General features: G+C 40.9%; 1 protein-coding gene across 1 annotated transcript; it reads right to left on the bottom strand.

Moving 5' to 3' along the window:
• Window positions 1-41,744: 41,744 nt before the first annotated feature.
• Window positions 41,745-60,564, bottom strand: ZNF354A (zinc finger protein 354A). Its single transcript, XM_019713717.3, has 5 exons — window positions 60,244-60,564; window positions 59,158-59,243; window positions 56,563-56,689; window positions 55,750-55,845; window positions 41,745-43,887 (listed from the first exon to the last, which is right to left on the bottom strand). The coding sequence occupies exons 2-5, from the start codon at window positions 59,188-59,190 to the stop codon at window positions 42,323-42,325; spliced, it is 1,821 nt and encodes a 606-aa protein (XP_019569276.1). The 5' UTR covers window positions 59,191-59,243; window positions 60,244-60,564; the 3' UTR covers window positions 41,745-42,322.
• Window positions 60,565-68,194: the final 7,630 nt, after the last annotated feature.

The following is a 68,194-nucleotide window of genomic DNA, read 5'->3' on the forward strand; positions in this document are numbered from 1 at the left end:
TACTTTTCCTTTCCAATTTGAATGTCTTTTATTTCTTTTTCTTGTCTGGTTGCTGTAGCCAGGACTTCCAATATTATGTTGAATAAAAGTGGTGAAAGTGGACATCTTTGCCTTGTTCCTGATCTTAAAGAAAACACGTTAGCTTTTCCCTGTTGAGTATGACATTAGCTGTGGGCTTGTCATATATGGCCTTTATTTTTATTTATTTTTTAATCTTGTTGTTGTTGTTTTTTTTAATTGGGGAAGAGTGTGTTTCTCTAGGGTCCATCAGCTCCAAGTCACAGTCCTTCAATTTAGTTGTGGAGGGCACAGCCCACTGGCCTATGTGGGAATCGAACCCGCAACTCTGTTGTTAAGAGATCGTGTTCTAACCAACTGAGCCTTCCGGCCGCCCTATATATGGCCTTTATTATGTTAAGGTATGTTCCCCTATTCCCACATTGCTGATGTTTTTTTTTTTTTTTCTTTCATTTTTTTCATTAGTTTCAGGTGCACAAAACAATGTAATTGTTTGACATTTATCATTTATATCCCTCACACAGTGACAACCCCCCTCTCCCCATCCTCTATCCCTCTGATATCGCACACAGCCATTACATTTCCACTGTCTCTATTCCTAATGCTGTACTCCACTTCTTGTACATATATATATATATATATATATATATATATATATATATATATATAATTGTAGTTGACATTCATTATTGTTCAGCTTCAGCTTCACTTTTTTTTTAATCATAAATCGATGTTGGAATTTGTCAAACACTTTTTCTGTATCTACTGATATGATCATATGACTTTTATCCTTCATTTTGTTCATATGGTGTATTAGGTTAATTGATTTGCAGATATTGAACAAAGCTTGCATCCCAGGAATAAATCCCACTTGATCTTTGTATATAATCTTTTCAATGTATTTCTGAATTTGGTTTGCTAATATTTTGTTGAGAATTTTTGCATCTATCCTTGGTATTCATCAAGGATATTGGCCTATAATTTTCAGGAGTTTTTTTGTTTGTCTGTTTTGTTTTTTTGTAATGTCTTTGTCTGTTTTTGGAATCAGGGTAATGCTAGCCTTGTAAAATGAGCTGGGGGGCCTTCCTTCCTCTTGAATTTTGGGGAATAGTTTCAGAAGATCAGGTGTTAATTCTTCTTTGAATGATTTGTAAAACTCACCTGTGAGGCCATCTGGTTCAGGACTTTTGTTTTTTAGGGAGTTTTTTGATTACTGCTTCAATTTCATTGATACTAATTGGTCTGTTCAGATTCTCTGTTTCTTCCTGGTTTAGTCTTGGAAGGTTGTATGCTTCTAAACATTTATCCATTTCTTGTAGATTGTCAAATTTGTTGGCATGTAATTGTTCATAGTGTTCTTTATTGATGCTTTTATTTCTGTGGTGTCGGTTGTAATTGCTTCTCTTTCATGTCTGATTTTATTTATTTGTGTTATCTCCATTTCTGTTTCATAAGTCTTGCTAGAGGCTTGTCAATTTTATTTATCCTTTATTTTTAAAAAAGATTTTTATTAAAATATAGCTAACACACAATATTATGTTAGTTTAAGGTGTACACTATAGTTATTCAACATTTATATACCTAGAGAAGTGATCACCATGATAAGTCCACCAATTGTCTGACACTGTACCACATTATTACAATATTATTGACTATATTCCCTATGCTGTACATTACATCCCCATGACTTATTTGTTTTATACCTGGAAATTTGGACCTCTTATTTCCCTTCACCTTTTCCCCCTTTCTTAACTTTTCAATCACATTTGACATTAATTTCAGGTGGACAGCATAGTGTTTAGATATTTGTATAATTTTTTTTTAAAGATTTTATTGGGGAAGGGGAACAGGACTTTATTGGGGAACAGTGTGCACTTTCAGGACTTTTCTCCAAGTCAAGTTGTTGTCCTTTCAATCTTAATTGTGGAGGGTTCTGTTCAGCTTCAAGTTGTTGTTCTTTCAGTCTCAGTTGTGGAGGGCGCAGCTCAGCTCCAGGTCCAGTTGCCGTTGCTAGTTGCAGGGGGCACAGCCCACCATCCCTTGCAGGAGTCGAACCGGCAACCTTGTGGTTGAGAGGATGTGCTCCAACAAACTGAGCCATCCAGGAGCTCAGCGGCAGCTCAGCTCAAGGTGCCATGTTCAATTTTAGTTGTAGGGGGCGCTGCTCACCATCCCTTGTGGGAGTCGAGGAATTGAACTGGCAACCTTGTGGTTGAGAGCCTGCGCTCCAACCAACAACTGAGCCATCCAGGAGGCAGCTCAGCTCAAGGTGCTGTGTTCAATGTTCTTAGTTGCAGGGGGCGCTGCCCACCATCCCTTGCGGGACTCGAGGAATTGAACTGGCAACCTTGTGGTTGGGAGCCCACTGGCCCATGTGGGAATCGAACCAGCAGCCTTCGGAGTTAGGAGGATGGAGCTCTAACCACCTGAGCCACCCGGCCAGCCCCCGATATTTGTATAATTTAAGAAATGATCCCCCTGGCTAGCCTAGTACTCACCTGGCCCTATACATAGTTATGACCATATTATTGACTGCATTCCCTATGCTTTACTTTATATCTTCATGACTATTTTGTAACTACCAGTTTTACTTCTTAATTTCTTCACTTTTTTCACCCTGCCCTGAACCCCCTCCAATCTATCACCCCAACAAATCTAGTACAAATATGATACCATATGTAGTTATAACGATATTACTGACTATATTCCTTATACCCTACATGCTCATCATTACTGTGTAACAACCAATTTGTACTCTTAATCCCTTTCTCTTTTTCACTCACCCCCAAACCCCCTCCTATCTGGCAACCATCAATAGTTCTCTGTATCTATGAGTTTGTTTCTGTTTGTTTGTTTGTTTATTTTATTCTTTAGATTCCACATATAAGTGAAGCCACATTGTTTCTGTCTTTCTCTGTCTTACACTCCACTCAGCACAGTACCCTCTAGGACCATCCATGCCGCCACAGATGGCAAGAACCCATTCCTTTCTCTGGTTTAGCAATATTCCATTATACACATGTACCGCATCCTCTTTATCCATTTTTCCATCGACAGACACTCAGGCTGCCTCCACATCTTGGTCATTGTAAACAATACTGCAATGAACATATGGATGCACATGTCTCCTTGAAGTAGCGTTTTGGGTTTTTTCAGATAAATACCCTAAAGTGGGATTCCTAGGTCCTTCTTTGTCTCTTATTATAGCCTTTGTTTTAAAGTCTATTTTGTCTGATATAAGTACTTCTACCCCAGCTTTGTTTTGTTGTTGTATTTTTTTTTTTTTTGGTTTGTTTCCATTTTCACAAATGCAGAAGGTGCCAAAAAAAAAAAATGTATACAGATTTTAAGAAAGGAAAAAACTGTATTAATTGTAATTCTCAATATATGAGGTTGGACAATTACGTTCGCAAACTCATCCTAGAAAAAGTGCTACATACCTCATTGCTGAATATCACTACAGTCACCTTCGAAGTACTGCCCTTGGGAAGCTATGCACTGATGCCAGCACCTAGTCCACACTTCAAAGCAATTCTGAAACTCTTTTTCTGGTATGGCCATCAGAGCTGTCATCATATTACCCTTCATGTCCTGAATGTCATCAAAATGACATTCCTTTCAATATTTCCTTTATCTTTGGGTAAAGAAAGAAGTCACTGGGGACCAGGTCAGGTGAGTAGAGAGGATGTTCCAATACAGTTATTTGTTTACTGGCTAAAAACTCCCTCACAGATAGTGGTGTGTGAGCTGGTGCATTGTCGTGATGCAAGAGCCATGAATTGTTGGTGAAAAGTTCAGGTCATCTAACTTATTCACACAGCCTTTTCAGCACTTCTGAACAGTAAACTTGGTTAACTCTCCAGTTGGTACAAATTCATAATGAATAATCCCTCTGATATCAAATAAGTTTAGCAACATTGTTGCAACAAGTTCAGAAACTTAATTGTCAGATCTCGTATACAGATAACAAAAGATGAATACAAGTCACACTTGACTTCTGCAATTACAAGAGGTACTCAAAGTGGTTACCATCAGCATCCAGAGACTCCAATTACAGTGAACTACTGCTTGAGCATAGAGAACATCTCTTAAAATGTGTATACATTTTTCTTTTGGCACCCCTGGTATCTTTTTCCCTCTCTTTACTTTCTGTCTGCGTGAGTCTTTCAATCTGAAGTGATTCTCTTGTAGGCAGCATATGTAAGGGTTTTGTTTTCTTATCCATTCGACCCTCCTGTGTCTTTTGAGTGGAGCATTTAATCCATTTACATTGAAAGTAATTATTGAGATACCTGATCACTGCACTGTACACCTGAAGCTGAAGCTGAACAATAATGAATGTCAACTACAATTTTATATATATGTATAGTTACAAGAAGTGGAGTACAGCATTAGAAATAGAGACAGTGGGAATGTAATGGCTGTGTGTGATGTCAGAGGGGCAGTGGATGAGGGGAGGGGGGTTGTCACTGTGTGAGGGATATAAATGACAAATGTCTAACTATCACATTGTTTTGTGCATCTGAACCTAATTAAAATGTTTAAAAATATAAAATAAAATAGGAAAAATAAAAGAAAGTAATTATTGACAGGTATGTAGCTATTGTCATTTTATTATTCATAATTTTGATCTTTTCTTTTTCTATCGTAAAGAAGTCCCTATAACATTCCTTTTAATACTGGTTTGGTTGTGATGAACTTTAGTTTTTTCTTGTCTGGGAGGCTCCTAATTTGTCCTACAATTCTAAATGACAGCTTTACTGGGTAGAGTATTCTTGGTTGTAGTTCCTTGCTTTTCATCACATTAAATATTTTGTGCCAATACCTTCTGGCCTACAAAATTTCTGTTGAGAAATCAGCTGACAATCTAAGGAGCGTTCCCTTATAAGTTACTAGTTGCCTTTTTCTTGATGCTTTTAGGATTTTATCTTTGTTTTAACCTTTGCCACTCTAATTATAATGTGTCTTGGTGTGGGCCTGTTTGGGTTCATCTTGTTTGGGACTCTCTGGACGTGTATGTCTATTTCCCATGCCAGGTTAGGAAAGTTTTCAGTCATTATTTCTTCAAATATGTTCTCAATCCCTTGCTTTCTCTCTTCTCCTTCTGGTAATCCTATGATGTCAATGTTGTTACACTTTAGATTGTCCCAGAGGTCTCTTAAACTTTCTCTCTCTCTCTTTTTTTTTTTTTCTTTTTTTGCTGTTCCGATGGGGTGTTTTCTGCTACCTTGTCCTCCAAATCACTGATTCAATCCTCTGCTTCATCTAATCTGCTGGTGATTCCTTCTAGTGCATTCTTCATTTTAGTTATTGTATTCTTCAGTTCTGACTGGTTCTTTTTTATGGTTTCTATGTCCTTTTTATGCTTGCTAGCTCTCTGTTGAACTTCTCACTAAGTTCCTTGAGCATCCTTATAACCATTGTTTTGAACTCTGTCTCTGGTAGATTGTTTGCCTCCATTTCATTTATTTTTTTTTGTCTGGAGTTTTCTCCTGTTCTTTAATTTGGGATGTATTTCTTTGTTTCCTCATTTTGGCTGCCTCTCTGTTTGTTTCTATGTATTTGATAGATCTGCTATGTCTCCCATTCTTGACCGGGTGGCCTTATGTGGAGCCCTGGCACAGTCTCCCTGGTCACCTGCTTCACGTGCTCTAGGAATGTCCCTTGTGTGGGTTGTGTGTCCTCCTGTTATAGTTGAACCTTGATTGCTACTGGCACATGAGTGCGTAGGGTTGACCCTCAGGTTGATTGGCTGTGGGGTTTGGCCATATCCACAGTTTATAGGCTCCTGTGGCGGAGGGGGCGAGGGGGCTTAGCTCACTGTGTGGGATTTGCCCCAGCCAGCTCTGGTGCTTGGTAAGACCATTTTTTGTGTATGCTGTTTATGGGGCTAATTGGGTGATGCTCTGCTGTAGTCTGATGCCAACCTCCAAGTATATTGGTTCTGGGGCCTCTTGGGAGGGGCTCTTGTACATGCCTGGGTCACCCACTGCCTATGACTGGCCGAAGAGCACCCAGTAGGAACTACAAAACAATCCACGGTTGGTTGCTGCCTGTGCTGTACCTGGGGTGTGTGGGAGAGGCCACACTGCGAACCAAGGACTACTGCCACCAGTACTAGGTCTGGAGTAGCTCTGAAAAATCCAGGATACTCTGAAGCCTGCTGCCACCTGCCAGCTCTCGTAAGGTTCAGCCACTGATAAAGCCTCCAGCTATAGGCTAGTTGGGTGAGGTAGGGTCTCAGTGAATCAGCAAAGTGGAGCAGCAAAGCTCACAGGCCAATCAGATTCAGATTTAGCCTGGGGGGGTGCAGACTCAATGCAGGAAACATAGCACCCACCTGCCAGCTGCTTGGGAACAGGGCCCCACACAGGGAAAATGGGAACTGTCCCTCCAGTTCCCAAAGTTACACAACTCAGTCTCTCCCCATATGTCTCCGATGCCCCCAGAATCACTGCCCCTCTGCTGGAGCCCAGGGTGAGTCTGTGCGGGCCCTTTAAGAGGATGTCTGGTTTTCCCACAGCCTTCCGTCCCACCTGGACTCTACGAATCCCCACTGTTTTTCACAGTCAGATATTGTGGGGGCCCCTCTTCCTGACATCAATACTCCAGGCTGGGGAGGCTGATGTGGGGTTGGGGTCCCTTGCTCCCCCATGGGAAACCTCTGTGGCCAAGATATCCCTCCCAATTTCCACCCGCCACACAGAAGTTTGGAAACGGCCTATTTCACATATCCACCCCTCCTACCAGTTTTTATGTGGCTTGTTTATGTCCTTAGTTATAAAATGTCTGTTCAGATAGACTTCAGATGGTGCTCCAAGTTGGCTGTTCTGTAATTTAGTTGTAATTTTAATGTGTTCATGGAAGGAAGCCGGCACAGTGTTTATCTACTCTGCCATCTTGGATCTCCCCTTATTTATCCTTTCAAAAAATCATCTTAGTTTCATTAATTTTCTCTATTGGATTTCTATTTTAAAATTTCATTTATTTTTATTCTGATCTTTATTTATCCTTCCTTCTACTTACTTTGAGTTTTGTTTGTTTCTATTTTTCTAGTTTCTTTAGGTGTATATTTAGATTGTTTATTTGGGATTTTTACCACTTCTTGAGGTAGGCCTGTAGCTATAAACTTTCCTCTTATAACTGCTTTTGCTGTATCCCATAAATTTTGTGAGGTTGTGTTTTTATTTTTATTTGTCTCAAGGTAGTTTTTTATTTCCTCTTTGATTTCCTATTTGATCCATTGTTTGTTTAGAGGCATGTTGTTTAATCTCCATGTATTTGTGGGATTTTCCCCCCCCTATAGTTGATTTATAGTTTCATGCCATTGTGATAAAAAAAAAATATATATATATATATATATGTATGCTTGATATAATTTCAATCTTCTTGGATCTACTGAGGCTTGTTTTGTGGCCTAGTAAATAATCTATCCTGGAAAGTGTTCCATGTGCACTTGAGAAAAATGGGTAACCTGAAGTTTTAGGATGAAATGCTCTATAAATATCTCTATCATGTCCAACTGGTCTAATGCTACATTTAAGACCATTATTTCCTTATTAATTTTCTGTCTGGATGATCTATCCATTGAAGTAAGTAGAGTATTAGAGCCCCCAACTATTATAGTATTACTGTTAATTTCTGCTTTTGTGCATTAACATTTGCTTTATATACTGATACTTGGGTGCTCCTATGTTGGGTGTGTAGATATTTACAATTGTTATATCCTCTTCTTGGATTGACCCTTTTAACGTTATGTAATGTTCTTTTTTGTCTCTTTTTAAATTCTTTGTTTTGAAGTCCATATTGTCTGATATGAGTACTGCTACCCAGGCTTTCTTTTCATTTCTATTTGCATGGAATATCTTTCTCCAACCCTTCACTTTCAGTCTGTGTGTTTCTTTCAATCTAAAGTGAGTCTCTTATAAGCAGCATATTGATGGTTCATGTTTTTTTAATCCATTCTGCCATCCTATGTTGTTTGATTGGAGTATTTAGTCCATTTACATTTATGGTAATTATTGACAGGTATGTGCTTCTTGCCATTTTGTTCATTGTTTTTTGGTAGTTTTTGTTGTTATTTGTGCTGTTTCTTACTTGTTCTTTTGATCTCTTTCCTTTTGATTTGTTGGTTTTTTTCTAGTTTTTTTAATTGAATTCCTTTCTCTTTATTTTTGTGTGTGTATTTTTCATATAGTTTTGGTTTATGATTGCCATGAGGTTCATATATATCCATCTATATCTATAGCAATCTTAAGTTGGTAGGTATTTAAGTTCAACCACATTCTGAAAGCACTCATTTTTATATAGTCAATGGTGTTGAAATAGCTATGTACAATGTCAGATGGGTAGTAGACTTGGTGGGGTTATCTTTGTGAGGGGTATAAATGTCTAACCATTATGCTGTTTTGTACACCTGTTTATTATTTGTAAACTAATTTAAAAAACACACAAAAAAGCAGAAAACAGTGTTCATTTTTACTGCCCTCTCCACTCTTTATGTTTTTGATGTCATGTTTTATATCTTTTTGTTTTGTGTATCTCCTGATTATATATTGTAGTTACAGTTAATTTTGCTGTTATTACTATTGTCTCTTAACCTTCCTATTAACTTTTTAAGTCATTGATGAACTATGGTTATTGTATATTTGCATTTACCAGTGAGTGGGTGTTTTTTTCTTTTCCTGTGCTATATTTTCTTATTTCTGGTTATGGCCTTTTCTTTTCTGCATAAGGAAGACCCATTAACATTTCCTGTAAGGCTGGTTTAGTGTTGGTGAATGCCTTTAGTTTTTGTCTGGGAAACTCTTTGTCTCTCCTCACTTCTAAATGATAACCTTGCTGGATAAAATATTCTAGGTTGTAGATTCCTTTCTTTTAGCACTTTAAATATCTCCTATCACTCTCTTTTGGCCAGTAAAATTGTTTCTGAGAAATCAGCTGATAATCTTATGGGATTTCCCTTGTATGGACTTGTGTTTTCATTCTTGTGGCCTTTAATATTGACTCATTACCCTTAACTTTTGCCTTTTTAATTAGAATATGTCTTGGTGTGGATCTTTTTGGGTTCATTTTGTTTGTAACTCTCTGTGCTTCATAGACCTGGATGTCTGTTTCCTTCCCTAGATTAGGAAAGTTTGAGATATTATTTCTTCAACTATCCTTTCTACCACTTTCTCACTCTCTTCTCTTTCTGAAATCTCCATAGTGCGAATGTTAGGACACTTAATGTTATCCCAGAGATTGTTTATACTATCCTTATGTTTTGCTTTTTTTTTTTCTTTCTGTTCTGATTGGGTGATTTACTCTATTCTGTCCTCCAGGTTGGTAATCAGTTCTTTGGTATTAACTAATCCACTGTTGATTCGTTCTAATGTATTTTTCAACTTTATATTCTTCATCTCTGATTGTTCTTTTGTTTTTCTATCTTTTTGTTGAAGTGTCCTCTGAGTTCCTCTATTGTATTCTCAAGTTTGTGGAACATCCTTATGACCATTGTTTTGAATTCTTTACCAAGCAAATTAATTATCTCTGTCTCATTAGGGGTGTTCTCTGGAGTTTTTCTTTGTTGCTTCATTTGGGGTATATTCTTCTGTCTCCCCATTTTGCTTGACTTTCTGTGTTTGTTCCTATGTGTTGGATAGAGAGTAGTTATCTCTCCCAGTCTTGAAAGAGTGATTTCAGAGTAGATGCTGTATTGAATAGTTTTGGCAGGCTATTTGTAGTTGTGGTAGGGGCGTGCAGTGCCTGGTGTGTCACCTGGCCAGGAGGGGTGGGTTCCAGGTAGAGTAGCCTGGTGTGTGCTTTGTTCCTTGCTTTTCTAATTTGGATGGGGTTGCCTGGAGCACTTTTATCCTGTCCTGTTGCTTTAACTGTCTGTGATCCAAGTTGAATCACAGAGGTGTTGCTTTTCGAGTTTGTGTGTCAAGGCCCCACCAACTCCATCCTGCCTTCTGTTGTGGCCGGCCTGCATGCAGGTATTTCATCACTTTGCAGATTCTGCTCCTTTTCCCAGCAGTACTGCTCTTTGTGTGCTCAGCCACATCACTCTCACTCCATAAGTAGCTCTGCTTGTGTTCCCTGTTGCTTTAATTGTCTGCAGTCACAGCAGGGTCTGGGCAGGGCTGCTCTTCGTGCCTGCTCAGCTCAACCCTTTCTCCTGGTGGGGCAGGCTTAAGTGTACACACAGCTGTACTTTGTTAGTTCTGAGCTCTCTCCAGGTGTGGGTAGGAGCTCCTGCATGAGTGTGTGGGGCAGCAGCATCCCACTCACTCCACTAGGACAGTCTGGTGTGTGGATACCGCAAAGTTTTTCTAACTCTGTACTTTCTTCTGGCTGGGCAGCCCCACGTGCGCATGCAGCAGTGCCTCTGGATCTGGCAGTCCTGAGTGTGGTACTGCAGCATTATGTTTGCTCCCCACTCTTTCTAGGAGGGAGAGCCCCATGTGAGCACACAGTAGCACTATCTCCGCTCTTTCTCTGGACAGGGGAGTCCTGCAGGCAGGGACTGCAGTGTTTTGTTGGCTCCACAGCTTTTCAGGCTGGGGTGCCCCTTGTGTGCGCAGCCCAGTGGGAACATAAAGCAACACCCTGCAGCATGTGCTGGATCAATCTCCGGGTGACAGGGCCCCTTGTATGTATGTTACAGTGCTCTCCTGTTTCTACTGAGTCTAGCTCCAGGAGGGGTGGCTGGAGCGTGCTACAGAGCTCTGCAGTTCAGGCAGGTCAGCCAGAGAACCTGGGTAGAGTTCCCACCTGCTATGCAGGTTCAGGGGAGACATAAACAATGGTCCTTTCCTGGGGTCCTGGGCTGTTCCCTCAGCTCTAAGAGAGCTCTTGTGTTTCCCTGACCTTCTCTATGCTGTCATTCTCTCTCTTGCTTGTTGTGCAGAAGCTTTACAATTGGCTCACACTTGTCTCAGGAGGATTTGCTCTAAATATAGGTGTACATTTGATGTATTCTTGTGAGGAGTAGAGCTCACACTCATATATGCCACCGTGTTGGACCCACTTCCCAAGACAATTGTTTCTTTATTGATATTCTGTTTGGATGATCTATCAATCCATCTATATAAATGGGGTGTTAATGCCACCTACTATTGTTGCATGAATTGATGAGACAAGTAAAGAGTTAACAGAAGCGGGCAGGAATGAGCTTAAACATTAACTGCTTGGCTCTGAGTCCCCTGGCTAGCAGTGCACCTGCAGGCTGACAAGCACCTTACATTCATCATACGTAGGAACAGAACAGTTCCCAGTCTCAACAGCAACCACCTGCAAACTGACAAACACCCATCATAGATGGGAACAGAACAGTTCCCAATCACAACAGCAACCCCCTGCAAGCTGACATTCATCAATCCATCATAGGTGGGAACAGGACAGTTCCCAGGAGAAGACAATTCTAACGGCAGCCCCCTGCAAGCTGACAAGCTGCTTAGAAAAATATAAAACCTGAGCACTCCTTCTCTTGGGGCATCTGTCCCTATTGAGCCCTGCCCTGGTAACAATTCCCTTCATCAGAATTCTCTATCTCTCTGCCTGACTTTCTATAAAGCTTTTTCACTCTCCCACTTTGTAGAGTCTCATGAATTCTTTTCACGTTCTACAAATGATGGTTAATTCTACGCCAATATATGAACATCAATTTTTCTCTTCATGTTTGTTAATGTTTATTTAAGTTACCCTATGTTGTGTGCATAGATATTTACGAGTGTTGCGGTCTCTTCTTGGAGTTATCCCTTTATCATTATGTAGTTCCTTTTTTGTCTGTTCTTACAGTCTCTGCCTTAAAGTATATTTTGTCTTATAAAAGTATTACTACTCCAAATTTCCTTTTTTTTCCATTTTCATGGAATATCTTTTTCCATCCATTCACATTTAGTGACTGTGTGTCTTTGAATCTAAATGAATCTCCTGTATGCAGCATATATAATATAAGGGGCTTGTGGTTTTTATCCATTTTAACCTTTGTCTCTCAATTGGAGAATGTCATCCATTTACATTTAAAGTGATTATTGACAGGTATGTACTTTTTGCAATTTTGTTAATTGTTTCCGGGTTGTTTTTGTAGTTCTCTTTCTCTGTTTTTTGTTTTGTTTTGTTTTATTTTGTTTTTGTTGTTCTTTTCTTGCTCTCTTCCCTTGTGATTTGATTACTTTTTTTAAGGTTACATTTGGGTTCCTTTCTACTTATTTATTTATTTTTGTATGCGTATGATACAGGTTTTTGGTTTGTTTTTATCATGCGGTTCATAAAAATGACGTGTGTGTATGTGTGTGTGTGTGTGTGTGTGTGTGTAAAATCACTCTATTTTAAGTGTATGGTCACTTAATTCATTCTAAAAGAACTACATTGTTACCATCCTCCATATTTTGTTTTTGACATCATATTTTATCTTTTTGTTTTTCATATCTGTTACGTAATTATTGTAGAAATAGATGACTTCTCTTTTAATCTTCCTATTAGCCTTATAAGTGGCTAATCTACTACCTTTACTCTGTATTTGGCTTTATCAGTGAGATGTTTTATTTCTTATGTATTTTTTATTTATAGTTATGGATTTTTCTTTTCCACTTAAAGAAGTCCTCTCAACATTTTGTGTATGGTCACTTTAGTGGTGATGAACTCCTTTAGCTTTTGCTTGTGTGGGAAACTCTTTATCTCTCCTTCAATTCTTAATGGACTTAATCCCTGTTGGTTTTCAAAGCCAGATGTTTTGGGTGCTCATCTCTCCTGTGCAAGATGTAGAGTTTGGGGTGCCTGATGTGGAGCTTGGAACCCTCCTTCCTCGGGGAAAAGTTTTGTACCTTGAGGCCTTTCTCATTTATAAAATGCCATAGCTGGGTTGTGGTTTTTCCTTAGCTAGGCAGTGTCTTTGCTCTTTCTACCCTTCTCAGTGCTGTTCCCTGTTCTGGAATCCCAAGTCATCAAATTTCAAAGTCCCCTTCAGAGGGAATTATTTCATACATAGTTATAGATTTGTGAGGTCTGTGGGTGGATGTGACCTCAGGATCTTTCTATGCTGCCATCTTGAAATTCTGCTCAGAACCATCTTTGATAATTGTAGATTTTTATTCCACATTATAGTTCTGCCAATTTTAGTTTTATATATTTGAGGTGTTATTATGCAAAGGAAAAATTTGTTATCATTTGAAGTGTCTTTATCTTTAGTGATACATTTTTAAATGTTCTGTGTTATTTTTTGTATGTCTTTCTTAAAAGTATGTAACTAGGTTTTATTATTTATCTAGACTGTTCATCTTTGTCTTCTAACTGGAAAAATCAGTCTCTTAAATATAATGCAATTGCTGATATATTTTATTTTAAATGTCATCTTACTTTTTCTCTATTTTTCTGGTCTTCTATGTTCTTTTCCTGCTCTTTATGCCTTTTTCAGATTATATTGTTCTATTATACGCATCTATACTTTGAAAGTTATGCACCCTTTCTCTATTTCTATTTCAGTAATTATAAAATTATAGTATTCATTTTTGACTTATCATCAACTATGATTAGTTCATAATTCAACATAATGCAAGGGCTTTAGAACACCTAACTCCATTTAATCTCCTCTCTTAAATTATATACCGTGTGTGTGTGTGTGTGTGTGTGTGTGTGTGTGTGTGTGTGTGAGTGTGAGTGTATGCATGTGTACTCCACATGATTAGTAAATATTCATTTACAACTACCTACCTCTTTACTATTTAATTGTTCTTTATTACTCCCTACATCTCTGATCTTCCATCTGAATCTCCTCAAATTCTGTTTTGTAGAATTTATTGTCCTGTCTTTACATTTCATTTTAGTGTAGTTATGCTGGTGACAAAATCTCTTATTGGCTCATTTTGTCTAAAGATATTATTTCTACTTCACTCTTGAAGGATATTTTTGCTGAGTATAAAATTTATGTAGGCAGTTATTATCTTAGGGCCCAGTGTATATATCTATCCACTGTATTCTGACTTCTATTAGATTCTATAATGCTGACATTAGTTGTTCATTTAACTTTTGTTCTTTTAAAGACAATCTGTGTCTTTTTGCATCTGTTTTAAACATTTTTTCTTTATATTTGCTTTTCAAAGTGCCTAACTATCTTTCTCATAATGCTTGAAGCATGGAGCTTCCAGTGCTTCATATATATATATATATATATATATATATATATATATATATATATATATATATATATATATATATATATATGTGTCTTAAAGGCTTTTATCTGTGATAGGAAATTCTCAGTTACTATTAAAGTATTGCCTGTGACCCATTTCTTTCACTCCACTTTTACTAGGACTTTATACCCTTCTTCTTTTCTTTCCATCTATTTGTTTCTTTGTTTTTTATTCTGGGTAGTTTCTTTTCTCTTCTTTCTTTTGTGTCTAATCTGTTGTTAAACTGTATTCATTTGGTTCTTAATTTGGTGGTGGTATTTATTTCCTACGATTTTTCTTCTTTTTTTTTTTAAAATCAAATAAGTCACTTTTTTTTTTTTATCAATTCTTACTTCTTGACCATATTTCAACCTGTGTTTCACATGCTTGATTATAGAAAACAAGTTATTACATAGTCTATGTCTGGCATTTCCAATATTTGGAATTCTTTCTGTTTTCTGTTGTTTTTGCAGTTTTATGATTTTGGTGTTGTATTTTATAAAGTTCCTTGATGTAATGGATTGTGTTTGGTATTATATTTAAGAAATGACAGCCACGTGCCACACAATGTTTCAGTGAACAAAGAACCACATATATGATGGTGGTCCCATAAGATTATAGTGAAGCTGAAAAATTTCTATCCCCTATTGACATTGTAGTCATCATAACATCACAGCATAATGCATGACTCATGTGTTTGGGATGATGCTGGGGTAAAGAAACCTGCTGTGCTGCCAGTCGTATTAAAAGTATAGTACATACAATTATTGTCAGTAAATAATACTTGATAATAATAATAAACAGCTATGTTACCAGTTTATATATTTAATATAGTTTGCTTTTTATCATTATTTTAGAGTGTATTCTTTCTACTCATAAATAGAAATTTGCTGTAAAACTATACCATGTTATGCCAGTAGTAGCCTCATACATCTAGTGTTTACTGTATCTCTTATTGAATCATTTTCTTTTGTGCTTGATTTAATAGTGTGTTATTTTGTACAGTAATATGCTGTGCAAGCTTATAGCCTAGGAACAATAGGCTATAGCCTAGGTGTGTAGTAGACTATACCTATATCTAGGCTAAACCTATATCTATGTTTGTGTAAGTACACTCTACGCTGGTCACACAATGGTAAAATTACCTAACAATACATTTCTCAAAATGTATACCTGTAATTAAATGGTGCATGACTATATTTGTAGAAATAATTTTAGACTAAGATAATGTCATCTTCCATAAGAGTGGATTTTAATTTACATTTTCCAAGAGCCTATTTCATTAGCCATATTTGTTCAATTCCATCAGATTCCAGGATTTGAGATTTTCTTTGTCACTAAGTTGATTCCATGTTTGGCTGCCTATATTGTGTGGTCTGATTTATCACCTGTTCACACTTATTCTTAAGGTGCAGATAAACAGGTTTCTAGTCCACACTGACAGGACTAGTTTACCAGGTTCTCAATAGGTCCATGAGGCTGTGAAAAGAAATCTCAGCCTCTCAGTGATCTGTTCAGTAACAAAAAATGTTAATTGTCTGATGCTGTATATCTTTTGTACTTCCCTCACCCCCAGGAAATGACCTTTGTCTTATTAGATCTTTGTTATTTCAAAAAAAATTTGCTTTTAATATTTTATCCAAAATATTTAATTTTGTAAGTGGGTTCAAATGAACTAGTTTGTCATTATTCAAAATAGAAGAATAACAGGTCCTCAATCACATTTCTAGACATTGGAAACAAACAAGTAGACATATATTTTTTAAACATATTAATTAAATAGCAACCCAAACGAAAATTTTAGCAGTAAATTTTAACAGTTACATAAGATCCTTATGTGGAAATAATAAAGCTTATAAAAAGGTATTTTAAAAACTTTAAAATATGAGAAATATCCATTTGTAGGAAGACTCAATATCTAAAGATTTCAGTGTTAATGAAGTTATTTCAATTAAATTATTCTTTAGAATCAATGATAGTCCTAACATTTATGAAGAAGAGCAGAAGAACAAGAACATGACAGCAAAGAAGTAGAGTAGAGTGTGGAGGGTTTCTCTACCAGACACTCACCAGGACTTATTATGAAGCTAGGTTGAGACTGCACGATTTTACTTGAAGTGTCAATGGAACAACCAATGGAACAGAATAGAGAATTCAGAAACATAGTCATACATTTACCACACTTTGATCTCTACAGACATGACGTGTGATTAATAGGTAAAGGAGGGACTCTTCTATAAATGGAGTTGAAAATTTAGTTATCTGGATAGAAAAAAGAAAGGTGTATCCCTACCTGATATCATACTCACTAGAGGTGGATTGAAGATATAAATGTCTAATAGAGAGAGTATAATATTTAAAACTTCTATTCATAAAATATTTCTTTCCACTTAAAGTGGAATGTCAAGCCAAAATTTAAAACTATTTGCAACACATATAACTGAAAAAGTATTAGTAATTAAAATATGAAGACAATTCTTTTAAGTAAAAAAGAAAATGATGAAAAAAATATAAACTATCACATGAAATATACAACGCAATTCACAAAAGTGGCAACTTCAATGTCCAATCTTAAATGAAAAGATGCAAAATTTCCTCTTCTCTAAGCCCTTCCCTCCCTTCCACTCTCTTTTCCTTCCTCTTCTCTCTTTTTCTCTTCCCTCTCCACCAACAATACATTAAACTCTCACAGTCAAATTATATAGTCTGCACATAGGTCAGCCCTTTCCCCTTTCTCCTCTCCTTCGGATGTTCTGGTGTTCTCACCACTTCTGTCTGTTGTGGTCAGACTATGGCATATTTGGGGATTAAAGAGATGAAGAAACCCCCCTCGGAGGCCCAAGCTACCTGCTCCATCTGTTTTACTAGAGTCGTTTGTTGTTCTTATTGTTTCATGTAATGACCAGAGTCATGTTGTCTCTGTACGACCAAACTTACCTCAAACCCGCTATCCTGAACCTCTCTACTCCATACATACTTTTTCCTCAGATCCTGGTTGGTAGATAGAAAATGGCAGCCACATGTGGGGCTGTTTTTCACAACAATACTTCTAAAGTGAAAACTTTGAGAAATCCCTTAATCATTTATCAAAAAACACATTTGTGCTCAAGAACTAAATATCTAGTAATCAGAGAGTTGATTGAGAATTTGGATCACAAATAGGTATCAGGAAAATACTAAGATCTTGGATGTCTATTGGAGAGAGAGAGAGAGAGAGAGAGAGAGAGAGAGAGAGAGAGAGAGAGAGAGAGAGAGAGGAGACAAGGAGAGGGGGGTTGGGGTTAGGGAAGTCAGTATCTAAAGGAGATGACTCATAGATTCCAACCCCATCACCATTATATCAAAATATCAAACTGAATTTCTAGGATAAACTGAATTTTGTATTTCAAGCCCAAATCCCGTGTGGCAGGACAATATTAAAACATAAGCAGCAGGGGTAGTAATAGTACTTATTGAGCTCTTATTATGTATCAGGTGATAATTATTCTAAATGACGTGTGGATGAACTCATTTAACCTTCAAAACAACCACATGAGGTGGGTTATTTTTATCACCCTCATTTTACACATGAGAAAATAATATTCACAGAGTTTAGTCTCATATAGATGGTATGGAGTGGAGCTGGGACTCATACTGAAGCAGTGAAATTCCAAAATCTGAACCTCATCACAATTCTGTTTTGTTGTTCTCTACCCCTCCTACCCTACAATATTAATTCAAAGACTCCCTGTTAGTAAGTTCATAATGTGTGGTGAATGTACAAAAGTTATCCTTATCTAAGCTGGAAAAACATCTCTATTAAAACTGAAAAAAATTCAGGTTCCTGTTCGGGCGCCAAAAAAAAAATAAATAAATAACTGAAAAAATTTAAAACCACTGCTTTAATCATGGCATAATTTACATTCTCATTCATCAGTCCTGTGTTCAAGGAAATAATCAATTACCTGACCTAGGTCCCAGAAGTCTGCCCAGGGACACAGGGAAGTCAGGCTGTATTTTCAAGAGTATTAATGAGATCCAAATGTGTGCAAGGATATTGGGGAGACCACTGTTACCCATACTCACAGTCTGTGAACATCTGAGCTGTGGTCCCTAAGACTGGCCATTCTAGAGTTAATGGACAGTTGGAAGGCTTGTGCTGGCAGATGATTCTGCTCCTTCTCAGCAGGTGGCTCCACAAAGACTTCCAGCCGACCCTGGCTCTGGAATTTGCTGTGGAGGAGAGCAATAGGGACCCAGATCTTCTTCCCAACATTTCTCTGAGATCTACAACGCCAACCACAGTGACAGCAGGACCTTGGAGAGCTCCCTGAGGTGGCTGCCTGCATCAAATCCCGGAATCAGCTACACAACCAACATGTTGTCAGCACTAAGTTATCCAAACCACTCCTAGTCGATAGCTCTTCCTGGGCTTCCTCAAATGCTCAAGACCTCAGGCCAGCAATCCTGTGTTATCCAGTCAATGTGATCCCCTACTCTGGAGCAAAGATGTAACTGAGATTTGTCTTTGCAATCAGCTCCACAGCTCTTTGAAAAACACCAATTTCATCCACAGTGTGGATGATCATGGTTTTATAGATGAGGAAAAAATCCCTGAGGCAAAATATGACATTATGAGCTATGTGTATAGCTCCATCAATGATACTGAAGACCTGGTGAACGTGGGACTATCCCTAGAGCACTGATCAAATAAAAAGCATTTGCAAATGATGAAGTTTAGGGTGAATATGTTTTAGGGTTCATATGTTTCATGACAGAAATATTCATCTGTTTGATTTCAAGGCACTACCCCAGATTCTTCTAGGGCTGTCATGTAATATACGGTATACAATATGCTCTAAGATCTGAAAGATTCTGAATTCTGACACCATAGCTAACCCCAAGAATTTTGTTTGAATGTGGTAGGGTCCTCACAGATCCTTTGGGGAGCAGGAGTGTGGCATGGAGAGGCTCCCAGAAGGTCATGTGATCTGACACAGGAGGACACCTAGGAGAGGCGGCCTTGGAAGCCACAGGGAGACATGTTTGTAGCTGCCATTGGTCCCTTGGTCCCAATGCCCATTTCCCTTGGCACCTGGTGACATTACCTGTCTCTGGGACCTCTTGTAGTTGAATTTTCTTGGTCAGTTTCAGAGCTGCTTCAAGGTCATAGACTTGGGAGCAGGTGAGCTTCAGTTCCCTGCAGAGCTCATTAATCTCCTTGATGAGGAAGACATTATCCCACAGAAATAAAGGAAAAGAGAGTGAGTATGGATGGATGAGTGATTAGCGGGCACAGGACCTGCCCTGACTGGGAGCCGAGGGTTTGGGGAATAAATGAGGTTGATCCTGGACCAAAATTAACTCTCTTGTTCTTCTATTGGGATGAATCTTTATCCTGGCTCATGGATCAGCCTCTCAAGGTACCAGCTAACTTACCTTCAGATGGACTCTGGCAACATAAGATACAGAGAGTGCTCACTATTTCCATCCACCGAGGCTCTTCCCAACATCAACAGCAACAACACTTTTCTAAGCATTTTATATGAATTTAATGCATTGAAATAGCATAATAACCCTATAATTAGCTCTATTACAGGTTCTTCTTACTACTATCATGGAAATTTTTAGACAAACACAAAAATAGAGAGAAAGGTCTAATGAATCCATTCCCCACCCTCAACAAGTATCTAGTCTGTCATTCTTGTTTCATCAGTATTCCGACCCCCAGTTATTTCCTCCTACATCCATCATAGATTATTTTGAAACAAACCAAACAAACCAAACCTGTGATATAGTTTTTCTCCTGGAAGATTTTGTTTATAACAGTTAAAGACAGATACTACCAATTATCTGCTTTGATCATGAAGAACTTAAGTCAGACCTCTGATTTTGAACATAGATCCACCAAGGCAAGTTAGCTCAAAATATACCTCCTCAAGTTGTTCAATGAAGTGACCAGTTCAGCTGGTATTTAAGAACTCTCTATCTAAACAGGAGAGTTTGCCACCCCCAAACCATCATTTTAGTTTTAGCAGCATTTGTTATTTTTTCATTCACATAATTAACTAACAGGTCTAATAGACACAACTGCTTGTTTTCAATTATTAAAACCATATCATAAGAACTTCTAATTAAAGATGGCTAATTGAAAACCTACTACAATGGCATAAATAAACCATAAGGTCAAAGAAAACCCAAAAGGAAACGAGACAAAAATTTGAAAGCTGGAAAATGGATACCTGAGTGGTAACTGACTTTGTAGGCACAAAAAACCTGACTCCTAAGCCAGAAGTTGGAATACTAGAGGAAACATAATATACATCACAGAACCTTCAAAAGGCTCAGGAATTAGCAAAAGCCAACATCTCTGGAAGTGGTGGCAAAGGTGGGGCTGAAAACAAAAGGGAACGTCTTTAAGCAGCTATTAGATCTACCTAGTATCCAATACAATGGTTAAAAAAAGACCCTCACCAGAACCATCATCATGAAATTTCAGAACATCAGAGTACAAAGGCCTGTCATTTCTCAAGACCACCTAGAAAATACCCTGTTAATTCCCGAGTCACATACTGCTTTGGAGCTTCAGTACTTTTCACTGTGCAATGAACTTAGTAGAAACTTTTAATGCATCCCTTTGTAGCCCATCATCATTCTAGAAATAGCACACTATTAGGGTGACCAGTCTTCCCATTATACATGGGACTGGGGGGTTCCCAGAACACAAGGCTTTCAGTGCTAAAACTGGAACCATCTCAGGCAAACTGGGAGAGTGGGTCACACTAATCGTGGTGTAGATGCAGCTCACACTTTGAGGCTGGGCATAAGGTGGTGCCAACATACATTCTTTGATTTACTTATTCTGTCCTTGGAATTTTTACTAAAGATTTCTGAATCTTTTTTTTTCATTTGTAAAATAGAAATGATAATAATAGTCAATGTGTAGTGCTATTCTGAAGATAAAATGTGATCATTTATGCCAAAATATATCACTTGATAGTTGGTATTGTTATCTCCACCTAGTACCATCTCATGGGTGTGATAAAATTGAAGACCTAGGTAGACAGATAGCGGACAGAATTACCAAGTTCAATACTCCCATATAAGATCCCAATACTCATACCATACATTTCTGAAATGCTTTATTCTTTACTGAGACCTCTTATTGTTTTAACGACAGGGGAGTCAAGCCAGGGTGATCATGGTCAGTCAATAGGGAGAGAGGGGGTGGTCAGAATTGGAAAGGGTTAGAGGTAAGTGGGTTACTCAGACCCCACAGCACCTAAGCTGGCTGAGACCAAAGACAAGAAGCTCAGCTGCACCAGAATTGGCCCAGATCCAACATAATCTCCCTTGTATTTGAGGAGCAGAACATAGAACTGTGAGCAGAGCAGAGGAAACCTCATGGCATCTGGAAACCTCCCACAGCCTGTCCACTGCTCCATCTGAGGGCCTCTTCTCAGACCAGTCCCCGTATTCCCCTCTTTTCCTGTGTGGTGACAGAGAGTCGGGCATTTCCCCTCCAGTTTGCCTCCACCTATGACCCAGTCCTGACCTCAGGACTATCCCCCATCACTAACCTCTCTTTCTTTCTGCCTTTTCAGTGGAAGTGCTCAGCCCTTTTGGTTTTCAGGCTTTTCCTCCTGATCACTTTAAGGTGGCAGCTGAGTGATGGCCAGGGTTACCAATACGGGGAAGTTCCAGTGCTTCCAGAGCACCCTCACTGGTGACTCCAACCACCAAGAGTGAGACTGAGAAGTGCCCCCTTTGACTGTCATGTTGGAGAATGATGACTCACTGTTAAACCCTACTCGCTACTTCTCGTGACTCTATTATAAGGAAATACATAACAGTCTCTCTTTCCTATATCTTGACAAAATATAGGGTGAAAAATGTTAACAGTGATGAGCACTTTTATTGAAGGTTTGTCTCCAGGGACACTAGGTGAAACATGTGACAGACTCAACTGATAAAAACCTTATAAGACACTCTGAAGAGGAAACCTAGTTTAAGCGAATGAATGAGGACCTGGGCCCAAGGGAGTGAATGACATGGTGAAGATCACACTGGACCTCTAGACTCAGTGACACTAGGACATTGCAAATGGAGATGTGATCGTATATATTTTAAGAAGCTCTGAGTTTAGAGGCTGAAGACAATGAGCAGATTCCATCCTCCAAAGAAGGCTGGCAGATGTTAGCCAAGGCAGAGACCATAGCTTCCCAGCCATGGTTAGGAAGTTCCAGTAGTTGCTGGACTGAGGAGAAGTTAGAATTCACCCCATTTGAATATGGCCCATCACCAGAGATGAAACTGATGGCTGTCGCTGCAAAGACCAGTGGTGCTGCCCAGCCATATTAGTCTGGTTCTGGGGAGAGACGAGAGAACACAAAAACGAGTCTTCTTACAGCTGACTAAGTGCTGCGCCTGCCTCCCACCATAGTCAGTTTTCACATTGCAGTCAGAGTGATCTTAGGAATCAGCCTTAAAATGGAAGGGAATGTTGATACATGCGACAACATGGATGAGCCTTGAGGACATTGTGCTAAGTGAGCCAGTTACAAAAAGACAAACACTGCATGATTCCACTTATATGAAGTACATAGACTAGTCAAATTCATAGAAATGGAAAGCAGAATGATGGTTTCCAAGGGATGGCTGGAAAGGGGAATGGAGAGCTATTGTTTATTGGGTACAGAGTTTGAATTGAGGAAGATGAAAAAGTTCCAAAAAGTGATTGCATAACAGTGTGGATATAATTAACACCACAGAGCTGTATACTTAGAAATGGTGAAAACTTTTAAAAATAATTATAAAAAATAATAAAAATTCTATCATAACCCCACAGTCCTCCTGAGGGTTCTGATATCTAGAAAATCTAAAACTCATTACAATGTGTCTTAGTTTCCTAGAGCAGCCATAACAAAGTACCACAGACTGATTGGCTTGGAAAACAGAAATTGATTGTCTGTGTTTTGGAAGATAGAAGTTTGAGATCAAAGTGATGGCAGAGATGGTTCTTTTGAAGCCTGTGAAAGAGAATCTATTCCACACCCAGCTTCTGGTACTTTACTTGCAATCTTACGCATCTCTTGCCTTGTAGAAGCATCACCCTGATCTCTCCCTTCACGTTCACATGACATTGTGCCTGGATGCTTGTCTGGTTCCAAATATCCCCTTTTTACATGGACACTAGCCATGTTGGATTAGGGTCTATCCTACCAACCTCATTTTCAGTTCATTATCTCTGTGAGGACCCTATCTCCAAGTAAGGTCACATTCTGAGGTACAGTGGGGGTTAGGACTTTAACATAGGAACTTTTGGGGGACATAATTCAACCCACAACACCATGGCCCTGCATAACTGACCCCTGCCCAGCCCTATGACCTCATTTCCTCTTGTCTTTTCCATCTGCTCCATGACAGCCACACTTGCCTCCTTACTCATCCCCAAATACACCAAACACACTCTGGTCTTCAGTCCTTTTGTAGTAACTCCTACTGTGTGCAGATACAACGTCATCTCACTGGTCACCAGGGCAAAGTTAGGAAAGATGTTGAGCATCATCCTAACATGAAAATGCCTCTTCTGTCCTGTTCCCAATTTTCCCGTTCCTGGAGAGCTTTATGAAATGTAGGAAGGAATTCAATGATTATAAATCCATTAGTTTATCACTTGTTAAACATGTCCCTCCTTTACATTCATTCATTCTCTTATGCAACAAATATTTACTGTGTACCTACTATATGCCAGGCAACCCTTCAGGTGCTTGGGAATTATTGATGAACAAAACAAATACCTTATTCTATACAAATAAATCATTGTGCAGAATACATATGATGTTAAAATGTGATGAGGACTTAGATAGGGAAGAAGATGAGCAACAGAAAGAGCTTTGAGACTACAAGGGGAAGTTTCAGTTATCATATTAAAACGTGTAGTTAAAGAAGGCCTCATTGAGAAGATGAGATCTGAGCAAAGATCTGAAAATGAGCTTGTCAAAGAGATCTCCAGAGGAAGAGTATTCCAGGTCAAAGGAATTTTTAGAGCAAGGGTTTGGTGAATGACCTTCCTGGTGTGTTGGAGGTACTACAAGGGGTCAGTGTGTGTGAAGTAAAGTGAACAAAGGGGAAAGTTGTAGAAGAGAATTCAAAGGGAACCGGGAGCACATTAGGGTTTCAGTTTTTGCCTGCTTTAAATGGAAAATATTCCAGAGCTCTGAGCATAGAGTAGACTAGGGACAAAGGTAGACCAGGAAGATGCATTAGGAGATTGTCATGGACCACCAGGGTAGAAATGATGTGACTTAAACCAGAGTGGCAGCAGTGGAGGTAATGAGAAGTGGTCAAATTATAGATATATTTTGAAGGTTGTGTCATGTGCATTCTTTTATAAATTGGATGTAGTTTGTGAGAAAGGAGCTGGCAAAAATGTTTATAGGCCGAGCAACTGAAAAAACAGATTTGTCATCAAGTTAGACAGGAAAGGCAGTGGGAAAAGCAGAAGACGAGCAGGTCTGCACTGGATGGGGCTGGTTTGGAGATGTCTACTAGATATCCAAGTGGAGATGTTGCAGGAATTTCGGAGCTGAGTGACTGGGACGTCACAGCATCACAGCGGTAGTAGCCATAGCAATAACAATAGCAATGACAGCAGCACCAGCTCCTTTCGGGAGTTTTACGACCACAGAGCTCTCATCCATACAACCCTCCTGACCAAGTTGATCTTGGAGATGACCCTCCCCATGTAGGAAACGGGGACTCTGAGGCACAGAGAGGGGAAGGGCCTGGCTCTAGATCCTCTAACAGTTTAGGGCAGACCTGTGGCTAATAACTAGTTCTTCTGATCCCACGTCCTTCTCCTGCTTCTTCCTGACACATACGGTATTCTCTGGTCAAACAGAACAACCACCTCCTTGTACATGTGCTGTATCATGCTGCTCTGCCAGAAGGTCCTCCCAACCCAGCACCCTCCCAACTAAGCCCATTTCAAACATTGACTCCTCACATGGCCATCTTCCACTTGTCTCATCTGAGTGCTCCAGTCCGTCCCTTGGTCAGCCTCTGCCTCAGATCACTGATGCTCTCAGAGACAGAGCACAAGTCTGAATCACTACCATGCCCACAGTGTTCTTCTTGTTTTGTATCTCCCAGCAGGAGTCACTAAATATAACTGAATGACTAAGGGAAGGGGTGAAATGCATTCCACACTCAATAACCAATGTTTGAGCCACACTAGAAAATGTAGGAACACTTTTATGCATTCATTCCTTAATTTGCAGGTATTCTCAGCAATTGGAGACACCAACCTTTTAAAAATCTGACAGAAGTTGTGAATTTCTTGCCAGAAAACTGCACATACACATACAATTTGCTGATTGTTTCAAGGGGGTTATAGATTTCAAGTCACCAATGTTCCTTGGACTTTGTGATACAGGATGGGGGATCATTCTGGGCTAACTTATAGTCTATATATTGACATAAATTATAGTCTACACACCGACATAAAGTATTGTGTATATATCTACATAAAGTGTAGCCTATATATCTACATAACTTATAGTCTACATATCTGCATATCTACATGAAGTACAGTTATATTTATAATTTGTATCATGAATAGAGTAAGGATTCAGTCTGTCATAGATTAAAAAAATTCACAATCACTAGACTGCCTCATCCCACAATTTCCTCCCACTTGGCATATGTGGTGGTGTCTAGTTTATGTGACTTCTGGGCAGTGAAGGTGAATCTCTGTTCTCAGAGGCAATGTTTTCTATCTCACTTGGGGTTCTGTGATTGGTGAACTTTCAGCGGTCCATGTACTTGGTAGTTGCCTGAATTTTAGCATGAGGCTTACAGTGTGGTTGTTGTTGACTGGCTGGCTCTCAGAATTATGGATATATCATGGATAAGCTGGGTTTCAGATGTTAAATTCTGGTAAATAACTGTACTTGATTGATTAGGATGGGTTTTAAACCGGTTCACATAGTAACCTGTTGCTGCGGCCAAAGAAAAACAGTTTTTTCCTGAGAGGATAGAATTTTGTTATTCTCAGAGGTAAGCAACCCCTCAGAAAAGCAGAGGTGGATTTCTCACAGTCTCTTGGTGCTTAGGACACAAAGGCCTATGAAGGAGAAGGGCTCCCAGCATAAAACGTGAGCGTTAATACACTGGATGCAATCATGGATTGGCACTGTTGATCACAGATACCTTTTCCATGGAAACATTTGTCTGGCTGGCATCAGCTGGAGGCTGAGGATCTAAGCCTGGGCCCAGGAAGAAGGCCATTCTAAGGGGACAACTTTTGATGATTGTGTGGAGTAGAAGTGACACAGTTGCAAATGTGATCCACGTGCAGGGTGTTTGCCAAATTTGGCAACTGCATGAGATGGAAAGATAAAGCGCTCAGTCAAAATTCTCTTCAAAGCCAAAGGAAAGTTCCTGCAGTCCCTCAGGCCCAAGGAAATAAAAGTGCACCAGGCTCTCTACTAAAGCTCAGGAGAGTGAAATCCAAACAACAGGGATGAAGCTGAAATAGATGGAATTTCACCGAAACTGCAATTGAATCTGACTCAGCTCAGCCTGTTACTTAACCAACACAATCAGAATTCATATTTACAAGCAGTAAATGTGGCCTAGCCTCTAGCCAGTGCAATGTAAAATTCACAATAAACACCCATTTACCTCTGTTCCCTTAACCCAGCACATCATGTCTGCCCTTCAACAAAAAATTATAAGGCAGACTAAAAGACAAAAATTACAGATTAAAAAAAATTTTTTTTCAGTTTTAAATTACAGTTGACGTTCAACATTATATTAGTTTCAGGTGTACAACATAGTGGTTAGACATTTATATAAATTACAAAGCAATTCTCTTGATAAGTATTGTACCCACTTGACACCATGTATAGTTACAAGAAATAAAGAGAAAGGAATCTAAATACAACACTCAGAAAGTTATCAATGTACAAGTGAAGAGAGCAAGAGAATGAGAAAGGAACAGAGAAGAATAACAAAAGCAATCAGAAAACTATTAATAAAATGGTAATAACTGCATACCTACTGTATGTCCCCGAAAATAAGACCTAGCCGGACCATCAGCTCTAATGTGTCTTTTGGAGCAAAAATTAATATAAGACTGGGTCTTATATTATATTATATAAAACTGGGTCTTATATTAAAATAAGACCAGGTCATACATAATATAAGACCTGGTATTATATTATATTATATTATATTATATTATATTATATTATATTATATTATATTATATTATGTTAATTATATTAAAGACTGGGTCTTATATTAAAATAAGATTGGGCCTTATATTAATTTTTGCTCTAAAAGATGCATTAGAGCTGATGGTCCGGCTAGGTCTTATTTTTGGGAAAACACGGTAGGTATGTAGTTATTACCATTATAATATATAGATAAATTGATAATAACTATTATAATTATTGTTATTACATAAACCTCAGGACTCCACCTCATCTCACCCCATACCATAAGACTAATGAATCTCAGCTTTAGCTTCCCACTTGCCCACTCAGCCTCTGTCACCTTGCCACAGGTTCCACCCCTCCACATCTGTCCCCACATGTTGTTAGCCTTTTGAGTTGATGTCAAAGTGATCTTCCAGACATGCTAATGAGATAACTGGTCAACCAGGCATCCTGGCACCCAAGGTGAAGTCTATTCCCCCCCCACACACACACACACACTCACAACCACAGAAATCTGGTTGATGAGGCCTCACAGAAACAGAGACTAAGTCCACTGTAAAACATTCTACCCCACAGAGAACCCTGGCCTCAGGTAGGCCCAGGAGCAATTCATTCTCAAGTCCTAATAGCCTACTGATTGACTACAGATACTTAGAAAAGGGGTCAAGATTGGCACACTGCTGGTCCACCTGGCCCTCAGAGGGAAGACCTCGAGTGTAGTGTCTGGTCCCGCCCTCCCCCACACAGGTGAGGGCCACGGTATGGATGGTGTGGGCCCCATGCTGTCAACCCCTGGTACCCTTGGAAGAGGAGCCTGGGGCTGCCCCCAGATATGCTTCTCAGCTTCCCCCACCACTTCCCAACCCCCTTCCAACTGGAATGAGCCCCCATGGGATAGGGAGGAGGCAGGATGCTAGAGGGGTACCTTCCTCCTTCCTCCAGTACGGCTCACTTCTTTGCCAAAACCCCAGGGAGCTGAACAGTCACTTCCTGACCAGTGCGGATAGTCATGCCATTGAGGACAACACCTGCAAAGAAGGGTGGCAGGAAGGAAAGATATAATGGATGATGAGAGCTGCTGCTCTGGTGGACATACCATCGTGTTGAGGGCTAACTTTCAATACATGGCAAAGTAGACCACAGCTGCTCTACTGCATATAAACCCCAATCAAGAAGCAGGTCATCTACAGAATGGTTTAGCACCAGGTTCCCCATCAGTGTGTGTCGTGTGATGGGATGAGGTACTGACCCTTTTTCTGGCCACACCTATTTCCCAAGATGAAGGGCTCTCCCATGGAACCCCAGTAACAGACCTAACCATCAGGCAGACCTACATATGCATAGTGAGAGTTCCAGAAGGAGGAGAGAGATAGAGATAAAGAGACAATGACAATATTTGAAGAAATAATGGGCAAAATTTCCCCCAAACTGATAAAAGATATGAATAGTAATATCCATGAAGTTTAATGAATTTAAAGAAATCCACACTGAAACCCATTGTAATCAGATTGTCGAAAGTCAAAGGCAAAGATAGAATTGTGAAAACAGCAAGAAAATAATGACTTGTCATATACAAGGGATTCTCAACATTATCAGCAGATTTGTCATCAGAAATTTTGGATATAAGGCAGTGGGCTGATATATTTAAAATGGTAAAAGAAGAAAACTGTCAACAAAGAAGCCTATATCTGCCAAAACTATCCTTTAAAAGTGAGGGAGAAATTTAAAAATTCCCAGATAAACAAAAGTTAAAGAAGTTTGTTACCATTAGACCTGCTCTGCAAGAAAAGCTAAATGAAGTCCAGGAAACTGAAATGAAAGGACACTAGACAGTAATTTGAAACTGTATGAAGAAATAAAGATCTCAGTAAAGGTAAACACATGGGCAATTATAAAAGCTAGTATTATTGTAACTTCAGTGTATAACGCTGCACTTTATGAGACTAATGAATTTAAAAAGCAATTATTAATTACGTTTATGGACAGATGATGTATAAAGATGTGATTTTGTTACATCAGTAACTGAAAGGGGTGGAGACAACTGTCAAGGAAAAGAGTTCTTATATATTATTAAAGTTGAGATAATATCAATTCAAATTACAGTGTTACAACTTTGGAATGTTGAATGCAATCCCATGGTAACCACAAAGGAAATAGCTATTTATATACACAAAAGGAAATGAGAAGGGAATTAAAACATTTCACTACAAAAAATCAGCTAAATACAAAAGACAGTAATGCAAGAAGTGAAATTATGACATAAGGTGATATGAGCATAAGCCAGGTGCTCCTGAGACATGTCCTAAAACCTGGGATGTCTTGACTGCCCCAACTGGTTTCTGGGGGAAGGTGGGTAAGAGATGCCCTTGACTTCAGGGTCAGCATGCAAACAGAGCACCATGACATTCCACTGAGACTCCTGGAAGTCTCCATGTCATTGCACAGTGTGGAATTTTCTCTGGGGTCCTGTGGTAGATGGGGAATGGGGATCAGATAGGTTATTCCATTCCAGGAAGCCCCCAGGCCATAAATGGGAACTCCAGGGGCAGCTCTCAGAGACTTTGGTGAGCAAGGGCCTGCTTCTTCTGTCTTCTGGAGGAGAGCCACAGAAGGGCTTGGCACATTTGGGGGCCTGCCCATGGGCAACTTCCAGAAGGCACAATGGTCCCCTTCAGCACTAATAATGAGTCCCCAGGGGAAGGGGCACTGAGCCCAGGTTGGACTGTTACAATCATGGATGGCATATCAGAGACTTTGCCTGCCTGCAAGGGGCCTAACCATGTGTCCTCGGATGGCACACACCCAAGAGGCTTGGCAGAGCCCACTCACTTCCTGGGATTTTCTAAACAAGCCTGAAGGTCTCAACCTCCTCGAGGACTTTTCACCTTCAGGACTAATGAATGGAGCCCTAAATTGGCCACACAGCCAAGTGAGTTCTCACAAACTCATGATCTGCCCCCTGAAAAGCAACATTGTACAAGGGATGCAAATCTCATAATTTTCACCTTATTTCTTATATTATGAAAATAAAAAAGATGATGATGGTGTGTGTGTGTGTGTGTGTGTGTGTGTGTGTGGTGCATGGCAGTAAACGTTGTTCAAGAGGAAGACTTGTGAAGGTGGGATCGGCACCAAGGGGAAGTGCATTCTTTCTGATTAATCCCTCCTCGGACATGTGCAGAAGGTGAGGTAAGGGCACAGAGACGCCTAGATGCCATGCTATCTAGGTTATTATGGTCAAAGGAACTGTGAAGGAAAAAGTGTCCACTGCAACACTGCTAGGAGGGACAGGAGGCTCAGTAATGTTCAGTCACGGATGATGCTGGCCCAGCTGGAATACTGCAGAGGTAGGATTCAAAGCCTGTCATCTCTCCATCTACAAATTACCCCATGATGGTCAATGAGCCTGTGAGCACTAAGAAAGAATGAGAGAGCAGTGAAAGAATGACAGCGGGTCTCAAGTCACCCAGAAAGCTGAGCTCCCTCTCTGCTATGGGCTTCTAGCTCTGCCTCTCTCATTCTGGGTCCTCTCTGTTAAAGAACAAAATTCAACAGAGTGCATCTGAAGATCTGATTGGCTTCCTTAAGCAGTTCATGAGTCCCGCAGCATCCCACCTGGCAATTAGAAGGGCCCTCAGAGGGGTTGTACATGTGGAAGGTTTTTATGAGAAGAAAGGTAGGGCAAGGGAGCAATTAACAAACGAAAAGAGAGGACTATTTTCAGACCAGGACTTCTTTTTTGGGGGGAAGGAACAGCAAGTTTTTATCATGCAGATTGTTCCTTTTTCTGTGGGAGGGGTGGGTAGAGAGGGCCCGTGTGACAGATTTTCTCATTGGTGTGGACCAGAAAATTCCAGATTGGTTGATTAACATTACATTTCTGGGAGAAGTTGAAACAGCAATCAGTTCAGGTGCTAAATCTAGGTTTGGAATTAGTCTTTAACACACATGATGCCATTTAGGCCTGTAGTTTTCTCTTTAACACCCTCCAACCCCAGCTACAAGGTAGAAAGTGATGTGACTCATCTGGTTTGATTCCAAAGTTTATTTCCATGACATTCATTTTGGGGAAGGGAAGGGGTCATGAACATATGAAACTGTGGTAACACTTGTCTTTCCAATGGAATCAGGCCCTGTTACTGAAAGGCATTGGAGCTTCTCTTGGCCAAACATGGGAAACAGGCGAGGAGATGACCCTGAAGGGCTCAGACTTCTGGGTCCCCGAGGAGCTCCTGGAGGCAGTGATGAGGCAGAAAAAGAGCTTAACAAAAGTGTTCTCAAGGGGGATGAGCAGAAGGTGATTTGATTAATACTTTGCACTGCCTGCATCTTCTCCCCAAGGACCACCCAGGCTCAAACCTGGAGATAAATTTTTCTGTCCAAACACCCTTAGAAAGAGCAAACAAGACCCCAGCCAGAATTATCTAGTTTTTAGAACTTCCACAGACTGCTGGAGCCTGCTCATAATTTGAACTCCAGCTTCATTATAATACAATTAGAATAGAATGAACATTATGGCTTGCCCCCCTTCCCCCATGGGTTTTTCTGTATGCATTATGGGTAAGAGAGTGTGCAGAAACAAACTAGTTATATAACCAGCATATGTCAATCAAATGACCTCAGTATATGAAGATCCGAAAATTAAGTTTGTGAACTCATCCTAGAAAAAGTGCTCCATACCTCATTGCTGAATATCACTGTGGTCACCTTCAAAGTACTCCCCTTGGGAAGCTACGCACTGATGCCAGTACCTAGTCTACCCTTCAAAGCAATTTTGGAACTTGTTTTCTGGAATGGCCATCAGAGCTGTCATCGTATTACCTTTGATGTCCTGAATATCATCAAAATGTCTTCCTTTCAATATCTCCTTTATCTTCAGGTAAAAAAAAGAAGTCATTGGAGGCCAGATCAGGTGAGTAGGGAGGGGGTTCCAATACAGTTATTTGTTTACTGGCTAAAAACTCCCTCACAGACAGTGCCATGTGAGCTGGTGCATGGTCGTGATGCAAGAGCCATGAACTGTTGGTGACAAGTTCAGGTTGTCTAACCTTTTCATGCAGCCTTTTCAGCACTTCCAAATAGTAAACTTGGTTAACTGTTTGCCCAGTTGGTACAAATTCATAATGAATAATCCCTCTGGTATCAAAAAAGGTTAGCAACATTGTTGCAACAAGTTCACGAACTTAATTGTCACACCTTTGTAGGTAAAATATCCTGAGTTTGGATGTTACATCTTCTTTGGCTGTAAGGAAATTTACCTACCCTTTCCTATAAAAGAAAAAGATAATCTAAAGTCCGGTGCAGCCATCTTCTATAGACACTGCCATGGGCATCCGCATTGTCTAACCTTCAATAAACCTTTTCTTGCTTTCTTACTTTTCTGAGTCTTGTGAATCCTTTCACATTCTGTGAACGACCAGGGGTATCCAAAGACAATACACTCAACATAGACCAACTTTGCAGGGCCAAGAGCCTCCCTGGGGCCCTGGCCATGTCCAAAGGTCAAAGTTCACAGTAGAGTGGGAGTTGGGGCCAGGGTGGCCTCAGCCTGAGCAGCTCCTGCAGCCATGGGGCACACACTCCATGAATCTGACCACTTCTCGCTGGCCTTCCAAAACCTGGCAAGCACTGTTGTTTGCAAAGTTAATATCCTGAGTCTGCACACACCACAGGCAACACAAATGGTCATAGCCCTGTTTTTTCCACTTGACAAATAGGTATGGATCTTCACAGCCTTTTCCCAGGCAGTATTTATAAACTCTCTGCTGATAGCTTTCTATTTAAATAAGAGCTGGAAGATGTTCCAGGATTTCTGAAGATGAATCTTGAAGATGCCTCTTTCCTTCCTGCAATTCTAGTTCTACTCACTTCATCTTCTGAGCCAACTCTCCCAGTGTTGGTTCACTGGTCTCCCAGCCATCTGGAGAGCTGTGCAGTAGCATCTTCTCATTGTCCACAGAGAGGCTGCTTGAGTGAGCTGAGTTTGGACCTCTGGGGATGTAGCATGGCTTTTTTCTTCTTTCCCTTCCACCAGGGTCGTCTCTGAAACTCAGGGACTTGCCTCAGGCTTTCAAGGTTGAGCCACACCCTACCAAGCCACCATTATCCCTTTTGATTATCTCAAGGATTTGGGACTTTGTTTTTCTCTGCCAAGTATTTCATACCTACCTACTCCTCAGCTGGGGATTGATTGAATTATCTGGTGAGGGTGTGTGTTTTTTTAACCAATAGCATCATTTTTATTGCAAAACAAAGGTAGATGAATAAAATACATCATTTTCACCTACAGTTTTGCTTGTAAATAACATTTTTTAAAAATATATTTTATTAAATTTATTGGGGTGACAATTGTTAGTAAAATTACGTAGATTTCAGGTGTACAATTCTGTATTACATCATCTATAAATCCCATTGTGTGTTCACCACCCAGAGTCAGTTCTCCTTCCATCACCATATAGTAAATAACATTTTTAAGTTTCATTTTTCTGTAAACTACACTCTACTTTATAAAATACAATGAGAATCAACAATTTAGGACATATCTGGTCATGCCCACTGGAATGGCACCACATCAACCTTCCCTCCCCCCCCCCCCCCCACACATACAAGGTTGGAGAAGCTGCCCTGAAGAGACAGACACCTGCCCATGCCAGAGGGCAGCAGAGGCAGAAGCTTCTCTTGTCTGTGCTCTTAGGAGCTATGGTTCCGGGCTTGGCAGCTGCAGGCTCTGAGGCCTGAGCTGTGACAGGAGCCACGTCTGACATCCCTCATCACCATGACCCCTGTCAGACCAATGGGAAGATGGGAATTGCAACAAACTCCAAATCCTAGAAGAATGGTAAATGAAATAACTCACAAATCCAGAATCAAAACTATATGTATATACATTTAACTAAATGACACACTTTGAAAATATTCTGAATGATTTAGCTTGCTATGAATTTATTGCCTCTTTATTTGACCAACGAGGTCAAATAAATATTTTCTCTAGTTATGGGCAGAAAATTTATTCCACTATCGGTGTAGCCTGGTGATCCCAGGGAGTTCTCTGTGGGTCAATTGCAAGGAAAGATCCTTTGGACTCCTACAGCCCAAGGCAGTGCCCCTTGTGGACGTTCCTCCACATTCCCCTGCCCTCAAGGTGCTGTCCCACCAGTGAAGTGGTGGTCCGACTGAAAGAGCCCCACTGTCAGGGACTCGCCCAGCAGGTACTCCTGAGCCGGGCCTTCCACCCTGGGACAGTCTGCCTGCCTCAGCTGTTTTCTGGGAACAGGTGGGCTCAGAGATGGCATTCACTCTGGGTCATTGCGGCCCAGCAGTATCGTGGCGTTCCCTTGAAACTCCTGGTGTGCCCCATGAGGTAGAACAGTGAAGAATTGTCCCTGGTACCTTGTGGCAGATTAATATAGGCAACAGGCATGAGGACTATTTTTACAGAAAAAGGAAGTAGGAGGTTAAATTCTAAGCCTGCTGCCTGCATGCTGCCAGACACAGAACTCAGGCAGACGTTAATCAATCACATAGAACAGACCATCCAAAGGCTTTATTAAGCAAAGATTTCATTATGGCTGTTCCTGTAGCTAAGCCTACTTCAAACAAGATACAGGATGTGCCTTACAAAGGTTAAAGACAAACCTGCCCCTATTCTTCTTGCCTCTTACAGATGTTAAAGATAAACTTACCATTGTTCTTTCTTCCTCCTTCCCCCATACCAGTAAATTTTCCATGGAAACAGAAAACATATAAACCCTAGCCCAGGGGCTGGAGGGAGTCTCTCTTCCACTGATGGTTAAAAACTGCCATTCTGTCTGAGGGATGGCCTTTTCTTTCTCGCCTTACTTACTCTCTGCTGAATAAACTAACTTTTACTTTAAACTCAACACTGGCTCACGTTTGAATTCTTTCTTGCACGAAGCACAGGACCCTCTTTTCCTGTAACAAGATGCGAAGCTCAGGGTGGGCAGTCGATGGTGTGGTCGTGAGGCCCCATTCCACATCCCCCCAGTCCACAGAGGTGAACCCCAGCAGGGCGTCACCTCAGGTGTTCAGTAAACCTGGGGCTGCTCAGTACATACTGTGGAGAAGAACCTCAGAAAGGCCGGGTATGTTCAGGTATCTGGAGCCCCGTGGAGCAGGCTTCAGTGCACAAAGCCCCTCCTATAAATGGACTGACTCCAGGCAAAAGGATCACTGAGCCCAGGTTGGGTCACTCAAATCACAGCCAAGCGTGCACAAGGCCATGTGTGTGGATGACTGATCTGTCTTCAGATGGTTCACAGTCGCAGTGGCCTGGGAGATCTCCACGTATTGCCTGAGAATTCACACACAAGCCAGAGGTCGAGACCTCCCTCAAGATTCTTCTCTAAAAAAGGTCCTAGGGAATGAGGACTGTTTAGTGGCCAGGCAACCAATGACTTCTCACAAGGTTTAGATACTTTCTGGGAGAACAATATTAATGGAAGGACTGCAATTCTCATCATTTTGTCATATTTTAGTCATTTTTGTACACCTGAAACCTATGTAACTTTACTAACAATTGTCACCCCAATAAACTGTAATTTAAAAAAGAATTTTAAAAATGGCACTAAGTACATTAAACTGCTAGCTTAAAATAATAAAAAAAAAGACGGAAAAAAAAGAAAAGTGAGAAATAAGTGTATGTGTGTGTGTGTGTGTTTGTAAATGACAGTAAATGTTGATCAAGAGAAAGGCTTGTGAAAGTGGGACCTGCCTAGAGAAGTCAATTCAAGTTAATAATTTTTCCTGGAAATGTACAGAAATTTCGAGACATGGAAACTCTGCCATGTGTCTATTTTATCTAGGTAAAAGGCATTGCTGACCTTAAACAAAAAGTTAGCCACATATTTCTCCAGCAAAGTGGGTTTATTTGGGAACAACAAAGAATTGCAATCTCGAACATGCAAACATGGTGGGCCACGTGCAAGTCCACTAAAACAGAGGAGATAAAGCTCTTTTACAGAAGGGAGAGGAAGTTGGGAAGACCAACACAGAGACCCCCTGTTGTACTTCACAACTGAGGATGGGTGTGAGAGCTCCGCTTTCTGGCCTCACTATTTTAAACGAGGTTTCTGTTTATTATTTTTTTTCATTTACTTCTTTAGATCAAGATCTTTCTCTGAAATCATTGCTGACCAAGAGTCAGGTGTTTTCTGTGTCTGGCCTTTTGTCCCTCTATGCCAAGAAGGACCTTTCTGGGGTGTCGTGTCCCACATCAGGGGAAAACTCACAGATTTGGAAACCTATTCTGGTCACGTTTGAGTAACAAGAAAGGGGAGAAAAGAGATATCTCAGGCATTTCTCATTTAAGGTCCGTATCTTAGAATAGTGAGTACAGCAAAGGAACACTCATAACTGAAAGAATTAAACAAACACTTTGGGAAGACATAATGCAGGAATAAAACACGAAACAATTAAACAGCATCATTATCTCAAAAGAAACTATTTGGAACAAAATGTCCTATCAATCTATCAGCCTGTAGGTTGCAAATTCAGAGACTATGAAATTTTGGCTAAGAGTTCAGAGTCAATTAATAGTCTAGATAAAAGAAAGACTTCTGTGAATTTCAAACCTTTTAACACTTTAGAAAAAGCAAGTGAAAAGACTAATTTGTCACAGAATCATGATGAGGCTGTTTCTGAAGGGCCATAATCAAAAGAAGAAGTTTCAAAGGGAAAGGATTAAGAAGTAGAAATTGCCAGTTACAAAAATAGTCATGTGGATGTAGAGCACAGGGAATATAGTCAATAATATGGTAACAACTATGTATCCTGTCAGGTGGGCACTGGACTTATTGGGGGGATCACTTCAGAAATTATATAAATCTTGAATCACTATGTTGTATTCCTGAAACTAATATATTGTATGTCAACTGTAATTTAAAACATTTTAAAATAAAAATTTATTTAAAAAAAAGAAGAGGTTTCCCTCTTTCACCAGGGATTGGGAAATGCAGACAAAGGCATTGTCTTCCCACGAAAGAGAGGAAGAAACAACAGTGAGAAAAGGGTATACAAGACGGATCCAGACGTCTTTCTTGGGAAAGCTCTCATCAGATGCTGTCTGCTTCACTTTTGAGAAATCTTTGCTTTTAGGTCACCGGATGGTGTGCAGGTCCAGTCACGTTTAAGTGGTTTCTTTTGATGTGTCGCATGAATCCAAAAGTTTATTCCCTGGAGTTTGGTGGCACAAAGGTTGGTCAGCAGCACCTGATAAGGGCCTTTGCAGCAAGTTTCAAGAGTCTTTCTGGGGGTGTCTTTTCCAACAGGCAAAATCTCCAGGTTGCAGAGTGTACTCCTTATGGTCTTTGTATCCTGAAAGTGGGCTGTGAAACACGGTTATTTTTGATAGAAGCAATTAGGCCTTTACAAAGTACGTCTCCCTTTATCAACTATGGATCAACAGAAGCAGGAGCCAAGAGCATTGAATCTCAAAGGGCGAGAGTTTATGAATTCCAAAAGAGATGAATTTCAGATTTAGAAGAACTAATGACAGTGCTTTGGGCCACAGTATCAGGAGGGTCTCTACAAATTTTCCAATTGAGTCTTAATAATGCCGTTAGTGTGTTCGACTAAATCTGAGTATTGAGGGTGGTAAGTGCAATGAAATTGTTGTAAGATCAGCCAAATAGTACAGGCATGTCAAAATACCTCACCATTAAATTGAGTTCCCCAATCACTATGGCATTCAAGAGGGGTTTCCCAGATAATGTTTTCCAAAAGGCCTTTAGCCACAAAGTAGCAGTAGCCTGCCTACAAGGGAAAGCTTTAGTCCAGTGAGAAAGCACAGGCCATGACTAAAATGTTTATATCCATGAGATGGGGCGATGTCTGAAATCTATTTGACAGACTTCAAGTGGTCCACTGGGCATTTAAAAATATCCAGTAGCAGTATGAGCAGGCTTCCCTGGGTTGTATCTTGGACATGTGAGATGAGTGAGGTAATAGCTCATTACCAATATCGATTCATGAATGCTCTAATTTTGTAAGTGGACCAATGATTTAATGCATGTACAGTAGTTAGGAGTGGAAATTTTAGAGTCTCCAGTAGGACTGGGTTGTTATTTGACCCAAACAAGAGCTTTTTCTTTTTAGCAAACCAATTATTGGATTTCCAGTCTTGTTTTTCCCCTTTCTGTGACCAATTATTGGGCTTCTCTAGCCAGTTTTTTATCAGTTGGAGAGATATCCCTTTGGACCATGACAGAGGTTTGACCGCTCCTGGTTCCTTTAAGGCAGCATTTCTTTGTGGAAATGTCAGCAAGGGGATTTCTTTTCGTTACCAGAGAGTCAAGTTTAGAATGCCCAGCGATCTTAATGATGGCTAAAGCAGCAAGTAAAGTATAGCATCCAACAGTTTCTGAACATATGGGCCATTTTTAGATTTACTTCCATTGAAAGTAAAGAAGCAATGTTGCTTCCATAACATACCAAGATCATGAGCTACTCCGAAAGCATATCTACTGTCAGTAAAAATGTTGGCAGTTTTGCCCGTGGCTATGGTGCAGGCCCGTATGAACACATGTAAGTTAGACTGTTGGGCCATAGTAGCCAAGGGGAAAGGTGCCATTTCAATTACGTCAACGGCTATAGATATGGTAGATGTGCAGAGTAATATTTGCCATTTTCATCTTTTAAATAAGAACCATCAGCGAACCATGAGAAGTCAGCGTTACCCAGAGAAGTTTCCTGTAGATTATCTCAAAAGATCAGGAGGAGGCCTGTCAGTTTTAAGTAGTCGTGAGGGGCTTCATCAGTAATCAAAGGAATAGAAGGAGCAGGCCTGAGGTGATTGCATCATGTCAGAGTTATGTGAGGAGCAATTAACTAAAGGATTTCATAGGAGGTGAGGTGGCTGACTGAAAAAAAATGTTGAGTGTGAGTATTCAGGAGGGCTTTTACTGCAGGGGGTACAAAGATGGTTAAAGAGCCCCCCCAAACAATCTCCTCGGTGTCCTTACCCAAAATGGCATTGGTAGTAATGGCTCTCAGGCAAAGTGAATATCACAGTGCCACAGGGTCTGCTTGCTGGATATTAATACCCTGTGGGTCGATGGTGGTCCCATGTTTTTGGGTGAGTACCCCAAGGGTGTTTCCTTCCTTTTCAGATGCAAAAAGGAAAAGGGAAATCTGATAATTAGGATGCCCAAGGACAGGTGGGTTCATTAAACTCTCCCTCAAGGCTTTAAACGCTATGTTGCCCTGTTCTTTATAAAACTGGGTCAGGGTTGTTTTTCAGTAAAGCATACACAGGTTTTTCCATAAGAGAGATTTGGGGTCCAATTTTGGCAATAACCAACTAGCCGAGAAAACCTCACAGTTGTCACTTACTTTGCATTTTGCAGACACTCAGGACAATGAAGCCTGTCTAGGTCCAGCTGCATCACTTGTTCTGATATTAAATGCCCCAAACATCAAGCCTGAGCTTGGGCAAACTGCAACTTTTCTTTGGAGACTTTATGTCCCTTCAAGACCAAAAGTTTTAACAGGTAGACGCTGTCTTCCTGTGAGACTTGGAAAAGCCAAGAAACAAAGTCATGCATGCATACTGCAACAAAACAGGACCTGGGACTGGTGGAGTTTCAGAGGCAGGAGTGTTTATGGACAGACTTTCAACTGCATTAGTGTGATCCCTGGGATAAAGCTATTACTGACTGGCGTACTCCCAGAAGTATGGTCACTGGAGTGAAGGATTTGCTGTTGTCTACAGGCATGGGAGTCACTGATGGGCTGACTTTCAGAAGCTGGAGTCTGTCTTTAACTTGCTAACTTTCAGAAGCATGGCCACTGTTGCTGATTTTCAGAGCATGTGTATTGATCTAAAGTTGTCTTTAATGGTAATTATTTGTTTACAACTTCAGAATTTGGCAAAAGTCTTTTCCTCTCTCTAATATGGAAAATGAGACTTTCAATTCACTGTCCCCATTTTTGGTCTTCCCTCAGCCCCCAAACATGGGAGACTATAAAAGATTGCTCAGATCTTTATTTGTAAAGGTAGGATTTTTAAGTAGTGTTGCCATTTAAGTATTTTAAGTGCTAATTACTGAAGAAAAAAAAAAAAAGAAAAAAAAGCTCTAATTGCTGAATTTTTGTTACTGGGGAAAAAAACACAACTGACTACATTAAGGAAAGCCTGACAAAGTCAATACACAATGCAGGATAAAAATCATTAAATATGGGATATATCCTGTACATATAGGATGCCTGGCAATGCTGTGAGTCAGCTTAGCCTTCTCACTCACCAACTCAGCTATTTGCTTGTGAACACCATGTCTTATTTATTCTAATACATTATGTCTCCAATTCTCCAAGATCCACTGTCCCTGTTTTAGGAATTGCATTCATCCATCACTTGAATTACACACAACAGCACAGATTTCTTGGCATCGGTCTGCATAGCTGTCCTCAACTCTCTAAATTCATCCTCTACACATTACTGCCAGAACAATTTTTATTGCTTAAAATCTTCAATTGATTCCATCAGTTTCAGAATAAAATCCACACTTTTTAGAATGGCAAATAGGCCTTTTGTTATCTGGGTTCTGCTCAACCATTTAGCATCTGTCATTCTTCTGCACATTAGTTCTCTACGTTTCCACAAAGGTGCCATATTACCCACTTATACCTTCACACGTGCAGTTTCCTCTTATTTGGAAAGCTCTCTCACCCTCTGGAGACTTCCTACTCTTTTGAAACCTGGCTCAGGTATCATGGCGTCTGGAAAGCATTCTTTGCTGTCTCCAAGTTTCCTTGGTTACGTTCAATCTCATCTTTCCTCATCCTGTGCAAATCTCTACAACCTTCTTGCAACATATTACCATAAATTATCCATTTGCCTGTTAAACCAACCATATTTACACACTGTGATATAATTTGCTTACTCATCTGCTAGTCCCTCAACTCCATCTCTTTTTCCCCAATCCATGGCTTCTTGAAAGCCTTTCTTCCTAAAACTCCCAGTGTGCAGTATAGTATCTACCCCAAAGTTGGGATTAAAACAATACTGAGTTGTTTATAATTACTCCGTTTGTCTTCCTGAAAGTGTTTGACACTAGAGAAAACCAAATAAGAAAAACAGCCTTTTTGTCATGAAATGATTGATGTACTTTCAGTATTTTGGCACGTGTTAAGATTCATTAAACTTCTTTTAAGATTCACAAACTTCTGTTGTGAATTGAATTTAAATATATATATTTAATAACTTTAAACTTGGAATGATGGCTTATTTAATATGCTTAAGGTGAAAGCTCACATATATAGCTCACATATACTTTCATAAATTCAGAGCAAAAAGAAATTTCTGACAACATAATTAGAAATTGGGTAGAAAATTCTCAACAGCAATTAGTTGAACAAAGGAAGAACAGACTTTTATTTCTATTTTAAAATAAAACCCATGCACAAAGTTTGACATCGGGTCAGGAAAAGGACACACCCCAGAAGCTGAGAGGTAGTTTACAATTCATTTTTATCTTTTATTTGGTCTTTTTCTCCAAAAATGTGTAATTTCTTTGATCACATCTTTTATATGCTAATGTTAGTTATTTAAAAAAGTATTACCAGTTTATAGTTTTTTTTCTTTTATATGAGGAATGCAGTGCACACACCAGTCCCAGATGTTTATGACAATCACGATATCTAGTATACACTGCTGTAGAGATAAAACAATTCTTTTATTTTTACAAATGCCCCAAATCAATGTCTCCAGTTGTCAATTCTTCATTTCAGGTTATTTTAAAGTTTATGACAGACATGAACACTTTCCATTTTCCTCATTCTCTATTATAGTCAAGATTTACCTTGGAATTTAACATCTGGTTACTAAATTATAGAAAGGCTTTTTCTGTATCCATTACATTTATTACATCATTCTCATGTATTCTGATGAGCTTTGGTTTAAGGCTTTCACACATGCGAATCTACTTTCTAGGGGTTCTCTTCAATATGAATTTTATAATGATTAGTAAGAGATGACCTGTGATTGAAAAGTTTCCCACAAGTATTACATTCATAAGGTTTCTCTCCAGTATGAATTCTCTGATGGGCAATACGTGATGAGCTTTGTCTAAAAGTTTTCCCACATGTATTACATTTAAAGGGTTTCTCTCCAGTATGAATCCTTCGATGTTGAATAAGAGCCGAACTTTGGCCAAAAGATATCCCACATTCCTCACATCGATATGGTTTCTCTCCAGTATGAATTCTCTGATGATTACTAAGGGATGAGTTACACCTGAATGTTTTCCCACATTCATTACATTTATACGGTCTTTCTCCAGTATGCATTCTCTGATGTTGAATGAGAGCTGAACTTTGTCTGAAGGCTTTCCCACACACTTTACATTTACATGGTTTCTCTCCAGTATGAATTCTCTCATGAATAATAAGTGTCGAGTGGGAACTTAAGGCTTTACCACATTCATTACAATTATAAAACTTCTCACCAGTATGAATTATTCGGTGTCTATTAAGGCGTGAAATAGAAGTGAAGCCTTTTCCACATTCATTACATCTATAGGGCTTTTCTCCAGTGTGAATTCTTTCATGTTGAATAAGAGAGGCACTCTGACTGAAGGCTCTCCCACATTCACTACATTTAAAAGGTTTCTCTCCTGTGTGAATTCTCTGATGATAACGAAGGGATGAACTAGACTTAAAGGTGTTGCCACATTCATTACATAAATAGGACTTCTTTCTGGAATGAGTTCTCTGACATCCAGGGAGGGATGTGTTGCAACTAGATGCCTTCCTACCTGGATTATATTTATAGGGGTTTTCTCTAGCATGGATTTTTTGATGTATAAAAAGGCCTGACCTTCGACTGAAAGATTTACCACATTCTTTACATCTATAGGATTTCTCCACAGTATGTGTTCTTAGATGTTTATAAAGGGATGTACTAAGAGTAAAGGCTTTACCGCATTCTTTACATACATAGGGTTTCTCTCCAGTATGGGTTATTTGATGTTGAATAAGAGCTGAACTTTGGTTAAAGGCTTTTGAACAGTCTTTACATTTAAATAATTTCTCTCCACTATGGTTTTTCTCGTGTTTACGAAGGGATGACGTGTTAATAAAGGTTTTCTCACACAGACTACATTTGTAGCGTTTCTCTGCTATGTTGATTTTTGGTTGATTAAGTAAATTTAAATTCTGTTTGAAGCTGTTTCCTTGTATTTCACATTTTGGTGGTGTTTTTTCTCTGGGAACCATTTGTTGCCTAATGAGGACTGAGTTTGGGCTGAAGTTTTGGCCAAATTCAGTATTTTTATGTTTTCTTTCCATAGTAAGGATTTTTTTGTGGGGGACTGACACTATCTGAACACTTTCCCTTTTCTCCTGCTTTTTCTCTAATCTGTCTTCAGATATGCAGGGTTTTTCTGATTTGAAGTCCCAGGGTCCATTCCTTTCCGATCTTTTCCCTGTCAGCTCCTGAAATGAAGAATCTTGTGTTTGAGTTGACTTTGTGGTTTTATGACTTCTCTTCCATCCTGGAGGGGGGAAAAATGAAGATGTTTCATATGATATAGTATTTGGCTGAGACAAAATGTATAAAATAAATAAATACTGGTGATATTTAAATAAGGTCTTGGTGTCTGTCTCAAAAATAGTAAGAGGAAAAATTTAGGAGATTTAAGCAGTATAGAAAAATAATTGATAGAAGCTGAAATACTAGTGTAAGAAAAATAAAGCAAACCTATTTAAAGAGGGTAAGCGTAAATAAGAGTGACCAGGAGAACTGACGAATGGAGAATGGAGAAAAGAGGAGCATGAATTGGGAAAGGTAGTCTGGGATCCGAGTCCAAAGCCCATGATAGATTCCTAAATTTTCTTCATGACATTTATCTTCTTTATGTAATCATTCCTAATCTGGAAAGTCTTCCTCCTTTTCCCTCATGCCAAATTCCTTCATAGCCTTCAGATTTAGTTCAAAAATGAACTCCTTCTGGCTTCTTTCTTGACACTGATCTTCCACAGTCCATTCTCCTAATTATAGCACATACCACAGTGTTAAAAAAATTATATATAATATATATTACATATTTCACTTTCCTTTTCTCCCATAAGTGTTCTTTGCAAGCAGATTAGCATGCCCTATTAACCTATAGATCGTCCTGATGGCATCCAAATTATACATGAAATGTTTTGTTGATCTTTCTTAATTACTTACATATTCCTAATTTAAACAATGTCATATATTCTCCATTACTTATATATTAATTACACACACACACACACATGATTCAAATACCTGTGGGAGAAGTTGCCTTACAGAACAGTACATTATGTGGATGATGGGAGTTTCAGGGTCAGTTAAACCGGAAGGCATTATTGAATTAATCTCAGAGGGAACACAGATAGGCATGAAACCAAAGGTCACAAGCTAGGAAGGCAGCCTTACTCATGCATCAAGCATGAGAGGCTACGCAAGCAAGGTAGAAAAGACTCAAAAATCAACAATAAGATAGGCATAAATATAAAAAGGTAAAAAGTAATAACATGATAAAATGGTAAAGAACAGAATTGAATTCAATAAATAGTAAAAGTGGGTAAGAACACAATTCATTGAATATTAAATTTTGCCAGGGGAATGGTTGTACACATAGTTTAGCATTTTGTCCTGGCAAGAGGTAACCATTTAAAGGGCTCCTTTGCATCTCACTGTATCTGAGATTCCTATCAGACATTCACTGTCTCACCTGTGTACATTTTCCCTCTGCTTGGTGAACACAGGTATTCTGCTTTTCTCTTTTTTCCTACCAGTGTTCACTTCTCAGTTTCCTGCATGGATAACCTTTTCGTTCCCAATTTAAAAGCTGGTATTCCCTAGGGTTTGGGATTTATTTATTATTCTACATACACCTTCCTCAATTAATATTATATGCACCCATCTCTTTACTATTTATTGTAAGGGAAAGAGGAGTGTTTTACTTTCTGTCCAACATCTTCCCAGCTCCTTCTCCAAGTCTTGATACATTAAATGATCAAATTTCAGCATATTTATTTGGGTAAAAGTATAGGAGGCGTTCACAAAAATGGGGTACTTTCCCCTGTGGATATGAGTCACTGGTTCTAGGTTTAGCATATGTGCTGGGAAGAAGACAGTAAGAGTCTGCAATTTGGATTCTAGCTTGTAATAAAGTCAAGTTAGAGACCCTGCCTTAGGCCTGTATGTAAAGACTGCAGTTTTGCGACCAACACCTTTACTAGAGCCCTGAGTATTTGGGTGCAGTTACCTAAGTGGGTTGCTGAGAAGGAATTAAAAAACCTAGTTACTCCAGGTTTCTAGCCTGAAAATGCTGAATGCTGGAATGTTACTGAGAAGGGGAAGATGAGGAAAAGGGTGAGTGTGAGGGGTAATCTGTTTCCGACATGTTTGTTATGGCTAAGATGCCTGCTAGATACTGAAGGAAGATACTGAAACAGTCAGTTGTAGATATTATTTTGGAAATCTTGGAAAAGGTCCAAACTACAGTTAGGTATTTGGGAGTCTTCTGTAGCTAAGTTTTATTTAAAGCTGAAGAACTAAAAGAGGGTCCGGCCAGGTGGCTCAGGCAGTTGGAGCTCCGTGCTCCTAATGCCGAAGACTGCCAGTTCAATTCCCACATGGGCCAGTGGGCTCTCAACCACAAGGCTGCCGGTTCAACTCCCACAAGGGATGGTGGGCTGTGCCCACTGCAATTAACAACAGCAACTGGACCTGGAGTCGAACTGTGGCCTCCACAACTACGACTGAAAGGACAACAACTTGACTTGGAAAAAATCCTGGAAGTACACACTGTTCAATAAAGTCCTGCTCCCCTTCCGTTCCCCTTCTCCCCGCACCAAAAAAAAAAAAAAAAAGAAAGAAAGAAAAACTAAAAGAAGTCACTCAGGCACTACAACATTAGAAGTCAAGAAAAGGAAGAAAATCGGAAGAGTATGGTGTTCTAGACAACAAAGGGAAAAAGTACTTCAGGGAGGCTCGAGGGATCAACTTTGGCAAATAATCTGAGAATTAAAAACTAAACCCTAATAGTGCCAAGATGGAGACTGTCTGGGATTCAATAACTGTGCTTTTTGTGGAATAGTAAGGAAGAAAGCCCCACTGGAATACACAGAAGACACAATGGGAGGTAGGAAAATAGGAACATCAAGTATAGAAATGCTTTTTGCAAAGTTTTGTTTAAAGGAGAATAGAAAAATAGGACATGGGGAGTTTTTATTTTTAAATGGAAGTGATTATAGCTACAGAGGTCCACACCAATACTGGGAAACTCATCTCAACTCTACTTTCAAGTGCCAATGCCTTGGTCCTGAATTTGTTTTTCCCACTGAAGCAGACAAGTCCTAGGCTGTGGACATCCTAATTGTTCCTTATGATCTGCTTAGTTTCTACGGGCCTGCAGCTCTGTCTCCTGAAGTGTACTTTAACTTTTTGCTCCAGGATAAGCCTGGGCTGGAGCTACCTCATGAACAAGGCTAAGACTTAGGTCAGAAGTTTAGGAGCCACAATGCTCTTGCTCATGACACCACCCTGACTCGTTCCTGTCATTAGGTGTACGTTCCCTTGGCTTTTATGACACTCTGAGAGTCTCTGTTCAACCCTCTCTCCTGAGATGGTCTCATCCATTCCCACACCTCCTATGCAAATGACTACCTGACTTTTCTCAGGATACTATGGAGGTACTTCCAACTGCCTGCCAGACTTTCCATTTGAGTATCTTTCTTTTCAAATTCAACGTGTCCAAACCTGAACTCGGTGAATTCCTTTACAAACCCTTTTTTCTGTTTCCCAGGTCAGAATCACATCATAGTCTTTTCAGTTACTTTGCCATAAATTCTTGGTTTCATCTCAGAACCTTCTCTCCCCTGTATTCCAAGTCTAGTCAGTCATCAACTTCTTTTAAATCCCCTCACTAAGGTCTCTAACAACCATCAGGATCACATCCCAACTCAGGACCTCCTTGCTACGTAGTGACTATTGCTAAAGACCCTCCATTTGATTCTGTGACCTCTGTTTCTCACCTTTCCTGTAGTATTTCCCATTGGATTTCTCTCTCTTACTTGCATAAAATTCCTCTTATTATTTCAAAAAGCACTGATTGCTCCTTATTCATTCATCAAATATTTTTTATGCTTTTAACAGATGTCTTTTGGTGATCCAAAAGACATCCTGGAGCCAGGAATGAGAAGAAACAGATGATTTCTTCAAGGAGTTTACAGTTTGGCATTAGAGACAAAGGAAAAACAGGCAATCACATCACAATATGATAATTTCTACAACTAAAAATAGCATCCAAATCCTTAGATAGTGGAGGGTTCAAGCAGGGAAGGGATATAGGCGGTGGTTAGTGTATTTCAGAAGAAACATCTAAGATGGGATTTCAAAGGATCAGCCATAGGCTAGATGGAGGGGTAGTGTGAGGGCTGAAGGCAGCATCAAAATCTCTGAACCCAAGCTTTCCAGACTGGTTTCCTAAAGTGTCCCTCCCCACTTTATCCTGCACTTGGTCAGATTCAAAATTATTCCTATAAAAATGCCATACGCGTTTGTAGTCTCACAAGATTGTTCAGTCAGCGCCCTGAGGGAGCTACCTGCTGGGAATTCTACAGCACACCGTCATAGGAGGTAGGGCTACACATTTATAAACACTCTCCACAATGTTTGTGTGGCTGGAAAAGAAAAAAGGTGTTTTAGAAATTTTGTTGTTGGTAATTCTAATTTTTTAGGCTTTTATTATGGAAAATGGTTTAGCATACACAAAAGTAGAGTCAACTGTACAATGAATCTGCAAGTCAGCTTCAACAATCACTAACACTGTCTTATCTATTACCTTGTTATGGGTTGCAGTGTCACCCAAAAAGGATATGTTGAAGTCCTAACTTCCAGGAACACAGAAAGTGACCCTTTTTTGACATAGTGTCTTTGCAGATTTAATCAAGTTAAAATGAGGTCATTAGGGTGGGTCCTAATCCAACATGACTGGTGTTCTTATAAAAAAGGGACATTTGCAAACGGGCATGCAAAGCGCGAAGAACATGCCCAGACACACAGGGAGCACAGCACGTGACACAGGAGCAGAGACTGGAGTGATGCAGCCGCAACCCAAGAACAAGGGCTGCGCCACCACCAGAAGCTGGCACGCGACAAGGAAAGGTTCTCCCCAGAGTCTCGGAGGGAGCACGGCCCTGCCAACACCTTGACTTTGGACTTTTAGCTTCCAGAACTGAGACAATCAATTTCTCTTGTTTAAGCCACACAGCTGGTGGTACTTTATTATAGGAGCTGAGCACATTCATACAAACCCCTACATCTCTTCCACTAGAGTGTGCTAAACTAAATCTCAGGTGTTATATCATTTCATCCATATTTCAGAAAATATTCTCAAAAATAAGAACTCTATTTGTAAACATAACCACATACTCTTATTATACCCACCACATTCAACACTATTGTTTGCAGTTATTTTTGCCCATTAGGTATTAGAAGTTCTGCACCCAATTTCAACCTGTGTGTGTAGTGGGGGCAGGTTGTAGTGGTTCCCACACCAAGTAATTCTCGGACACCAGCTTGGTGTCCTACAATTTCTCGGACACCAGCTTGGTGTCCTACAATTTAATTCAATTCTGACACTGTCTACCTGGAGACAGTGACAGATCCACAGGTAAAGTGTTGGGTCTTACAAGACTGACCCCATCCCCTTCAGGTGCCAGTAGAAAGCCCAGGTTTTCATCTTATCAACCAGCTATACACTGAAGGTTCCCACAACCCCCTTTTTGGGTTCAATTTATTTGCTAGAGTGGCTCACAGAACTCAGAGAAACATGTGACGTACTAGATCACCAGTTTATTATAAAGGATGTAACTAAGGAAGAGCCAGATGGAAAAGATACATAGTGCAGGGAATGGGGAAAGGGCCTGTAGCTTCCATGCTCTGAGCGCACCCTTCTCCCCAAATCTCCATGTGTTCACCAACCCAGAAGCTCTCAGAACCCCATCCTTTGGGGTGTTATAGAGGCTTCATTGCACAGACATGATTGATGAAATCAAGGGTCACTGGTGATTAATTCAACTTCCAGCCCACTCCCCTTCCGACAGATCACAGGGTGGGATTGAAAGTTCCAACCCGGTAGTCACATGATTGGTTCTTCTGGCCAGCCCTCAAAAGACACCTTTGTAGTTCTGGGCCATTCCAAGGGTCTCAGGAGCTCAGTACCAGAAGTGGGGATGGAGACCAAAGATATATTTCTTATTATAAATCACAATTTCACAGATATAAACCACAAAGGATGCTTATTCAAACTGGTGTGATATAAAGACATTTGAAATAATTATTTTCTATGTGACTAAGTCACTAACCTGAAACACAATTAGGATCATTTGTTTCGTTTTGCTTTCAATATTTATGGAACGCTTTTTCATTTTTATTTAATTTTGTTTTATAATTCTATAAAATATTTTTTATAGTTCCAAAGTCAAAATTATAAAACAAGATACCATATAAAACATTCTAGATTCTATCCCTGTTCTCTCCATCCTTTTTCTTCCTTCACCCTATAAGGTAATCATTTTTACTGATCTGCTTTTATTATTTGTTTTTTGCTTCCTTTTTTTTTTTTTAATATAAGCAAATACACACTTTTTCTTTGTTGGTGTCTCCTTTCTTCTCGCTACTCTGCACCTTTCCCCACTTACTGATATGTTCTGGAGATCACCCCGTAGTGGAATTTAAGTGGAAGACTGCTCTGACCAGGCACTGTTTTAAGTACTGGGGGAATGGGAACAAAAGACACAGACAACCTAGAATAAGGGAGTTCACAATTCAGAGGAAGAGACAGATAATAAATTAAGGTGTTCCTCATTCCTTTTCACAGTTGCCAAGAATCCCAGAGTGAATGTACCTCAGTTTATTCAACCAGATTCTTTTGATGGACAATTAGGCTAACTCTAACTGTAAAACATCAGGACTTTACATGGACATGTGATAAAGATATAGCTTTAAATCAATACCCATATTGCTAATTAGCAACACCATTTATAAAACCCTAGCCCTAACTGGACCTGCTGGGCTAACATTATCCAACGCCACATATAACCAAATCACCTCTTCCCCCAGCCAAAGAGAGAGGCTCCCCAAGGTTCCCTCCTCCCCAGAGTGCAAAAGCTCTCTCTGTACTGGCATGGAAGGAGTTTCAGTAAATACCAATGGAAAGGGGGAAAAGAATGTGTTGTATACTATAACTGGAGTGGACAAAGGAAACAAAGTATACAGAGAAATATTTGTAAATGCAGAGAGGAGCCCGTCCAGCTGCTGTTGCTGTGTCTTTTTCACACCAATTTTCCCTAGTATCCTACACCTGGTCATTTCCTCCCGCTCACTCACCCTCGTTGGCTCCATCCTGACTTCTATCCTCACCACTACCCTCGCTACAGCAACTCTGACCTCCAGGTGGTGAAGGCAAGATGCTCCGGTTCTCACCTAACAGGCTTCTCAGTAGCGTCTGATAGTGACTACTCGTTTTCCTCCAGATGCTTCCTTCCTTTACTACAGTGACCCCACACGTTCCTCCACATTCTTTTCGTTTTCCACCAGCCTCAGTCTCCTCTGTGCACTTATTTCCCGCCACCTGATCTTTAGTCCTTGGGGTTCCTTAGGGTTTAGTACTAGGCCCCCAATTCTTCTCTTCCACAGACCAGCTTCAATTGCAAACATACACCCTAGGCATGGCTTCTCTACTCTCTATACCCAAAATAGCAACTTGGACTCAAAGACACCTCAAATTCAACATGCCTAAAACTGAATTCATTTTTCCCTCCAACCTGTATAACCCCCTTGTCTCTGTAAATGACACCACTTCTGAATCAAAACTTTAAGAGGCATCTTTAACACCTCTCCCTCAGCCCACTCAGCTGATCAGTTACCAAGACTTGTTTATTTTACCATCGAAACATGTCTCAGAAACATCTACTTCTCCCCTTCTACTGATACCATCCTGTTAAGAGCCTTGACTTCAATGCGCCAGACTCTCCTGAGTTTCCCCCGATCGTACACCTCCACGTGTCTTCCCTACGGCTTCGTTTCTCTCTCCCTGGCCACGGAATGCCAGAGTTCCTCAAAATTGAGTCAAAGGCTTTTTTCTTGCTCTTATTGTTCTCTGAGCTCCATAAGGTAACTCAAACTCAACCATTGTTTCAAGTACTGTATATTGAGCAGGGCCTCCCAGATTTACATTTCGTATCCAGTCTGTGCTCTGAGGGGCGGTACTCCACATCTAGGAGGCTACTTGATACCTCCACTTAGATAACTGGGTCAACCAAAGACAACTGAATACAATTCATCCAAAACTAAATTTATATCATTCCCCAAATCTGATCTTCCAGTATCATACCTCTGTGAATGCTAGCTCTGTCCATCCCAGAACAAGCCACAAACCCAGCAAGCATCCTCGACAACTCCATCTCCTTTATCTTCCATATCTAATCCATTTCCAAGTCATGCTGCTTTTATCTCCCAATTGTCTCCGAAACCAGTTCCCTTCTTTCTGTCTCCGTCATCACTGACCTAGCCAAGTCGTTCAGGCATCATTAACTGGAAGTCTGCTCTGACCAGGCACTATTTTCAGCACTGGGGGCATGGGAACAAATGACACAGACAACTTAGCATAAGGAAGTTCACAATTCAGAGGAAGAGACAGAGAATAAACAAACATATACTATTGTGGAAAATAAAGCATGGTGAGGGGATGAATGTGGAGGACGGAGGGCTGTGTTTATGCGAGCTGTGCCTTCGAGGAAGTACCATCTGGGCAGCACCACGAGGAAGGGAGTCACGTGGTCTCATGGCCGTCCTTCCATCCGTCCATCCGGAAGAACCGGCCCTGAGGCAGGAGCCTGCTGGGCCTGCTCGATGAACGGCAAGGTGGCCAGAGTGACTGGAGTCCTTGAGTAAAGGGCAGAGCAGAGGGAGGTGACGGTGAAGAGGCAGTCGGGGCAGGACCGTGTGGACTCCGAAGGCCTCTCTGGGGACTGGACTGTATGAGCTGGAAGCACTGGCAGTGACACAACCTGATTTACATTTTAACTGGATCATTCTGGCAGCTCCAAGGACAGTGTATTTTGGTGGCAGGAGGGTGGGTGCAGAGCCCACACAGGATCTTTGTTGGGGAGGGCAGGGGACAAGTACAAGACTAACAAACACGTTATCACAAAGTGGAGCACTGGGCCCCCCTTCCCCCACGTAAGGAATTCACTTGTTAAAACCACTGCATGCAGGTTTACCAGACTGCTAACCCCGACAGACGGCACCTTTGCGCAAATTAGAAAACGACGCCCTGCTCTCTGTGCACAGCAGCCCCGGCAAATCCGGGTGAGTGGAAGGCAGCCCCCTGACCCCTCAAGCTGACCACCCTGCACAGGTTCAGTCCGCCCACAAGGCTTCCTGCATTAAATGACACAGGAAGAGAAAAAGATAAGGAAACACTTTCATTGGAGGTGATGGTTTACCTAGGCCATCCCTGGATTTAAAATTTTAGATTTCAAGAAGATGCCCACATTTGAGTGTAAAGCAAACTCATGAGATGTACAGGTTGGTTTAATCGCATTATTCCTATTACAACTCTTCCAGAAGAGCACAACCTGTGATTAGACTTTGGGCACATTTCTTAGGCAAGAGGTTCTGACACGACGCATACCCTCTGAGCCATCTCCTCACATCTCTCAATTTAAAACGTACACACCTGCGGACGACAGTTTGTTTTTCTTTTTGGTTTTACTTTTGCTACCTGTGAATTGTTTTTGAGGTGAAAATCATTGTTTTAGTATGTTTTGAGGCAACTAGAGGTTCTAGGAGTGCCACCCTGGACACAAGCTTGTCCGGCACCGGCTGTTTGAAGGGTAGGCTTTGGTTCTGGTCTAGAGGAAACACTCTGAGGTGCTTCCTGGAACACCCGGGTCCTTCACCTGGGCTCCCAGGAAGGGAGCTGTTCTGAGGCCGCTTTAGTCCAGGCAGATGGAGACTCACCGGGGTGCAGGACAGGCAGAACCACACGTCAGACTCCCAGGACACCCTGTCTGACTTTCATCTTGGAGGGAAGAGAGGAGGCTCGTCCCATCCAGAGAAGCGCACATTCCGCTCGCTCTGATGGCCTTACTTCCTTCAGACACGCACTCACTGTTCCTTCAAGTCTCCCCGAACCTGAGATGGGCGCACTGAGGACCCCATCGCCGGGTGGCTGCAGCGTCTCTCTGGACAGCTGTGGACTCGTCATACCCGCTACTCCAGTCAATCCAGCTAATACACGGTCACTCGGGAAGGGACACTCACTCGACCAGCGGAGGCTCCAGGATGTGGGGAAGGGATTCTGTCTCCTCCTCTGATCCTTCAGCCGTGCTCAGCCCACACCGACCGCGGGACTGCAACCCTAACTCAAAACTGGTTCCCTGATGCCAGCACTCCATTGACTGTGTGGTGGCCTCCACCAGTTTCCACCAAATGACAGTTACAAAGACAGGAAGAAAGCCAAGTGTGGCTCCCTCATCAAAAAAATCTCAACTCACAGTTTGAAGAAACTCCCTGGACATGGGGGCTTTGGGGATCAAGACAGCCTGTCCCAGGTCCTCGTGGGACTCGAGACAGCCTGTCCCATCACCGACTCGTCTGGACCTGACAACAGCCTTGGACAAGTCCTCCCACTTCCACGCTAATAGGCTCCACACCGGCTGCAGGCTGACCTTTGCAGAATGTAAGCCTGGGCCTGTGGCCTGCGGCCTGGCCACTCCTCAGGGGCTGTGCCCGGCCCCTCTGGCACAGACCACCCCCTGCTCAGCAGGGTCGTCCCTGCTCCTCTCTCCTCACCTCTGTCCGCACAGGCTGGCTGCCTTGGACGTCACACGTGCCCTTTCCCAAGTCTGGAGTACCTCCCCCTTTCTCGGGTCACCCTCCCTCAAGGGAGCCTCGGCAGACACCCCCCTGCCAGTCCAGTTCTCACAGAACTTTGAACCTGTCATTCTGCAGTTCATGACCACTTGTCTGCCTCCCCACCTGACTGTGAGCTCCAGCAGGGCTGGACCTGTGGTTTTCTGTCGCCATCTTCCACCATAGCCGCCTCTCCCGTTTCTCTCCTGATTCTTCTTAACCCACTTCCTAAATGCTGAAGTTTCCTGAGTCCTCACCTGGTCAGTTCAAAGCTTCAAATGCCACCTTTGTACCGATGGCTCCCTGACCTCCCCTGTGTTCCAACCCCGCAGACCTTATACGCTCTCCCCAGCGATCTCCACCCGAGTATTTCACTCACCTCTCAAGTGAAACCCATCCCACACTGAACTCACCCTACGCCCTTAACAAGGCCCCCCCCTGAACCCCACTGCACGTGCCTTCTCCAGGCCTAGTCAGGTCGTGCCTACATTACGCAGTGATCTCCACAAACTTCCCACATCGAGCTTGGTCTCACTTTAAAACTATCCCGTAATGCTTCAAAAGCGACTGTTCTTATTAAATTTAACTAAGGAGTTCATGAATTATTCTCCTTGTGCAAAAGTAAAAGCTTACATGTAAGTAAAGTCCCTCCCACCCCACTCATTCTCCATTCCATTCCAAATGTAACTACTGGTACCAGCTAATCTGTGCCCCTAATCTTTCTCTCTGCACTCACACACGTATTATACCCGTAGACAGACACACATGTGATTTCTTTAATCATAGATGGGGACACATCGTAATAATGCTCCAGAACTTGCTTTAGTCCTTAACGAGCCTCAGAGAGAGCCTGGGCTCGTCAATGCTCTTTCTGACCGCGGTGCCGTGTGCCAGAGTAGGGGCAGGCCACAGCCTCTTCGGCTGTGCCTTTACGGAGAGGTGTTTAAATTGTTTCTGATTCAGACCAATTGTTCTAAAATGTCAAGGACCATATAATTCTTGCGCTTAAAATCCTTTAACTATTTACAGTCACCCACTGGACAGTTCACATCTCTAAGAACTGCCCCAAAGCACTTTAAATGTGGCCCCCACCTACTTTTCTAAAAGCCTTTCCTTTCTTGTTTCTTTCTTTCCCCATGTACATACCCTGAGCCTCATCAGAATGCATATTTGCAATTCCTGAAATACATCATGTTTGCTGAATGAATATGTGAGAACGTAGCACTCCTCTGAAACAACAGGAAAGAACAAGAAGAGATCCTGAGAGATTCATCTGTGAAGTGACTACCAGAGAAAAAGAGAAGCTTGTGTCAGGGGTCCTCAGCGCCCCCTTCTCCACCACTTCCTGAGGACCGAGACCCCAGGAAGAACTTTCCTGACCAACCTCTCCAAGCCGCCCGTCTACTTACTAAGCAGACCCTTGCTGGCAGCGGCTCTCGGCCCTGTGTCCACTCACCTGGCCAGGAGTCTCCCGGACTGCCTTCCTCCACCTTCCAGGGTGCTTCTCCTTGCTGCAACAGGGAGATCACTTTGGGTTTGGAAAATGGGAGTCCTGCTCACAGAAAAAAAAGGAAAAAACTATTTGGTTTTGTCTGGACACAAAGAGGTATGCCAGACCTGAGGGGGAAACTCAGGGGACAGTATGAAAAGCCCCTGTGGGGTTTGCAGGTCACGCCCCCACGATGTGAGGGGTGTTACGGAAAAGGACGCAACGTGTAGCGCACGACTATGTAATAACTAGTTGTACGTTATAGAAACACGATAAACACGCGGCTTGATTAATAGAGCTTCTACAGAAGACAAAATATGCTAGATGTACAGACTGAATTAAAATTTGTAAACAGGTGCCTATGAAAAGGGTTATGTACCAAGTAGCTTGTTTAAAATGAGAAAACACTCTCTCACTCCCTTTCAGTGACGGACTGTACAATGTCCATCCGGCTGGAAAGAGAACTGGCAAGTGGCAGGTCAATGAGGAGGGCAGAGGCACGCTCTACTGAGAGGTGAGCAAACAACCCACAGAACACTCACGGAGGGAAAATGGTTCCTGAACTATGAGGGGGTTTCTAAAGTGCAACTGTGAAGACTGTCCCACCCACGGGGCAATTCCACACCTAGGAGGGGAAACGGTTTTTAATATTTATTTATGGAGATCCAATTTGCACAATCCTCAGACAAAACTCAGCTAAAGTTTCTGATGACCCACGGGGAAGTGGTACTGAGCTACCCCCATTTCTGAATTCTGTATCTATAGCGAAGATGTTCTTACCCAATGAGACCAGGTTACTGTAGTTCTCCAGCATCACATCCTGGTACAAACTTCTCTGAAGAGGACGCAGCTTTCTCCACTCATCCCGCGTAAAGAGCACAGCCACATCCTCAAACGTCACTGACACCTGTAAAGACAAGCCATCTCAGCTCATGCAGCACCACCCATCAGAGTGAAGGCAGCAGCAGTGGGGAGTTAGACAGGCTACTATAATATGCTTCTGATATTTTCCTGGGTTCTGAAGGTTCCAGGTCATTTGTTCAGTGAACAATCAACCAGTGACAAATATATACGGAGCAGCATGAGGTATGAACCAGGCACTGAGTTAACCAGTTTAAGAGATGTGTGGAGGCCATTAGTGGGAGTGTTAATTAGAATAATAATTTGATGACAATATGATAATATTTGTTGACTTAAAAAGACATCCATGATAGTATGAAAAACAGAAAGCAGGTTCTGTATCAGTGTGTAGTTTGTTCCCATTTTTGAAAAAAAATTATACACGTGCATAGAAATTGATGCTGAGAAATGCATAACAAAGGATTAACAGTGGCTATCTCCAGCTGGGGGGGGTTAAGGATGATACTACTTTTTCTGTATATGTATATATATATAAAATGTACACACAAATACATATGTACACACACACATATATACATACATATTTAAATCTATGAACATACATATATAAATGGACACACATACATATACATACACATCATATTTTATACTCTCTAAAATTTTTACCATGATCATGCAATATTTTATAGGAAACGGCATTAACTTACTTGCATATGGGGGAAGAATACAAGAAATGATATTTGCTTTCAAAGAACTTACAATCCAACTGGTAGAGAAGAAACAGATGAACTAATTTGAACAATGAAAGAAAAGTGTAGCTGGACAGGACTGCATGCCAGCTCCTCGTTCAGTCCTCATTTTAGAGCAATACAAGGTCCAGGGCAGTCAAGACCCCAGGTCACATAATTCATTAGTGGCCGAGGCGGGACAGTAACTAAAGTTTTCTTTAACCCAGTCCTTGGCATATGCTCTGTGGTCTAAAAGGTCCTGTCAGTGACTTTTACACACAGGTCCATGCAGTACCGACGAATGGGCAGCAGGCGAGGTTAGCAAGTATGGGATTCACTGACACACGGGATGGTGGCGATTCTGGGCAAGAGAGCAACGTGGCTCTGTTGGAACAGAGTGGGAAAGCCTCAGAAAAAAACAGTCCAAACATGCAACGGGAGGCCCGGCCGTAGCCTCAGATCAAACACCAGCGCATTCTGTGTGTCCAAAAGATGACATCAGCGTGCGGAAGAGCCCTGGTACCACGTGGCTGGTCTGCCCTGTGTTCTGAAAGATCACCAGAGCCATGGCTGGACGACGATGACCACGAACTTAGAAGCCACACACACTTGGGTTTGAATACAGGTTACTTGACCTCTTTGAGCCTCAGTTTCCTCACATGTAAAATGGGGATAATAATCGCTACTGTGAGAGTGAGAACAACGGTAAAGCTCTCAGGACATTCCCCAGCAATATTACCTGTTCTGGTTAGATGAAGATGAGGCAAGTATTTTCTGGGTCCTAGGAACACTGTAGAGCAGTTTCTATCTATCAACATTAATAGTGTTATTACTACAAAAATATCGTTCAGCTACCTCAACAATCACATACTGTGCCAGGCCCTGATCTAAACACTTTCTATGCACTAACTCATGTGATCCTCTCACCTAACCTATGAGGTAGGTATTGTTGTTATTCCTATTTTATAGATGAGGAAACTGAGCTATTTGCCCAAGGCCCATAAACGTCAATGGAGAACATGGGTTCAAACCTGGCTGTCTGGCTCAAAAGCCCCACTTCCTAACCACTGTATACACTGCCTCTCCAGGACCAATAGCCCACGAAACACTCCCTGCCGTTTCCTGAGGGGTCTTCTCTCTGCTCTCAGAGACAAGAGACCTCTCCAACTGTGTGTCCCTTCCAACATGGCTACCTTTGTACACACACTGGCTCACCAAATGGGGGTCCCTTCCTCATTCCTACACATAAATGGCAGGTGAAGATCAGTTTTCAAGAGAGTGGTATAATTAAGGCACATGATCCATAAAGTTAAAAGGGAGAAAAAAACTAAAACCTATAGGTTGGAGAAGCCTGGAGAAGGTATCATCAGGAGAAAAGAAAAAGGAAAGCATTCTTGCCAAGGGTAGGGAGGGAGATATGGGTGAGCCAAGGAGGCAGGGCCAGAAAAGAACTCTGCCAAGTGTGATGTTAGTTTGTTTTGTCCGCTAGTGATATAAGACTCGTGGCATCTTACCTGTCAAATTAGTAATCACACAGTGAATTGAGTTAAATGAATAAAAGAGTGTCTGTTAGGAAAAGAAAAGGGAAACACTAGCCATGGATGGGGCAGGGAAGGCAAGCCTTCACTACAGAGTCCACCAACCACCAGGCTCTTCAAAGGGAAAAGGACTTGGGCTCCAAATCCTGGAGAAGATCGTATTGGGGAGAGAACTTCAGTTTGAGGGAAAACAAACAAACAAACAAACACACCATCTGTCCCTAAGACCTGAGATGCAATGAACTTACCTGAGACTTTGCTTCCCCCTGTTCAGTAGCCATGTCCTCTTTTTGGGCTCTTCCCCCAGGATGGGCACAGTCTCCAGAAGGCAGATCTGAAAGAAAAAGGGAGCCGGGAGGGAGAAGCCCCTTCTCCTCTCCACCCCTCAGAATCACCAGCTCTCAAATCCTTACACCACCTGAGAATGACGCCACGTGCCCTCAGAGAGGGAGGTCGGGAGGAGTTAGGAGCAGAGGAGACCAGAGAGAAGGGCTGGGCCATCCTGGTCCAGGCCCCAACTCTTCCCCTGGCTCAGAGCAAGAGGACCTGGGACTCCAGCAGCAGCAGACGCGGCGACTCACTGAGCCAGACACCGCCCACATCGTTCAGTCCCACAGCACTGCTGGCACTGTCAGCACCCCCATTTTACAGATCAGGAGACTGAGCGCAGAGTGGGAGCAACTTGCTCACACAGCAGGTGAGGGCGCGTTCCTGAGCGTCCATTCTAACCTCACTGCACGCGTGCGACATTTCTCCACAAGATTTTCCCACCCGTTCCTCCCTCTCCTGTCAAGGAATCCATTTCCAGATATTTGGAGAAAACTGCTTCGGAAAGGGTAAACAACAGCTTTCCTATGGCGGGGAGTGAGTTGCTGTCTGACGAATGGGCTCATAAACCAGACCTGGGTTCCAGTGTTAGCGCTGCCATTGGGGGAAACCACCAGCAATTCACTTCTGGCAGAAAACAGATCGTTACGCCTGCCACCCCGGAGGGCAGTGGCGACCGTGTGGGGAGGAAATACATGTCCTCACGTTCACTGACAGCCGGTAGCAAATTCAAACGCCGGCAGGCGCTGGGCAGATAGCGCGCAGGGAACGGTCGGGTAGGGGGCAGCTGGGGCCCGGGGCCAGTGGAGACGAAATGCCCCACCTGCCGCGTTCAGCCGCTCGTCTGCAGGACGGACCGTGGGAGGGAGGCGGACAGAGCCTGGGTGCCCGGCCCTTAGCCCACCCGCGCCCACAAAGGCCCGGCTCGCGTCTCTCGGGCCTGTGCCCCGCATCTTCTCGAAGCCCCAGCCCTCCTTGCCGCACCCCGCCGACCCTCCGCCGCTCACCTCGCCCAGGCCGCGGGGGCTCCGGGGGCCGTGCCTCCGCCGGCCGCGCTCGTCAGGTGAGAGGCTCCAGAACTGCCCCTGCGGGGCAGCAGCCTCGAGTCTGAACTCCTCCTGAGCTCAGGCCCAAAAGCCGCTCGCTCCAGCGGCAAAAACCCCGCGCCCCACGCAGGCCCGGGAGGGGCAGGGCAGGGGGCGGGTTAGAGGTGGCCGCTAATGCTGTTGGGAAATGTAGTCCACGCGATGACCCAAGGATTCTGGGAAGTGTAATTCTCCGCTCCGATCTGTGAGGCGGGGTACCTGACGAGCCCGTGGCGTGCGTAGACCCCATTTCTGGGCTCTGCCCTGCGTGGGCTGCAGGACCCTGTGTTTCCGGTTCCTGGTGAAGGAAAGGAAGGTTCAAGGAGGGCTGTATCTTGTAGCTGTGCATCTGCGTAGTGATGGTAAGACAACTAGACACTCGCCAAGAACAAACCTATTTCTCCTTAAGTCATTCAACGAAAGTGTCTAGCATCTGTTATGTGTCAAGCACTGTTGGAAATGTGTCCGCGAACAAAACAAAGATCATTGATCATTGCTCTCGAGAACTTTTTGGGGAGGAAGGGAGCAGACAAAACGCCATGAACATAATTATATAACCTTTTAGAAGGTAACTGTGACGGGAAAAAGCGAGACAGCCCGGTCTTGGGTGTTTGGGGCCCATTTGGAAGTCAGTAGGGTGGCCTCCGCGCGCTCACTGAGAAGGTGAGAATGGAGGGAAGAGCCCGAAGCGGTGTGGGAGGGGAGGGGCATTCCAGGCTCCGAAAAGCCAATAGATAATTTTTTTAAATTTTATTAAAGGAACATATGTTCCATATAAAAAGTTGATAAGAAAAATGCACTTGATGCCACCACACAAAAATAAGCGGTTTACATTTTGGTGAACGTCTTTTAAGAGACTTTTGAACTCCATATTAATCTCAATCACTGCCGCACTCGTTTTAAAAAAATGTAATATTGCAAATAGCAATTGTAACCTATCTTGGTTTTTTCCCCACTTGAACATATGAATTTGTCAATAAATATTGCCCCTCAGTAGTGTTTTTAATGGCTTCAGTGCATGCTGTTGCATCTAATTAACTTTTTTTTGTCAAATGTATTTAACTAAACTAAACTGAACTTATTTATTTAAACATATTTAACTAAACCCCTATTATTTGTTACATTCCAGTTCTTTGCTCCATTAATACATCCTTGCAGCTATATCCTAGAAGATTATTTTCTTAGTTTAAGTTACTTGAAATTGAATTGCTAGATCAGGTCTGGTAGAATTTCAAACACATTGCTCAGTTGCCTTCCTGGAAGATTTTACAATTTGTATTTCCATAAGAAGTTCATGACAATATGTGCCTAATGTCCATGCCCCTTCTGGGTTTTATCTTTTTAGTGCTTTTTAAAAAATTAATTTTATTGGGATGACATTGGTTAATAAAATTATATAGGTTTCAAGTGTACAATTCTATAATACATCATCTATACATTGCATTGTGTATTCACCACCCAGAGTTAGTTCTCCTTCCATCACCATACATTTAACTCCTTTTATCCTCTGCTACCTCCCCTCTCCCCACTTCTGGTAACCACTAAACTATTGTCTGTGTCTGTGAGTTTTGGTTTGTTTGTCTTGTTTGTTTGTTGCTTTCAGTTTTATATCCCACGTATGAGTGAAATCGTATGGTTCTTGACTTTTTCTGTCTGACTTATTTTGCTTAGCGTAATCCAAGATCCATCCATGTTGTCGCAAATGGCATTATTTCATATTTTCTTATGGCTGAGTAATATTCCATTGTATATATGTACCACATCTTCTTTATCCAATCGTCTAATCAAAGGACACTTCAGTTGTTTCCATGTCTTGGCCACCATGAATAATGCTGCAGTGTACATAAGGGTACATTTATCTTAAATGTTTTCAGATTTTGGGGGTAGACAGCCAGAAGAGGGATTGCTGGGTCATATGGTAATTCTATTCTTAATTTTTTGGAGGAATCTCTATACTGTTTCCCATAGTGGCTGTACCAATTTACATTCCCACCAGCAGTGTATAGGGTTCCTTTTTCTCCACAGCCTCTTCAACACTTGTTATTACTTGTCTTGTTGGTAATAGCCATTCTGACAGGTATGAGGTGGTTATCTAATTGTGGTTGTGATTTGCATTTCCCTTATAGCTAGTGAAGTTGAGCATCTTTTCATATATCTGTTGGCCATTTGTATGTCTTCCTGGGAGAAGTGTCTGTTCTGTTCCTCTGCCCAGTTTTAAATTGGATTGTTTGTTTTTTTGTTGTTGAGTTGTATGAGTTCTTTATATATTTTGGATATTAGCCCCTTCCTGGAGGAGTTGTTTGCAAATATCTTCTCCCATTAAGCTGGTTGCCTCTTTATTTTGTCGATGGTTTCTTTTGCTGTGCAGAAACTTTTAAATTTGATATAGTCTCATTCATTTATTTTTACTTTTACCTCCTTTACTTTTGAGGTCAAATCCATAAAATCCTCTCTGAACCCACGGTCCTTAAATTTAGTTGACAGATAGAAATCTAATTTCATTCTTTTTTTTCCAATTTTCTCAGCACCATTTATTGAAGAGGCTTTCTTTTTTCCATTATATGTTTTTGGCTCCTTTGTTGAAAATTATTTGCCCATATACAGAGGGTGCCAAAAAATGTATACACATTTTAAGAAAGGAAAAAACTGTATTAAAATTGTAATACTCAATATATACCGATAAAGAAGGATGGATACAAGTCACTTTGACTTCTGCAATTACAAGAGGTGCTCAAGGTGGTTACCATCAGCATAATTTAATACAGTTTTTTCCTTTCTTAAAATGTGGATACATTTTTTTGGCACCCTCTGTATATGTGGGTTTATTTCTGGGTTCTCAATTCTGTTGCATTGGTCTGTGTGTCTGTTTTTCTGCCAATGCCATGCTGTTTTGATTATTGTCAATTTGTAGTATAATTTGAAGTCAGGTAGTGTGACACCTCTGGTTTTATTCTTTTTTCTCAGGATTGCTCTCGCTATTTGGGGATCTTTTGTGATTCCACATAAATCTGATTTTTTTGGTTCTATTTCTTTAAAAACTGCCATTGGGGTTTTGATGGGGATTGCACTAAATCAGTGTATTGCTTTAGTAATATGGCTATTTTAACTATGTGGATTCTTCCAATCCATGAGCAAGGAATATCTTTCCATTTCTTTGTGTCTTCAATTTCTTTTAATAATGTCTTGTAGTTTTCAGTGTATAAGTCCTTCACATTCTTTGTTAAATTTATTCCTAGGTTTTCATTCTATTTATTGCAATCATAAAAGGAGTTGTTGTTTTCCTTTCTTTTTCTGAAATTTCATTGTTAGTGTATAGGCATGCAATGAATTTTTGTACATTGATTTTGTATCCTGCAACTTTACTGTATTTTTTAATTGTTTCTAATAGTTTTTTGTGGAGTCTTTAGGGTTTTCTATATAAAGAATCATGTCATCTGCAAAAAGTGACAGTTTGACTTTTTCATTCCCCCATTTGGATGCCTTTTAATTCTTTCTCTTGCCTGATTTCTCTGGCAAGGAGTTCCAACACTATGTTGAATAATAGTGGTGAGAGGAGGCATCCTTGTTGTAGTCCTAATTTTAGAGGAAAAACTTTCAATTTTTCACTATTAAGTATGATATTAACTGAGGATTTGTTGTATATGTCCTTTATTATGCTGAGGTACTGTCCATCTATACCCATTTTGTTAAGTGTTTTAATCATAAGTGGATGTTGTATCTTGTCAAATGCTTTTTCTGCATCTATTGATATGATCGTATGATTTTACATTTTGTTTATGTGATGTATCTCGTTGATCGATTTGCGTATGTTGAACCATCCTTGTGCCCCTAGAATGAACCCCACTTGATTGTGATGTATAATCTTTTTAATGTATTGTTGTGTTTGATTTGGTAGTATTTGGTTTAGAATGTTTTGCATCTATATTCATCAGAGATATTGGTCTGTAATGTTCCTTTTTTGTGTAGTCCTTGCCAGGTTTAGTTCAGGGTAATGTTGGCCTCATAAAATGAATTAGGATTTATTGCCTCTTCTTTACGTTTTTGGAAGCGTTTGAGAAAGACAGGTATTAAATCATCTTTGAATGTTTGGTAGAATTCACTGGTGAAGCCATCTGGTCTTGGACTTCTGCTTTTGAGGACATTTTTGATTATAGTTTCAATTTCCTTACTGTTGATCTATTTAGATATTCCAGTTCTTTGTGATTCAGTCTAGGAAGTTTCTATATTTCTAAGAACTTTTCCATTTCTTCTAAAGTATTGAATTTGGTGACATATATTCTTTCATAGTATTCTTGTATGATCCTTTGTTTTTCTGTGGTATCTGTTGTGACTTCTCTTTCATTTCTGATTTTGTTTATTTGTGTCTTTTCTTTTTTTTCCGTAGTGAGTCTAGTGAGAGTTTTGTCCATTTTATTAATCTTTTCAAAGAACCAGCTCTTTGTTGCATTAATTTTTTTCTATTGTCTTTTGTGCTTTATTTCATTTAATTCTGCTGTAATTTTTACTATTTCCTTCCTTCTGCTGACTTTGGGCTTCATTCGTTCTTCTTTTTCTAGTTCTTTAATATGTAATGTTAGGTTGTTTATTTGGGATTTGTTTGTTTGTTTGTTTCTTGAGATAGGCCTGTAGTGATATAAACTTCCCTCTTATTACTGCTTTGGTTGCATCCCAAAAGTTTCGATATGTTGTATTTTTATTCTCACTTGTTCCTACCCTGTTTTTCCGAAAATAAGACATAGCCGGACAATCAGCTCTAATGTGTCTTTTGGAGCAAAAATTAATATAAGACCTGATATTATATGATATTATATTACATTATATTATGTTATATTATATTATATTATAGACTCGGTCTTATAGTTAAATAAGACCCGGTCTTATATTGATTTTTGCTCCAAAAGATGCATTAGAGCTGATTGTACGGCTAGGTCTTATTTTCGGGGAAATATGGTATGTATGTTTTGTTCTCTCCTTTTATTTCTTTTTTGACCCAGTCATTCTTTTATTTTCTTCTTTTTTTAATATTTATTTATTTATTTTTTTTAAAATTAAATTTATTGGGGTGACAATTGTTAGTAAAATTACATAGATTTCAGGTGTACAATTCTGTATTACATCATCTATAAATCCCATTGTGTGTTCATCACCCAGAGTCAGTTCTCCTTCCATCACCATATATTCGATCCCCCTTACCCTCATCTCCCACCCCCCACCCCCCGCCCCCCTTACCCTCTGGCAACCACTAAACTATTGTCTGTGTCTATGAGTTTCTGTTTCTCATTTGTTTGTCTTGTTCTTTTGTTGTTTTTGGTTTATATACCACATATCAGTGAAATCACATGGTTCTCTGCTTTTTCTCTCTGTGACCCAGTCATTCTTTAGTAGCATGTTGTTTAATCTCCACATAGTTGTGGTTTTTTTCCTGCTTTCTTTTTGCAGTTGATCTCCAGTTTCAAAGCATTGTGGTCAGAGAATATGTTTGGTATGATTTCAGTCTTCTTAAATTTGTTGAGGCTAGTTTTGTGTCTCAACATATGATCTGTCCATGAGAATGTTCCCTGTGCACTAGCGAATAATAGCATGTGGTGTTTTGAGATGAAAGGCTCTGTAAATGTCGATTATGTCCACCTGGTCTAAAGTGTTATTTAAGACTGATATTTCCTTACTGATTTTATGTTTGAATGATCTATCCATAGCTGTCAATGGGGTATTTAGATCCCCTATGATAATTGTGTTTGTCTCAGTTTTTCCCTTTAGTTCTGTTAGTAGTTGCTTTATATACATATTTTGGTTCTCCCTGATTGGGAGCATGTATATTAATAAGTGTTATGTCTTCTTCATGTATTGTTTCTTTAATCATTATGAAATGTTCATCTTTGTCTCTTGTTACTTTTTATCTCGAAGTCTCTTTCATCAGATATAAGTATGAATACACCTGCTTTTCTCTGGATGCCATTTGCTTGGAATATCATTTTCCATCCTTTCATTTTTGAGTATATATTTGTCCTTGCAACTGAGATGTGTCCCTTGAAGGCAGCATATGGTTAGGTTTTGTTTTTTGATCCAATCTGCTACTCTGTGCCTTTTTTATTTGTGAATTCAGTCTATTTACATTTAAGGTGATTATTGATATGTGAGGGTTTCTATAGCCATTCTATCTTTTGTTTTCTAGTAGCTAAGTATCTCCATTGTTTCTTTTCCCTTTGTGTTTCTGTCTGTTATTTTAGTTTGGTGGTATTCTATGATTTTTTTTCCCTCTGTTTCCTCTTTTTCTATGTTATGTGACTCAATTCTAGATTTTTTTGCATGATTATCATTAGGTTTAAGCAAAAGAAAGTGATATATATATATATATATATATATATATATATATATATATATATATATGATGCAATCAGAAGAAAAAGGATATATACATATATATGTATATATATATATATATATATATATATATCCTTTTTCTTCTGATTGCATCTGATCTCCATTCACCTGTGCAAGTTCAGTCCTTCTCTCCTGCCCCATTTATGTTTTTATTGCCACAAAACTTTTTATGCTGTGAGTTCATTTCCAAGTTGCAGTAGCTATTGTCTTGTTTAAAAAAATATTATTTCCTCCTTGAATCTTTGTTATATTTAAGTGTGTAATACCTTTATTCTGAACAAGAGTCACAATTACCTGCTCTGTGTCTCTATTAGTCATCTTACCCATAGTTTTTTATCCTTTTGTCTCTTTGTTTCAGATTGAAGAGCACACTTCAGTATCTCTTGTAGTGCAGGTCTTGTGGTGGTAAATTTCCTCAGCTTCTGTATCTCTGGAAAAGCTTTTATTTCTCCTTCATATCTAAAAGATTACTTGGCTAGATATATTATTCTTGGTAGGTGATTTTTCTCTTTCAGAAATTTGAATATTTGTGGTGGCCAACAGCCAGCCCTGGCCCACGCTGCAGTCTTTCTTGGACAACTCTCAGGAATCAGTGGGCCCCAGGCAGGTATGGCTGTCCTTGGTGTGCTCTGAGCCTTTTGCTGAGTAGATCCAGTCTCAGCACCAGCACCAAAGCAGAATCTACATTAACCTGGTGAATATCACTTGCCCCGCCCTGGTGACTCCCTGAGACCATGCATCACCCAACTTGCGTACTGCATGAGACTCTATCACTCACTGAGCCTCATGGGAAGCTCGCAGGCAACAGTAAGTTTTAGGGTTTTCTGGGCTTTTTGTGGAGCTACCCCAGGCCTGGTACTGGTGGCAGCTCTCTTCGGTTTACAGAGTGGTCTTTTCCACACACCTCCAGGTCCAGCATAGGCAGTGACCAACTGTGGATCACTTTGTAGCTCCTACCAGGTAGTACCAAGCTGGTCACAGGCAGTGGCTGAACTGGGCCTGCATCGGAGTCCCTCGCAAAAGGCCCCAGAACCAACATATCTGGAGGCCAGCTTCAGAACACAACAGAACACCACCCAGTTAGCCCCACAAGTGGCACATCCAAAGAGTGGTCTCAGCTGGCACAAGAGCTTGCTGGGGTGAATCCCGCTTTGTGGGGTAAGCCCCCAAAACAGCAGCTTGTAAACTGTGGACATAGCCAAACCCCACAGCCATTTAGCCTGAGGGTCAATCTCACCTACCTATGTGCCAACAGCAATCAAGGCTCAACTACAACAGGATGGCACACACAACTCACACCAGGGACACTCCTGGAGCACCTGGCACAGGTGACCATGGAGACTGTGGCACTGGGCTCCGCAGGATACCTACTATATAAGGCCACTTGACAAAGACAGGGAGACATCCAGCTCTACTTAATACATAGAAATAAACACAGAGGCAGCCAAGATTGGGAAACAAAGAAATATATCCCAAATGAAAGAACAGGAGA

The sequence above is a fragment of the Rhinolophus sinicus genome, chromosome 5, assembly GCF_057876585.1.
Source record: "Rhinolophus sinicus isolate RSI-liver-muscle chromosome 5, RSI-T2T, whole genome shotgun sequence".
Taxonomy (NCBI): domain Eukaryota; kingdom Metazoa; phylum Chordata; class Mammalia; order Chiroptera; family Rhinolophidae; genus Rhinolophus; species Rhinolophus sinicus.

Bases quoted from the DNA above. Each gene is read 5' to 3' on its own strand.
- ZNF354A (XM_019713717.3), bottom strand. From the start codon at position 59,190: ATGGCTACTGAACAGGGGGAAGCAAAGTCTCAG. The intron at 56,690-59,157 runs GTAAGTTCATTG...TTGTCTTTACAG, and splicing joins AGGGGGAAGCAAAGTCTCAG to GTGTCAGTGACGTTTGAGGA. The intron at 43,888-55,749 runs GTGAGTGGACAC...TCCCCCCTCCAG, and splicing joins TCCGGGAGACTCCTGGCCAG to GATGGAAGAGAAGTCATAAA.